Source organism: Triturus cristatus, chromosome 11, assembly GCF_964204655.1.
Source record: "Triturus cristatus chromosome 11, aTriCri1.1, whole genome shotgun sequence".
In the NCBI taxonomy this organism is placed as follows: domain Eukaryota; kingdom Metazoa; phylum Chordata; class Amphibia; order Caudata; family Salamandridae; genus Triturus; species Triturus cristatus.
Window position 1 is genome coordinate 97,344,438 of NC_140594.1, and position 72,089 is coordinate 97,416,526.

The 72,089-nt window shown below is 45.7% G+C and overlaps 1 long non-coding RNA gene across 1 annotated transcript; it reads right to left on the reverse strand.

Moving 5' to 3' along the window:
- Positions 1-17,684: 17,684 nt before the first annotated feature.
- Positions 17,685-43,540, reverse strand: LOC146783305 (uncharacterized). The gene is made up of 4 exons (XR_014970684.1): positions 43,184-43,540; positions 38,285-38,394; positions 18,596-18,681; positions 17,685-17,826 (listed from the first exon to the last, which is right to left on the reverse strand). It is a non-coding gene; the product is annotated as an uncharacterized LOC146783305 (long non-coding RNA).
- Between the last annotated feature and the right edge of the window lie 28,549 nt (positions 43,541-72,089).

Below are 72,089 nucleotides of genomic sequence, written 5' to 3' on the forward strand. Positions count from 1 at the left end.
GGGAAGAAGTGAAGAGGGGATGTGTAGGAGGCAGTGTGGTCTGGAGGGTACTTTCCTGCACACACTATGGGAGTGTCCGCTGATTCAAAACTACTGGAAAAAAGTCCTTGAGTGCATGAGTGTGGTCTGAGGGGTTGCTCTTCTGCTCGAGGTTAAAAGATGTCTCTTGAATATCTGGGAGCCCACAGATTTGAATGTAAAAGGCAGGCTTTGGGTGACACTTGGACAGATGGTCGCCAAGCGAAATGTAGCTTGACTTTGGGGGGCGGCAGCGCCACCGACAGTCAAAGCTTGGAAAGAGGACATGGATTGGTGTATGACACGGGAGAAAACAGTTTATGTGGCCCGTGGTTGCCCTCAGGAATGGATAGCACTCTGGACTAAATGGAATGTGTATCGTGGAGGTGTGTGTGAACCCCCTATTGTTCCTTCCCTTGAGGAACAATTAATGGTCTGAAACCAATTACATGTGACATTGTAGTAAAGTACGATAGCATGATACGCAATACCACCGCTTGTAAATGACACTGAACCCTGTAATGTGAAAATGATCATTCGTATAACACGACCTTTCTTGTTGATGTTCAATAAAAAGAATTATAAAAAAAAAAGAAAAGAGATTTTGGTGCTGAGAGGTTCTGACTAGGAGAATTATCTGTTTGAATGACCAAGTAACCCGGGTAACCTCAGTCATGGCAAACAAGGTTGAACATTGGGGATTATATCCAACTTAGACCTTTTGATCCTACCACAAATCAAACTGTAGTCAATGTTACAACTCTGCTCGCTCAAGGAAATCATTCTGTTGACGCCAACTATACCCCAACTAGAGTTGTCCAGATCTTTAGTAATGAGTTGGCTTGAACTGCTGCAACATTACATCTATGGGCTCCCCAGAAAATTCACAAAATCAGGCGGTTAACCTTTGCCTCAACTCACAAAACACAACCATGCCAAACTGGCCCTAAAAGGTCTCCACTAGCTTCTGGTGGAGAAGAGAATAACACTCACAAACCTTTACATCTTTGCATCAGACAATTAAATGAAACATTGTGCCAACCTCACATTATCCTGGCCATAGTTTTTTATTTTCAGAAACAAAATGGACAAGTACTTAGGAAGGTAACTTGGAGCAATCGTTTTTCGCCGTCACCTGTTGTAAAGTTAAGAAGGAGAATAACACAACTGTTGTAAGAAACCCCTCACCCACCTACCTAGTAGGTGGCATGCTTCATCATCGGGGCCCAACTGGATTGCCTAATGCAACCCAGCTGTGCTACGACGCCTGAGTTACAGCGGAGCAGGTTGTTGAGTGAAAAGAGAGTGACTTATTATGTGAAGTGAAACTATGAGTTAAAAATGTCTCTGAGAGATGCCCTTTTGACAACGGATATTTATTAAGAGGGTCCCAGGACATGAGTTAAAAATATATTCGGGATCTCTACTAAGGTGTGTTATTTGCCTTGGTATCCCTTATAAACGAGGTCTACTAGTTTCAGCCTTCTAGATGGTTCTTGAGGCTTTCTTCAGGACCAAAAATTAGTGAGTGGCCTAAAAATAGGAGAGGCCACGTGAAGTGTAAATATCAGCACACACCCTAAAGTGTGCTGTGAGTGTAGTGGTTAACGATGATTACTCACCAAACCTTTGTTGGGAGTACTTAGAATCTGAGGTGGTTGTGCCTCTGGTATCCAATCGGTAACTACCGTCCCCTCTGGACTGTTTGCCCGGGGGAATAGGTACGATATACCTATACACAACCGATCGGATCCGCTCACTCAACAACCTGCTCCGCTGTAACTCAGGCGTCGTAGCACAGCTGGGTTGCATTAGGCAATCCAGTTGGGCCCCGATGATGAAGCATGCCACCTACTAGGTAGGTGGGTGAGGGGTTTCTTACAACAGTTGTGTATTCTCCTTCTTAAATTTACAACAGGTGATGGCGAAAAACGTTTCCTCCAAGTTACCTTCCTAAGTGCTTGTCCATTTTGTTTCTGAAAATTCATTGGGCAAAAGGACAAGTTACCTTGTTTTCCTCGCTCTCTCTTTGTTTACGTTTGTTTTTTTCATAGTTTTTTATTGACAAACTTTCAACTTATCTAGCAGCACACCTTTAAGTGACAGCGAAATGGTGGCAGTTCACTGGGAATCTAGGGCTGGGAACTGTAGAACACTTTGACTCTGGTCCTAGGAACATAACCTAATCACCTTCATTTCAAAATTGAAAATTTAACTATTTCAGAATGCATTTGATTAAACTCATCCTCATGCCCACCTCGTAGACTTGGTGAAGTGAGTGCGTAAGATCGGATAGATGCAATGACCCACATTCATTTGAACACCTTGTTGGAAAGTGGATTATTAGTAGTGCTAAGTCATGAATTACCACTAGTATTAAGGCCATAAACACAATAAAAGATTCAGTTAGGGTGTCAATAAATAATTCCCTTGCTCAATCCTTGGTAGCTGGCAACGAGCAGGTAGGCTTAACTTAGGAGACAGGTGTGTAATGCATTTAAAAACACCAACACATCAAAATAAGTAAGACACAACACACAATACAAATCCAACACCACCTTATACAAATAGATTCAATTTTTATGAACACCAAAAGCTCTGAGAAGCAAATAGCTCTCAAAGGGTTAAAAGAGGTCACACAGGGACAAAGTCCAGAGTTCAGGCCACCCATGAGGTAACACTTTTACACTTACTTCCAGAAGTGTTTCTTGTTACGAGAAAGTGGTCCACAGCACCAGCCAAGGGTTTAGATGCACAGGTTTGCCTCCTGGGGTCTGGAACTACAATTGCCACAATACACCTAGTCAACTTAAGGAGCTTTTTACAAACGTTACTCCAAACGTCTGGCTCTTCTTCCAGAAGATCTCCTTGTGAGTTCAAAGTGTCCACAACACCAAGCCAGGTCTCTCGAAGCTCTGAGATGGTCTTTGGGCTGTGTGGACTATAATTCCCACAATGCACCTTTCCAAACCCTTAAAAGTCAACTGGATGCTCTCCAGGCTGGGGACTTCTTGGTGGAGATGATGTAGGTGGGCTCTGTTAACCTGTATCTTTCAGGGAGTCCACTCCTTAATCATTTGGAAGCCAGGCAAAGTCCTTAGGGCTATAGTTCCAGATTGTGCAGCAAGTGCAGTCCTTCAGAATGCAGAACTTTGTGGTACCAATCAGGTTTCCAGCGCACAGTCCTTCATCTCCTTGTACTTTTAGGCAGCCGATCTGAGTTGCTTGGCAACTCTTTCATATTTATGCGGTGTTCCTGGGCGTCAAACATTGGGGCACCCCTGACCCCCATGGGAAGCAAGATGCCACCCAGGTGTATAACCACTTCCTCCAAATTGTGGCATATTGTTGCCCCAGAAAGCACCATTCTTCCAGAATCTAAAATGGAGAAACTCTCTCCTTGGAGGTTAGATTAGGCTAAGCCAGCCCACTGGTGTGGCAAGGATTCTTTAACACTCCCCTTCCATTCAGTTCCCTAATCTAATTACAGGGGCTCCTGAGTGGCTGAGGTTGTGGGGGTGAGCTTGTGCTGTCCCACAGTGTCATTTTCCCTCTGAAGCCCAGCTTGGCCACTCCACCCCCTTTCTGCCTGTAGCTTCTGCAGCTGCAGTTCTCCCACAGGAATTCCATTGTCTCTCTAACAGGCTAATTCGCACCTTCTTAGGACAGCTTGGCTCAGTCTGGTCAGAAGACTGCTCTTCCCCTCGTGCAGCTCCAGCGTTGAGTGCCTGCCCCCAGCGCGGCCAGGTTGGTGTTCGAGGCTCTGTGCCTTCACTTCTGTGACTGTTACTATTCTGCTCTTTCATTTTCTTGCTGACTGCCTTTTTGCTGTTCTTGCCTTTTTGCCTTTCTCCTTTTTCCCTGCCTTTCCCCTTCTTCCCACTTTTTTCTCCCTGTTTTCGCTGCTTCTGCCCCGCGGCCCCTCCCGTGTGTTCCCGCTCCTGCCTCCCAGCTGTCCCGCCCTCCCTCTGACCCCTACTTAATGGTGCCCACTGCGCAACAGGGGGAGCAAGACCTCTGACCTCCTGGTCAGAATACTGCTCTTCCCCTCACGCAGCTATACCGTTGAGTGCCTGCCCCCAGTGCTGCCAGGCTGGTGTTGGAGGCTCTGTGCCTTCACTTCTGTGACTGTTACTATCCTCCTCTTTCATTTTCTTGCCGTCTTTTCCTTTTTTGGCTTTTTCCTGTTATTGTGCCTTTTTGCTGTTCTTGCCTTTTTGCCTTTCTCCTTTTTCACTGCCTTTCCCTTTCTTCCCGCTTTTTTCTCCCTGTTTTTGCTGCTGCTGTTGCCACGGCCCCTCCCGCGTGTTGCTGCTCCCACCGCCCAGCTATCCCACCCTTGCCCCTCCCCCTACTTAATGGCAGCCGCTGCATGGCCGCACACAGCGGGTGCACTGCTGGGGCGCCAAAGGCAACCCCATTTGTGCCCATTCATGACGCGACCAGTGTCAGGGACCCTGGTCCTCCATCCTGCCAGCACTACAGTTCCTCAGACCTCTGCACACTCAACACCAGCCAGGACAATAACTCCATGCTTTCTTCACCTATCGATATCCATGGACCTTTCACCTGCTGCCGCTGTCGCCACTCCTTTCCCTTCACTGAGAACCAGGATCCACCTCAACCCAGCCACCACAACTCCACCACACCCCATACCGTGCAATGCATCCTCCTCAATGTCCGCTCCCTCCATAGACACGCTGTGGAAATTTGGGACCTCTTCGACAGCACCTCCCCTGATGTTGCATTCCTCACAGAAACGTGGACGAATGCCACCTCGGGACCTGACGTCATGATCTCCATCCACAAAGGCTACAAGATCACCCAGAAGGACCACCCCAACTGCCCTGGAGGCGGCATTGCGATCGCTCACAAATCCAATCTATGACTGAGCACCCACACCGACGGGCCCACAAACCTGATGGAACACTTTCATTTCAAGATACAGACCAACCCGACCACCACCCTCCGAGGCACTCTCATCTACAGACCCCCGGACCCTGCGCACCTTTCTCCGACTCCATCACCAACATTATCACCCCTCAAGCCATTACCTCGTCCGACTACACCTTGCTGGGAGACCTCAACTTCCACCTCAACAACTTTCAAGACGCCAACTCCTCCTGCCTCCTGGACAACCTCCTCAACATCGGACTAAAACAAATCGTAACAGGACCCACGCATTCAGCAAAACACACCCTCACAGCAGGAAACTCCATCACCTTCAGCCACACCTCCGAACTCTCATGGACGGGCCACCATTGTGTCCATTTCACCCGCAACCGTCCTTACCAGCTCCAAAGCAGGAACTGGAACAAGATCTCTGACAATCAACTCACCGCCTCCCTCAGCAGCTCTGCCCCCACTGCCACTGCCATAGAAAATGATCTAACCACCTCCACCCGAACCCTGCACAACTGAATCACCGACTGCACCAACACCATTGCCCCCCTCAAGAAAACTACCAACTCTCACGCCAAGAGAGCCAGCTGGTGCTCCACTGAACTCCGAGAATCAAGACTAAACTGCAGACGCCTCAAAAAGACATGGAGGAACTCCAAACCACAGCAGTCCTTGACAACTTCAAAGCAGCCACCACCGCCCACCACAAACTCATCAGATACACAGGGAAGAGAGCACTCCAGGACAGAATTTCCATCCGCACACACAACAGCAAGGAGCTCTTCAGCATCATCAAAGAGTTTTCCCAACCCAAAAGCAAGAAAACAGACATCCCCCCTTCCCAAGACCACTGTGAAAAACTCAGCACCTCCTTCCTTCACAAAATCAAGACCATCTATGACAACTTCGACGGCTACAACCTACAAGTGGAACCTACACCCACCATTCCCTACACCAGGCAGCCTATACTCAATAGCTGGACCGCCCTCACCATCAAAGACACCCTGAAGACTACGAAGACAACCCACTCTGGAGCTCCCATGGACCTGTACCCCCACCACATCTACCACAGAGCCGCTGACATCATCACGCCGACCTTTGAAGAATCATCAACTGCTCCTTCAAGACCGCCTCCTTCCCCGATGACTGGAAACATGCCGAGATCAGCCCTGTCCTGAAAAATCCCTTGGTGGACTCCACTGATCGCAAAAATTTCAGACCGATCTCTTTACTCCCATACCTGGAGACAGTCATCAAAATCGCCACCAAAAGCCAGCTCGCCTCCCTCATAGAAGAAAACAACATCCTAAACTCCTCCCAATCCAGTTTCAGAAAGAGCCACAGCACGAAAACCGCCCTTCTCGCCACAACAGATGACATCCAATCGTTCCGCGACAGAGGAGAGACTGTGGCCCTCATCCTACTAGACCTATCCGCAGCAAGACCTCTGACCTCTTGGTCAGAGAATCGTTCTCTGCCCCAGCAGCCCCGCTATTGTGCCGCTGCCGCCTACACCGCTCTGTGAAGGTAGGTGTTCGAGGCCCTCCTCCACCCGCAAGCTCCTGCCTGTTTCTCATCCCAGGTGGTCCAGTGGGAGAGCCTGTTTTTCTGTATTTTGTCTATCTCTTTGTTTTGTGTTATTGTGCCTTTAATTTTCTGCCTTTAATTGTATATGTCTCTGTACCTGTGCACTTTGTTTGTGTCCTCGTGCCTGTTTATTGACGTCCTTTTCCAGCCGCTGCTGCCCCCACGGCCCCTGCCCCCTGCTGGTTCCCAATCCCGCCTCTCAGTTGCGCTTCCCTCCCCCTTTCCTATTTAATGGCGGCCGCTGTTCGGACGTGTGAGCAAGACATTTGGCCTCCTGGTCAGAGACTCTGCTCTCCACCCCAGCAGCTCCACTGTTGTGCCGCTGCCCCCTACACCTCTCTGTGAAGGTCGGTGTTCGAGGCCTTCCTCCACCCGCAGGCTGCTGCCTGTGAGAAGTTGGCCTGATATGTAGTGCTCACTATTCTAGTGATCACTGTGTATCATTCCAAACAACCCTTATTGATGATTGGTTGTAAGTCAACCTTATAGACCAGCTATCCTAGTAGCGTGGATACGAGCAGTCTTAGGCTAAACTCTAGAGTGCGTGTTAAGCCAGCTGTTTACCATCACATATACCCCTTGAACACCAAGTGAAAGGACACCACACAAGTTGTTATGAAAATAAAGGATATTTATTTATAACAAGACTACCCTGGCTCTTTATGAGTCAGGGAGCTAAGCACAATACAAAACTCTTAGGAAAATACTTCGGGTTGCACAATTTACACAAATGCCCGAGGGCACGAAACCATTACACTGCAAGTGGAAGGGGAGAAGTTAGAAAGTCTAAAGTTACTGATTCCGGAGTGATCCGATCAGTGGGACTAAACGAAAAAGGAACTGGACACTTGTAAAGCGAACCTGCGATGGAGCACCGAAATGCTCGAGTTACCTAGCCCAGAGGCTGCGGCTGTGGAAGGTTCGGCAAGATGTCGGAAGTCCTCGTTGTAGTCTCAGGAGCCTGAAAGAAGAGTTGCTGGCAGGCGACCAGTGTCGAGGTTCAGCGAGATCCAAACCTGGATCGGTGATGAAGGAAACCTGAAAGCAGAGGGGACTCAGTTCTCAACCGTTAGCCAGCGATCGTGTGGGCACCAGGAGGGTACCGGCTGAAGTCACCTCGACCAGGTGAGTGGATGACGTCGGACTCGGCTGTTCCTCGGACCAGGAGGCGCGGCGGCGACCAGGATGGAGGGCGAGCTGTCCCACGCAGGTGTCTGCTGTCGATGATGCTGGGCCCAGGAATGGGGCAGCGGATCTTGGCAGTGGCAAGCCCACGCGGTGGAGTCAAGATGGCGTCTGGAGTGGACCAGGAGGGTCCGTGGAACCTTCTGTTGAAGGGGAGCAAGAGCCAGTCTGGAGCAACCAGACTAGTGGTGAAACAAACGTGGTGCGTCGTGAAGAGGGCCACAAGCCGGTCGGCAAGTGGTCGAACAACGCGGTGAACAGCAAGGAGCGGAAGGGCCCCCACGCAGATCTCGGGGATGCTGGGGAGGCAGGCTTCGGTGCTGGAGCTGCTCAGGGTTAGGGCTTCTCAAACCCTAGGTGCACTCGCTCGAGGGTCCCTCGGCGGGCGTGCTAGATAAGCGTCGTGCAGGTTCTGAAGATGGCCGGTCCCGCAGGTCTCGTCACACCTACGACTCTCAGCTGGGCTGATGAGGGAGGTAAAAGGTCAGAGATGGCAGGGAACTCGGGTCTCGTCGAGCTGGGCAGTCTTGATCCGTGGGAGAGACTTACAGCAAACCGCAAGCGCTTAGGTGGTGCCTGCTGGTGCAGGGTGGCTACTCCTTAGCCACAAGGGAGAGTCTTCAGAAATAGTCAAGAGTTCCTTTCGTGGAAAGTAGTTCAAGATTCAGAATTATCCAAATTGGGAAGGGGACTCGCTCCTACCTTTATTCTAAGAAAAAGGGGCTGGCCCGTGACTAGGTTCTACCTATGGGTGGAGCCAGGAGGGGGGTGGTTACACCCCTATCCTTTGTCCGGCTTCGCCCCAGCTCAGGGGCTGGTGTGCCCCCGAAACTGGTTTGAGCCGGGCTATGCGCAGTGAGCACCGGGGTGCCACTGGCAATCACCTTCCTTTCAGCCCTGCCTACCTGGGATACACAAACCCTGTCTGGGATGGTGCTAACACCGCCCTCGACAGGAAACCCTTTGTGAAAGGTCCCCTCGCTGGAAGGTCTCCCAGCAGCAGGAGGTCAGACTTGTGTCTGGTGGCAGCATCCATTTTGTGATGCTGAGGCTTGAGTCAACTTTAACCGGGGTTCAAGGTTACCTCCATGTCGTGCCCCTCTAAAAGGGGGGAATGCTAACCCCGTCGCCAGAACTGGCGAGGGGTTCGTCTTCTGATTCGTATGACACCTTACTCGACATGTGTAGGTGATGCGATGCCAAAGTTAGCAAATAACCGCGAGGATTATAATGCATTTAAAAGTAGTTGGCCCGCGTCACCATGGAACGGCTATTGGGACTTGGTTCCGCAAGCCGTCGACGGGCTCAGCTCGCGCCAGAGCACCGTCCCACATGATTCCCTGCCCTCTGCCTTCAGGATTGATAAGGCCTGCCATAGGAGTGACCGATAGGAATCCATGTGTCCATTTTAGGGTTAGGTGTAGGAATACTACACCTACAGCAACGGGTGATTACACCACGTTGCCCCAGCTGTCATGCAGCCAGTTGTGTCAGATTTGGGCGGCCATTCCAGGGGTGGCATAATACATGCTGCAGCCCCTGGTAGGCCCTGGGTCCACCGATGCCCTGGATACCTGTGGTATGCTGAGACAGGGACTGACAAGGCGGCCCAGTTCCAATTGGTGGATGCACCTAATGTACATGTGTTTAATTTCGAGAGAGAACAGCTAGGCTGTGGGTCTGATTGGCAGGCCCACAGCCGGGGAAAGTCATAAACCAATGAAGCAAAAGCAAAAAATCTGGGTGATCATAGGATTGCAGACCCTACTCTCCTACATGACCCCCCCCCCAAACTTTGGGACAATAAGCTAACCTTGACCAGGTGAGTCTTCTTGCTCTAAGTGGAAATACCTGGAGAGTCCATCTGCATTGCCATGACCAGTGCCAGGTCTATGCTCCACTGTGAAGTCCATCCCCTGTAGGGAAATGGACTACCTAAGTAGTTTGGGGTTTTCACCCTTCATTTGATTTAGCCACAAGAGGGGCTTATGGTCGGTCTGAATCTTGAAGTGAGTGCCAAACAAGTATGGCCTCAACTTCTTCAGGGCCCAAACCACAGCAAAGGCCTCCCTCTCAATAGCTGACCAATTCTTCTCTCTGGGGGTCAGCCTCCTGCTAATAAAAGCTATGGGCTGGCCATGACCATCAAAATTCAGTTGAGATAGAACAGCTCCCACACCCAGCTCCGAAGCGTCTGTTTGGACAATGAATGGTCTGGAGTAGTCTGGACTCTTTAGGATAGGTGCTGTGCACATGGCCTGCTTTAGGTCATCGAATGCCTTCTGACAGCTTGCTGTCCACTGAACTTTTTTTGGCATCTTTTTACTTGTCAGGTCGTTTAGCGGGGTCACAATGGATCCATAATTTCTGACAAACTTCCGGTAATAACCAGTCAGGCCCAAGAAAGCTCGAACCTGAGTCTGGGTGGTTGGAGGAGCCCAGTCCTGGATGGCCTGTATTTTGCTCTCCAATGGTTGAACCTGGCCTCCACCTACAAGGTGGCCCAGGTATACAACCTGTGTCTGCCCTATCTGGCACTTGGTGGCCTTGATAGTGAGGCCTGCCTTTTGCAGGGCCTCTAACACTTTCCTCAGGTGGACCAGGTGATCCTCCCAGGTGGAGCTAAAGACAGCGATATCGTCCAGATACGCCGCACAGAAGTCGTCCATCCCAGTGAGAACTCGATTCACCAGCCTTTGGAAGGTGGCAGGTGCATTTTTCAAACCAAAGGGCATTACCACGAACTGATAATGCCCACCCGGGGTAGAAAATGCTGTTTTGGGCTTGGCCTCCTCAGCTAACCTGATTTGCCAATACCCAGCTGTCAGGTCAAACGTACTTAAGTAGCTGGCCGAAGCCAACCGGTCGATAAGTTCGTCTGCTCTTGGTATTGGGTGGGCGTCAGTCTTAGTGACTGCATTGAGACCTCTGTAGTCCACGCAAAACCTCATCTCTTTCTTACCGCCCTGGGTGTGAGGTTTCGGCACGAGAACTACGGGACTAGCCCAGGGGCTGTCCGAGGGTTCAATAACTCCCAGCTCCAACATTTTCTGCACCTCCGTCTTGATGCAGTCTCTGACATGATCAGGTTGCCGATAGATTTTACTCTTTACGGGCAGACTGTCCCCAGTGTCGACCTCATGGGTACACCAATTGGTCTGACTGGGCGTCAGAGAGAACATATGTCGAAAGGATTGAAGAACCTGTTTACAATCCTTTTGTTGATGTCCAGAGAGGCTGCCACAAAAGACAACACCATCTACTGACCCATCGTCAGGGTTCTGAGAGAGTAGGTCCGGGAGAGGGTCACTCTCCTCCTCCTGTCCCTCGTCTGTGGCCATGAGCAAGCCCATGCCCTCCCTGTCGACATATGCCTTGAGCCTGTTTACATGGAGCACCCTGTGGGGGCTCCGGGGAGTTCCCAGGTCTACCAAGTAGGTGACCTCTCCCTTTTGCTCAATGATTGTGTGGGGCCCAGACCATTTGTCTTTGAGTGCTGCTGGGGCCACTGGCTCCAACACCCACACCTTCTGTCCAGGCTGGTACACAGTCAGGACAGCCTTTTGGTCGTGCCAAGCTTTCTGTAATTCTTGGCTCGCCTCAAGGTTTTTAGACGCCTTTTCCATGTACTCCGCCATCCGCGAGCGGAGACCGAGTACATAGTCCACAATGTTCGATGCCGGCTTTCTGAGAGGTCTCTCCCATCCTTCCTTTACCAAACAAAGGGGTCCCCTTACAGGATGTCCGAACAGAAGCTCAAAAGGACTGTAGCCAACCCCCTTCTGCGGGACTTCTCTGTAGGCGAACAAGAGGCAGGGTATCAGGACATCCCATCTCCGCCGAAGCTTTTCAGGTAGTCCGTGAATCATCCCTTTTAGGGTCCTGTTGAATCTCTCAACAAGCCCATTGCATTGTGGATGATAGGGTGTGGTGAACTTGTAGTTGACACCACACTCCTTCCACATTGCAGTCAGATATCCCGACATGAAGTTTGCACCTCTGTCTGAGACGACCTCCTTAGGGAAGCCCACTCTGGAGAACACTCCAAGTAGGGCCCGTGCCACCACAGGTGCTGTAGTGGTCCTAAGGGGAATAGCTTCAGGATACCTAGTGGCGTGGTCCACCACCACCAGTATAAACTTGTGCCCTGATGCTGTCTGGGGTTCCATTGGTCCGACAATGTCGATCCCCACCCGTTCAAAGGGTACCCCCACCACCGGTAGTGGTATGAGGGGGGCCTTTGTCGTGCCACCTGACTTACCGCTGGTTTGGCAAGTGACACAGGAGCGGCAAAACTCCTTCGTATCTTCGGACATGTGGGGCCAGTGAAAGTGTGGAACAATTCTGTCCCAAGTCTTATTCTGGCCTAAGTGACCTGCAAGGGGAATCTCGTGGGCCAAGGTAAGAAGGAAACCTCTCAGAGACAAGGGGATGACCAGCCTCCTGGTCGCACCAGGTTTGGGGTCTCTTGCCTCGGAGTACAGGAGTCCATCGTCCCAGTACACTTTGTGGGTACCTGTGGCGTTCCCTGCAGCCTCAGCAGCAGCCTGCTGTCTGAGGGTTTCAAGGGAGGGGCAGTCTAACTGTGCCTTCCCCAGGTCTTCCCTGGAGGGTCCCCCTGAGCCCAGAAACTCAACCTGACCAGGTTCAAGCTCTTTCGGCTCAGTTTCCCTCAGTTCTTCAAGGTCAGCCTCCTCGGAGACTTGATCCACGACCTGGGGCAAGGGGGAAGGCGAAGCCTTACCCTTACTGCTCCTCTTCTTGGAAGGTGTCTGGTCCGTTCTTCCAGGATCCAGCACCTGTTCAGTGGGGCACCTTTTGGCCTGTGACCTGGTCACAGCAAGGACATGTGCTGGCAAGCCTAACATTTCCATGTGAGTCCTCTGCTCCACTTCTGACCATTGTGACGTTTCCAAATCATTGCCCAACAGACATTCTACGGGGAGGTCTGAACTAACCACAACCTTTTTCGGGCCACTTACCCCTCCCCAGGAGAAATCAACAACTGCCATACTGTGATTGGTAGTGACGTTGCTGGCATTGGTCACTAGGTAACTGGTACCTAGCATGATCTGTCCAGGGTCCACAAAGTTAGGCGTCACCATGGTGACACTGGCACAAGTGTCCCTGTAGGCCTGAGCCACTTTTCCATTAATCAAAGGTGTCTGTCTGTATTTGCCCAAAGTATTGGGACTGGCATCAGGGGACATATCCATATCCCCTGTACAGACAAGGACGGCCTGAGTGAGTGTGCCGACTAAGTCGTCACCTCCCTCGGTTCCCAAGGTTAACCCAACTAATGCCTTGGGAGGCGCACTACCACTGCTGACTGTACTAGGGGGTGCAGGTGCCTTAGGGGCTGCAGTGGCAGGAGTTTGCCCTCCTTTCTTGGTGCACTCACTAAACCAGTGAGTCTTACTTTTACAGTATTGGCACCACCTTTTTGACTGGCCTTCTTGAGTCTTCTTCTTCTGTGAAGCCTGACCCCCACCCTCTTTGGTTTGTTGGGGACCTGTCGAAGACTTCTGGTCATTTTGTTCGTTTTTGTTACTACCCTTCTGGTCTGCTTTCTTCTGACCACCCTGGTTCTGGTTCTGGTGCTGCTTGACCCTCGTTCTGACCCATCTGTCTGCCTTCTTTCCCAATTCTTGGGGAGAGGTCAGATCCGAGTCGACAAGGTGCTGATGCAACAATTGGTTCTGACAGTTGTTTAAAATCTGTTCTCGCATGATAAGATTGTACAATCCTGTGTAATCAGTAACCTTGCTACCCAGCAACCAGCCTTCCAAAGCCTTAGTGGCACAATCGACAAAGTCAGTCCAATCCTGAGACTGAATCTTCTGGGTGTCCCGGAACAGCACCTGGTACTGTTCCGTGGTTAAGCCGAACCCATCAATCAGTGTGTTCTTCAGGACTTGGTAGTTGTTAGCATCCTCAGCTCTAGTAGTGAGGAGCTTGTCTCTTCCTTTACCTTCAAAGGAAAGCCACAGTATAGCTGCCCACTGACTTGGGGGGACGCACTGGACAGTGCAGGCCCTCTCCAAGGCAGTTATCCACTTGTGGATGTCGTCCCCTTGTTTAAAGGGGGGCACTATTTTACTCAGGTGTCTAGTGTCTATACCCCTGTCTTTCTCTCTATTGAGAATGCTGCCACCAGTGGGATCTAACCCACTTAATTTCTGCTCTCGGGCCAGGGCAAGTCTTTCTTTGGCGAGGGCAAGTTCTTCCCGCTCGATCCTCAGATTGACTTCCCTCATCTTCGCTTCATGCTCCCTTCTCTGAGGGGACGTCATTCCTCTCTGAGAAGATGCCTGAGAGACATGTGTGTGAACCGATCTGCCAGAGCCTCTGGAGAGAGACCTAGCTCGTCCGTTCCCAAGGTTAGGCCTGCTTGAGCGTGGGCCCGGGGCTCCCCCAGTTCCATTCTCATGCCTGCTTAAGTTGGTCCTTGTAAGCCTGCCGACTACCACTGGACCTTCTTCTGCCTCGTCTCCTGATAACTCCTCCTCGTCCTCCTCCTCTGTTTAGAGGTCGAGGTCGGGGTCACCGAGGGTTCCCTCTAAGGGAGGCATGTTCCCATCTGCACTGGGGGGACCTGTATTAGAGGACCTCCTAGCATCGTACGCCTCTAAGAGACCTATCAGAATTGCGATGGTAGGGTTAGAACCCTGGTTTAGCTTCCTGGAGGCACACAGTTGTCTCATCTCCTTGAAGCTAAGAGTTGCATATCGTGACACGACCTGTGGAGGGTCACTGACCACTAAGGGAGTCTGCGAGGACTCTCCGTGGACCGACATGCTTTTCTAGTGCGGTGTAAGTGATGCACCTACCTACACTATGTGTTTACCTACTGATCCCTTGCTAAGAGTTGTAGTCAGGGTGTGCTAAGCCCTGTTACACTACAACAGCCGGTTCAGTAGAACTCGGAGTATTCTAAGTTAAGTTATATGTACCTGGGTACTTATGTGATCTTTCACTGCGATATTCTTAGGATACGTGTGTGGTAAAACAACAGCAAGCTCAAATCCCAACCGCTGCTCACCAATGTGAGAAGTTGGCCTGATATGTAGTGCTCACTATTCTAGTGATCACTGTGTATCATTCCAAACAACCCTTATTGATGATTGGTTGTAAGTCAACCTTATAGACCAGCTATCCTAGTAGCGTGGATACGAGCAGTCTTAGGCTAAACTCTAGAGGGCGTGTTAAGCCAGCTGTTTACCATCACATATACCCCTTGAACACCAAGTGAAAGGACACCACACAAGTTGTTATGAAAATAAAGGATATTTATTTATAACAAGACTACCCTGGCTCTTTATGAGTCAGGGAGCTAAGCACAATACAAAACTCTTAGGAAAATACTTCGGGTTGCACAATTTACACAAATGCCCGAGGGCACGAAACCATTACACTGCAAGTGGAAGGGGAGAAGTTAGAAAGTCTAAAGTTACTGATTCCGGAGTGATCCGATCAGTGGGACTAAACGAAAAAGGAACTGGACACTTGTAAAGCGAACCTGCGATGGAGCACCGAAATGCTCGAGTTACCTAGCCCAGAGGCTGCGGCTGTGGAAGGTTCGGCAAGATGTCGGAAGTCCTCGTTGTAGTCTCAGGAGCCTGAAAGAAGAGTTGCTGGCAGGCGACCAGTGTCGAGGTTCAGCGAGATCCAAACCTGGATCGGTGATGAAGGAAACCTGAAAGCAGAGGGGACTCAGTTCTCAACCGCTAGCCAGCGATCGTGTGGGCACCAGGAGGGTACCGGCTGAAGTCACCTCGACCAGGTGAGTGGATGACGTCGGACTCGGCTGTTCCTCGGACCAGGAGGCGCGGCGGCGACCAGGATGGAGGGCGAGCTGTCCCACGCAGGTGTCTGCTGTCGATGATGCTGGGCCCAGGAATGGGGCAGCGGATCTTGGCAGTGGCAAGCCCACGCGGTGGAGTCAAGATGGCGTCTGGAGTGGACCAGGAGGGTCCGTGGTACTCCTCTGTTGAAGGGGAGCAAGAGCCAGTCTGGAGCAACCAGACTAGTGGTGAAACAAACGTGGTGCGTCGTGAAGAGGGCCACAAGCCGGTCGGCAAGTGGTCGAACAACGCGGTGAACAGCAAGGAACGGAAGGGCCCCCACGCAGATCTCGGGGATGCTGGGGAGGCAGGCTTCGGTGCTGGAGCTGCTCAGGGTTAGGGCTTCTCAAACCCTAGGTGCACTCGCTCGAGGGTCCCTCGGCGGGCGTGCTAGATAAGCGTCGTGCAGGTTCTGAAGATGGCCGGTCCCGCAGGTCTCGTCACACCTACGACTCTCAGCTGGGCTGATGAGGGAGGTAAAAGGTCAGAGATGGCAGGGAACTCGGGTCTCGTCGAGCTGGGCAGTCTTGATCCGTGGGAGAGACTTACAGCAAACCGCAAGCGCTTAGGTGGTGCCTGCTGGTGCAGGGTGGCGACTCCTTAGCCACAAGGGAGAGTCTTCAGAAATAGTCAAGAGTTCCTTTCGTGGAAAGTAGTTCAAGATTCAGAATTATCCAAATTGGGAAGGGGACTCGCTCCTACCTTTATTCTAAGAAAAAGGGGCTGGCCCGTGACTAGGTTCTACCTATGGGTGGAGCCAGGAGGGGGGTGGTTACACCCCTATCCTTTGTCCGGCTTCGCCCCAGCTCAGGGGCTGGTGTGCCCCCGAAACTGGTTTGAGCCGGGCTATGCGCAGTGAGCACCGGGGTGCCACTGGCAATCACCTTCCTTTCAGCCCTGCCTACCTGGGATACACAAACCCTGTCTGGGATGGTGCTAACACCGCCCTCGACAGGAAACCCTTTGTCCAAGCTCCCCTCGCTGGAAGGTCTCCCAGCAGCAGGAGGTCAGACTTGTGTCTGGTGGCAGCATCCATTTTGTGATGCTGAGGCTTGAGTCAACTTTAACCGGGGTTCAAGGTTACCTCCATGTCGTGCCCCTCTAAAAGGGGGGAATGCTAACCCCGTCGCCAGAACTGGCGAGGGGTTCGTCTTCCGATTCGTATGACACCTTACTCGACATGTGTAGGTGATGCGATGCCAAAGTTAGCAAATAACCGCGAGGATTATAATGCATTTAAAAGTAGTTGGCCCGCGTCACCATGGAACGGCTATTGGGACTTGGTTCCGCAAGCCGTCGACGGGCTCAGCTCGCGCCAGAGCACCGTCCCACATGATTCCCTGCCCTCTGCCTTCAGGATTGATAAGGCCTGCCATAGGAGTGACCGATAGGAATCCATGTGTCCATTTTAGGGTTAGGTGTAGGAATACTACACCTACAGCAACGGGTGATTACACCACGTTGCCCCAGCTGTCATGCAGCCAGTTGTGTCAGATTTGGGCGGCCATTCCAGGGGTGGCATAATACATGCTGCAGCCCCTGGTAGGCCCTGGGTCCACCGATGCCCTGGATACCTGTGGTATGCTGAGACAGGGACTGACAAGGCGGCCCAGTTCCAATTGGTGGATGCACCTAATGTACATGTGTTTAATTTTGAGAGAGAACAGCTAGGCTGTGGGTCTGATTGGCAGGCCCACAGCCGGGGAAAGTCATAAACCAATGAAGCAAAAGCAAAAAATCTGGGTGATCATAGGATTGCAGACCCTACTCTCCTACACTGCCTGTACCTCATCCCAGATGGTCCAGTGGGAGAGCTTTGCTCTTCTGCTGGTACGCTGGTGTATGTCTTCGTGTTCGTGCCCATTTTTCTGATTTTTGTTTTTTTTGTTATTGCGCCTTTGATTTTCTGCCTTTAGTTGTATTTGTCTCTCAACACTAGAAGACATTGGGGGTCGGTCAAACCCTGTGTGCACTGGTGAGTATATTGATACAAATATCAATAAATATTATTGAATTGAACTGCTCAACTTCTCGTGGCCCACCGTCAAAAACACTATTACACACGAAAAATTAAATAATCAAGAAGGAGCATCATTGTATGGTTAATCTCCACAATCAAATATTGAAGTCCAACAAAGAGATCTTTATGATGTCTGCTTCATGTTCTGTTCTTTATTTTGCATTAATTATTCATCTCCAAGAGTAAAGTCATCATTCATCATCCAACTTCAAAACAGTTAATGATTTACACAGCCAACGCGTTTCGTCCCCCTCTGGGACATCATCAGGGCTGTAAAGTAAAAACATAACATCATAATCCAGTACAAAGTGCAAATCAAACGAACCAGATATGTAAAAACAATACTTCAAAACAAATTTTTAAAGCAACCTGCCTATTTAACATACTGTATATACAAAAGGAAATACCTGTTCAGCTAATGTCCTTCATAACATGTGTTGCAGATCAGAAATCACAATAATTCATGTACTTTACAGAAAGAAATACTTGTACAGCAAATATCCTACATTCCCATTGATTGCAGATCTGAAATAGTCAAATTATTACTCTTGCACCCAATTCCACCCGTGTAGCCTAATTATATATTCTATTAGGTATTGTACCTATGTCGACTGAGTGCTGTTCCTCTTAACTTATAGTTCATAAAAAACACCCACCTCCTATATTCAAAATCATCAAATTATTCCTTTCTTGTAATGTCCTTCCCGAATAAACATTGACCTGTTGTTCCTTTATTTCAGTTATATCTCAAAAGCAGAATAATTACAATAATGTCAATAATTTTATGGAGAACATGATTCAAATTGATTTATCTCTAACTAAAATCTAAAAATAAACTTCTCACATTCAACTTATACAAGTAATTTTATCGTCATCCTATTCTTAAACAAGCGCCAAGTATTTTTTACCTCCAAAGTGTATAAATCTGTCAAAAATCAATAAAGCGAAAATAAGTAAGCTTCAATTGTCCAATTGAATTGTTCTAAAAGTTATTCCCCAATCTGAATTATTCTAGTTATATAAACCACACTGCTCTCACCTGTTATCGAGCAATTCTAATCTAAACCGTCTCCAGCATCCCAATTTTCATTAGAATAAAGTCCTCTGTCCCATCCAGTCTCAAATCTGTATTGATAATGAACAAGAAAATATCCAAATTATTCCTCACTGAAATAGAGTTACTAGTTTGTAATTCACAATCCTCCTATTATTAACCGTTCCTCGTCCAAAAATTCCCTAGTCCCGTACCTTATGCAATGGCTATGGTTAGTCTCCAAGCATCTCGTCGCGTCCACAGTCCGGCCCGATAAATCGACTGTGAGCCAGGTATCCCGCCAATCCCTATATTTAAATTATAAATTGCCCAATCCGATGCGTGAATTTCAAATCCCCTCATTATCATACTTAATTCATGTTCACACCCTGGTCCGCCATCGGTCAACACGTACACTGTCTATGTATCAATGTTTATAGTAACAAACCAACCCGGAACAACATTCAAAATGAAGAAAAAAACTCATGTTTAAAATCAGCCAATCCAACGACTGATCATACCCATTCTCGTGTGTGTCTTCTCCCGTCCGCCGGCTTGTTTCCTGTTATCGTCGATTCGAACTTCACCGGACGCATTACGAATGTAGCGATCATCCAATCACCTAATGTCTAACTAGATTTCTTCCAATCATAAAGCTGTATAGGATGATCGCCTCAGTTTCACCCAAATCATATATTTAATTAATATTTTCTCCATTGCACGTTTGCCAATGATATCAATTTGAGTCAGATTAAAAAAGGCGCTCTCAAAGAACCTAGTTTCTTGCCATCCTTTTTCTGCTGCTGCCCCAGCGGCCCCTCCACTCTCCCAGTTCTCGCTCCTACTTCCCAGTTGCGCTTCCCTCCCCCTTTCCTACTTAATGGCGGCCACTGCTCAGACGTGTGAGCAAGACCTGGAATCTCCTTCCAAGTACTCAAGAGAAACCTCCGATCCGCTGACCTTGCCCTCGCCGAAACCCCGCGCATCCGCAGAGCTAGAACTGGTGGAAGAGCCTTCTCCTACATTGCGGCAAAGACCTGGAACGAGCTCCTGATCAACATCAGACGCGACCCCACTCTTAACATCTTCAGGAAGACCCTCAAGACCTGGCTCTTCAACTGACCGTAGCTGCCCCCCCCACCACTCACCCTTGCACCTTGAAACCCCTACGGATGAGTAGCGTGCTTCACAATTCCCTAATTGATTGATGGAGCCTTAGACACAGTCTCTCACGCATCCTAGCCCGCAGACTACACAACGCAGGAATCCGTAACAAGGACCTGCTATTTCCTATCTGGCAGAATGCAGCAGGCCAGACTCCCACCCTTCCGTTCGTATCCCACACAACCACCTGCGGAGTTCCCCAAGGATCCTCCATCAGCCCCACCGTGTTCAACGTCCACATGGCTACGCTCGCACCCAACGCTAGATCCCATGGACTCAACATTGTATCTTTTGCAGATGACACCCAAATCATCCTCTCCCTATCCAACGAACCTAACATCTCCAACCACAACCTTCAAGAAGGAATGGAAGCTGTAGCCAGGTGGATGAAGAACTGCTGCCTTCAACTCAACACGGATAAAGACGAAGTACTCATCATGAGCCCACACCCCGATGCCTGGAAAAACACCTGGTGGCCTCCTGCCCTTGGGAACCCACCCTCCCCCATGGACCACGCTCACAACTTTGGAATCATCCTGGACTCTGAACTCAAAATGGACCATGTAGGAAGGTGGAATCTGACTGCATGGTTGCCCCTACTTTTTTCCTGGTGTTTGAATGGTTTTTGACTAGTCTGGCTGGGATCCTGCTATCCAGGACCCCAGCCTATCTGCTTACTCCCTTAAATGACTGGTGTGCATATTAGATGCACTAGTGATTGGATACTGTGGTACCTTATGAGCCCCTAGTATATGGTACCTTAGGTACCAAGGGCATAGGTACTTCACAGGCCTACCAGGGGCAGAAGCACGTATTATGCCACCCCTGGGAAGGAGACTAAATCTGACACCACTGGCCTGCTACTGCAGCCTGGGTGTGGTAGTGTTAGCACTCCTCACTGAGGTATAGGTTCCTATATCTCACCTTACACACACATATAAACCAATCAGTCACCCCTAAGGCAGGCCCTATCAATCCTGAGGGCAGGGTGCTTGGTTTACAATGTGAGGGGGTGCCTCTGCATGAACAGGGCCCCTCTGCATCTGGCAGAGTCTATTCTCTGTGGCTGTTTGTGGATGCGGTTAAACCATATACTCTTAAGTGCATTATAACCTAGCGGTAAATGCTGACTTTGGAATGACTGCATCAAAACATGCCGTGTTTGGTGTCAAACAACTTGGAATCATACCCCCACACCAGTAACTGGTGTGGGAGTATGATCCCACCCTTCTAGAGGGGACGACATGTACCTACTGTGGAAACACAGTAGAAATCTGAAAGAGCCCTGGCATCACAAAATGGATGCCACCAGCACAGACACTGGGCTGCCCTCCTGCTGCTGACTGAAACTCACAGAGGAGGAGGCCCAACAATAGGCATCCTGTCACAGGGAGGTGTCACCACCTTCCAGACAGGATTTAGTGTATTGGGGCTGGGTGGGTGCACTCTTAGAGTGCTTTGAAGTCCTGCACTGGGGGAGCAGTAGGCTCCTCTGTGCATATGCCAGCTCATACCGGTTCAGGGGCTACCTGCCCCTGCTCTGGCACGAAACTGGACAAAGGGAAGTGGGTGTAACCACCCACTCCCCTGACCCTCCAAGAAGAGTGGTCATAGAGCTAGTCCCTCCCTTCCTTTTAGTATAAGTTATGGAACCCTTGCCATTGCAAGTTAGATATCCCTGGACGACGCTTTACAAGAAGAATCATGGCCCTTCATGGTCCACTACCTTTGGAAGACTGAAGAATCTCCCTTGGAGTCAAGGAGTGACTCCCCTGCTTGGCAGGCACCAAAACTTTTAATCAACAGTCGCAAACTTTCCCGCTCCCGCCGGAGTCCGAAGTCCCTGCAGCCCCGAAAGTGGATTTCCTGACTTCTCGACGGCCATTGTGAGTCCCCAGCAGAGCTGAGGTGACTAGACCCCACGAGTGATGAGGAACAGCAATACCCATGTACCGTGCACTATTGTCGAGTGCAACCCCTTCACGAAATTCTACGAACTTGTGCTTTAGACCACCTATGTTCCAAGCCTCCAGCTTGATTTCCCTAAAAAATCAGAGGCCTACTTCGTCCCGAGTGACCGTGGGCTCCTGTGAAGCGAATCCTCACAAGGCATCTTCGCAATCCCTTGCTGGCTAGCTTGTGGGTCCCCTGAAGACTTTCTCAACAAACCAAAGGGCTCCCCTGGTTGCTGCAGGCCTGCCCTGACTTACCCTTACTGGGTGAGTCCCTCAGACCTTGCTGGTCTGCACCGCTGACTTTCTTCAACTTCCACAAGACTTGCTGTTGCCAAGGCTTGTTGGCTCCAATCCGGTTGCCGACACCTCAGTAAGCTGCAGACTTTGTGGGACACTCCGAATCCAGCTCCTGGTCATTGTCGATGCCTCCTGGACCTCATGGCTGAAGAGTGAAAACACCCTTGATCACCTGAAATCACCCGACTTCCGTGGGCATCCATCTTCCTGGCCCCGGGTCACTGGCAAGTGACTGTGAACACTGTCCCTTCTGCTTTCAGGTCTTATTCATCTTGAATCCAGCCTTGGATTCCACCGGACACTTCTCCAGTCTTCGCAAGCAGCAAAACTTCTTCGGCTTCCATAGAAAACGACGACGCGACCCAACACCAAAAGACACCTGTGCACCTGGCTTCCCTGGGTGAGGTAACTTGTGCACTCTGCTGCTCCTGTGGGTGTTGGCCCTCGAACTACTTAACTTGTAAGTGACTTGCTTGTGGACTCTCTAGAAGTACCCATAAACTTTATAAATCTAACCGCGACTTGCTCCATTGAAATCAATAGGGAACCCGCGGCTGTGTTCTCACACTGCACGCGTCTCCCGTGGGTCTTTTACTTACCTGCCTTGGGTGGATTAGTGAAGCCCCAGCGATTCTACAGGCCCTAGGCCTTGTCCCCTTGCAAGTCGACTTTCCTAAACCTCTTTTTTAGCATATGGTCTGGTACGCCCCTAGGGCCCAAGCCATATTTGTGCTTAACTTATTGTGAAACGTTGATATTTGCATATGTTCCTGACTTCTAATCTCATAAAGAGATTAGTAGAGTGTGTCTAGTAATAAATACATATATATTTGATATATATACCTGTGTGGTGCCCTTTCATTTGGTAATTCAAGAGATTATAAGGTAAAACAAGCTGCTTTACATTCCTCTGAGACTTAGCCTGAAGGCTGCTCTACACAGCTACCAATAGGATAGCTTTCTTTAAAAGGTTGTCTTAAACCTATCTACCATAAGAGTCGAATTGGACTGGTGCAAGGTGGCCACTATAACTAGTGACCAGCATATGCCAGGCCAACTTCTCACAGACCGCCAAATCAAAACCGTCTCCTCCTCCTATTTTCACACCCTCCATCTCCTATGTAAGACCTTCAACTGGATTCCTCTCGAGCACAGGAAAACCGTCACCCATGCCCTCATCAGTAGCAGACTGTACTACTGCAACGCATTCTGCGCCAAGATCAACAAGAGCCTCACCCGCAAACTCCAGAACATCCAGAACACCTCTGCCAGACTAGTCCTCAACCTACCTCATCACTGCCACATAACCCAACACCCACAAACAATACATTGACTCCCCGTTGAGAAGAGAATCACCTTCAAGCTTCTCACCCATGACCACAGAACCCTCCAAAACACAGGACCTGCCTCCCTGAACCACTGCCTCTTGTTCCACGCACTCCAAAGATCCATCCGCTCAGCCCAGCTCTCTCTTACTACGGTGCCACGCAACAAGAAGACCAGAACAGGAGGTTGTTCCTTCTCTTTCCTCACAGGCAAAGCATGGAACATAATCCCTCTCCACCTCCGACAGACAACAACACTATCAAAGTTCATGAAGGACCTCAAGACCTGGCTCTTCGACGAATCACCGTTAACTTCCAGGAGCTGCACCCCCCTCAAGCCCCCCTACCACCACAGCACCTTGAGACCCATATGGGTGAGAAGTTGCGCATTACCAAACCCTTGATTGATTGATACTTGTCTTCAACTTAATGTGAGCAAAAACCAAAATATTTTTGGCGGGAAGTAAGAACTGCAGTATTTAAAAGTAACTTTACTTTTACTTTTTTGTGTTGTTTCAAGACTGACATATTAAAACTAGAAGTGTTCAAAATGAAAATTCCACTATCAAAATGTTTCAAAGTTGAGAAAATTTGTAATTTTGTGAATAATCAAATGTTTGTCATCTTTCCACAACTTTGCCTGCAAGCTAATGTGAATGTAAACGTGAGTTGTTTACCACCAGAAGCTAGCTTGTGAAGTGAATTAGCCTAATAAGAGTATGTTTTGTGATTTAATCCCTCTAGACTTATTGGCCACAGTGGGGCAGGTTTACGAAAAAGTCACGAAGCGCAACAATTCACCAAGGAGCGCTGCCCTGCGTGACAGAGGAAGGAATGGCAGGAATGCACAGTAGTTCAGGCAATATGGCGTAGTCCTGTCCTTTCCCATGCGCTGGTGCTATTTTGACAGCCTAGCGCCAACACAGGCAGCCTTGCACCATGGTGCAAATGTATCTGTGATGCATGCGGGATTGTTTTTGTGCAGGAAGGTGCAGGAAATTAGCATTAATGCCAATGTTGATGTGCACCTAATTTCTATGTTAGCAAAGACAGTAGTACCTTTTGCACACTTGCATTGAGATGTGCAAAATCATTTCCACATGAGCACCATTCACTATGTTGGCCTTGTTGTGTTTTCAGATTGCCTTCTCCTTGAGTTATTGTGTGCTCAACGCATGTTACAAGGGGTGACAGTGTTCTAGAGCTGAAGGTTTTTGTCTCACTTCCCCTTAGGGTCACATCACTGTGTACAATGTAGCGTGCTACCCTCCCAGTGATGAACTTTGCAGATATAGTCAGCGTCATCGCCTGCTTGAACCGCACTGATGGTCAAAGACATGGTGGTCCCGGAGACGGAACCAGAGAAGCGGGCAGGGATCCCAGCGGGTCTGTTGTTGGCACTTCTGGCAGTGTTACTAGTACTGTAGACAAGTAGCACCGGGGCACTGCCCTCTTTCTGCTGGTACCAGCCTGGGTACTTGCTCTCAATGGAAGGTAAACCACTCACAGTGCAGGAGAGAGTCACTGTCCCTCCAGGGGCCACAGACACAGAAGGGACCCGAGGAGTCAGCGTGAACTGCGCAATGGAACCTGGAAATAAGAACGAGAGAAGATTTGAGTTTACATCACTGCATTGGTCTCTTAGTAACTATAATGAACGTCTCAAACAATGAATTGCCCCCACATGAGCAGAGGGTGCCGAGCATGAGGAGGAGGCAGGGAGTCCAGGACATGGTGCAGCATCAGCAGAGCTCTGGTCTCTGGTGCAGACAGGTCTCTGGGTGGGACCCTCCAGCTCTTCCTTAAACCCCCTGCAGGGCTAGGGAGCACCCCCTCCATGCAAATCATGTCAAACGCTACTGGCTGCATCCAGGGCTATCTCTGGCTTTGTGGGGTTTTAGTACATAGATGCTTGTTGTGACTACAGAAACAAGTCATGCTTCAGTGTGTCAAATATGAACTCGGTAAAACTGGGAAGTCCTGAGAAAGCCGTCACTGTTAACACTCTTTGAAACCAAACAATGGTTCATATATCCAGTACACATGATCCCACTTCTGGCTGCTGTACAACTTGGGCGTTTGTGTGGGGGGTCCATCGGTGAGCCCTGAGGCCAACTACCCTTGGGAGACTCTGTCTCATTCAAGGATGTGTTGGGGAAACACCTGGATTGCACGTTTTGCCTATCTTCCGAGTATAATCCCAGGTATTTAGTAAGATGTGATATATGTACACTCTAAATAAAATAAAACAAATACCTCCTGCTGGACTTGCATCTTGATGCTTCGAATGTAGGCATCCATTCCATAGGCTATGAGAACGAATCAGTTCTTGTTTAGCTCACTACCACTCTCCAGTGCTTACATCATCATGTATATTTGTAAGGTGCAGCGGGATCACTATAAGCGTTACACAACAAAGCGCACAAGAGTCCCAAGTAAACCGCAGGAGTGTGGGCCTCGTGGCGCCCTCGCCTGCAGCCCATCTCTGAGCCGCTGACTTCGGAAGGCTCTGCCGGAGGCGGGGGCTGCTCTGGGGAAGCTGCTCCCCGCAGCCTGGGAGGTGCCAGAGCAGCAAACACTGGCCCGGTGTATAGGAGGGTGTGAGACACTGTCCAAACGTGGGCATTAGAATGTGTCTATCTGTCCCACCTGCTGGGCTTTGGAAGGTCATTCTATGGCCGGGCTGTGAGAAGGCTGCTGCTTCGTTCCTTTCGGCCAGTGTTGTTAGCCTGTGAAGTCTGGAAATGCTGCTTCTAAGTGTTTCTTGTGACACTCATACATCCTACGGGTGTCAGATCTGGGTCTGTTTAATCTCAATGAAGAAGGTATACCTATCTGTTTGCCTACCATGCATTACCTACTGGCGGTCGCCAGTAGGTAGTTATAGTTAGGACCCCTTTTTCCATAGGAAAACCTCAACATTCTATTTTGAATAACTTTGGCGCCGGTCGATGAATCCTCGCGAATTTCTCAAAATAGGTGGGGCGCTACGCTCCGCTCCTTCCCTGAAAGTCTCGGGGGGATCCGTCAAGCGGGGGCTGAGATAAAAGGGGGGTCCCAAAACGCGTTTTTCCCATGCATTTTTCCATAGGACCTTTAGAACGAGCTACAGCCCGAACGGCTGAACAGAATTACTCGAAATTTGGCAGAGAGGTAGTCCCTAGGTCAAGGAAGTGCCTTTTGTAGGTTTGGTGTAAATCTGTTCAGTAGATTCTGAGAAAATAGCCTTTAAATCAATATATATATCTGAGCCCGCTTACGGTACGCTTACCGTACGCTTACCGTAAGCGTACGGTGGCGTGCGCGAGCGTGATTCTGATTGGCTCTTAGATCTTAGTAAACATTCGAATCGGCCGAAACCAGGAAGCGGCGGCCGCCATTTTGTGTATTTCACTCTGAAAAAAAAGAGTGAAAACAAGAAAAGGGGGCAATGAGGAGAGTTACAGACCCCCTAACATTTGTAAGGGGGTCAAAGAAGGACAGAAAAGTACAAAAAAAACATTTATTGATTTTTAAAAAAATCACGGGGTACGCGTACGGTAAGCTTACGGTAAGCGTACGGTAAAAAAATAAAAATAAATAAATGAAAAGCAGATTTAAGAGTTTAGATATTAGGGAGCTCTAAAAAGAGCTGTTGTGTTTATGAAGTCATTTTTTTAGTGGTACCTACAAGTAAGTACCGATGCAGAGTCTAAGGTTCAAAAGGAAGACTCTGTTCCCTTCATCATTGAAGTGCACACCATCTCCTCTATAAATGTCTTGCATGTCATAACGCAAGTTGTTGTGGTAAATGGCACCCATACCATAGTCACGGAGGAAAGCAGAAACAGATTTGTTGACGTGCTTTCTTGCTTTGTCAATCTGTGGACAGAAATGATTGGACCAGTTCCATTTTTGCCTTTGGCATATGTTGGAAAACACAAAGGCAGTTTTAGGGAAAAGTGAAAACAGTTGTGCAAAAGTGTCCTTCATAAGCATTTCCAGACCTACCCCAGTCAAAGTGCCTAGGTCATTGCCACCACAGTGCACTATTATGAGGTCAGGGTGTTGGATTTGCATGAAGGATTTCACCAATGGCATCAATTGGTGCCACTTTAACCCTCTCTGACCAATCCATTTAATGTCTACATTTGGCAAAGCAAGGTCTCTCACCATACCTGTTTTCTCTGCAAACTTTTCACTCCAGAAGACATAGCTGTGCCCTACAATCCACACTGTGAACATCTTCAAATGAGAACTGGATGCACTCAGGAGGTGTCTTTCAGTAGAATGGCAATATGAAAAGAAAGACAGTTTGGAAATGGAGGCATACATATTTTTTTCAAAACAAAAAGAACTGATTGGCTGTTTCATACCATTCTAGAATAAAAACTAGGCTGTATGTGTAAACTAATAGAAGCATGTTTTGTATTGGTACAAAAAAATGTGTTACCAAAGAACAGTACTATGGATTTGCTGTTAGGTTTGAAAAGTCAAGCACTCTTGCTCTGTGGAATTGAAACATTGTGTGGCGAACTTCTGACCTAACTCCACACAGCAGTGTTCCATGAGCTGTTGCTATGGTAGCAGGCAGAAGTCAAGTTGGGGGAAGGGTACTAGGCAGAAGTCAAGTTGGGGGAAGGGTACTTTTGGAAAAGGGTTGGTTTTCAACCAATAGAAATGTGTGATTACATTTGAAAAAAAGGGGGAAGCACTGAGATTTGAAACTTACATGTATATGTGTGGAAAAATAGAGGGAAAGTTTGCCATTATCTGGTTCTGCTGAGAGGAGAGAGGTGAACACAACAGAGATCCTGGCTCTGATAATCTGCTGTTTGAGTGTCACATTTCTTTCACAACTAACTAATTTTAAAGGTGAGTTTAGAGTTTGAGAGGGGATGTATGTGGTAACTTAAGAAATGAATAATAGAAATGGAAATTGTTTTTGTTGTAGGGGGAGCGATTTTTTGGTGCAGAAGCTGACTCTTAGCACACAGCCAGCTCCTTTCCATGTATAATCATGCACAGTATTTACAAGCGAGTGGGGTTTAATACAATCTTTGTGATTGTTATTTTTTTTTTGCCCGCTGTAAAATGATGAATGCAATTGCTTTCACAATTTATAGTGAAATGCAATATATTCTGAAAACAGCAAAAATAAGGCAAAAATATTTTTTGGAAAATGTAAATATGTGTACTGTATTATAAATTGTTTTAAAAATATTAATACTTTTTTCTTTTTTTTCAGATTGATATAGAAAATTTTCGAAAACTAGAACCATTTGTAAAACTATTTTTAAAAAAATCAAATGAATAAATATTTTTTCAGTGAGTATGGTAAGTCAATAATAATAATTGTAGTCTCTCAAGGACCTTGTAATGTGTTTATTGATTTTTAGTGTTTTTTAAAAAAAAAAAAAAAAAAGTACGCGCACCGTACGCGTACGGTAAAAAAAAATAAAAAAAAGTTTTTAAAAACATATGTAAAAAAAAGATGAAAGATAAGGTTGGCTCTTAAAAGAACCGTTGTGTTCATGCAGGGACAGAGGAAAGGAAGCATGGGAAAATTATTCAAAGCGACAAATGTGCTGATCTATTTTGTTGTTCACTAGGGAAACACTGGTCTCCCTATAGCAAATTAGATCTTGACAAAATGTGCATCGAATATCAACCTTCCGAAATCGAGGGTTGATTTCCAGAGGGCCAGCAAAAGGAGATTCTCCCCCCACAGATGAAGGGCTCACCTGACCTGCAGAAGAAGGAGTCAGCCCTGCAGATGATGGTTCAGGCTGAGCTGCTGTGGATGTACTGGCTTGTCTTTCTGAAGAGTTACCTCCAAAAAGATGACCATGTGTCCTTCTGTGTACATCCTGGAGGTGTCTCTTCATGGTGTGATTCCCAAAGGAATACTTCCTGTTAGGATTACCTCTAGAAAGTACACGCTTACACAGCTTACAAGTCACTAAGGGTGCATTTACCTTTTGCTGGCCTTCAGGAAAAGTAAAATAATCCCATACATAAGAGGGCTTTTGTTTCCTCGATCTCTGCCTCAAGACAGTGCTGCTAGTGCTAGCCTCACTCTCAGAAGAGCTCTGCTGTTCTGCCATCGTATCCCAAAGACAAACCAGCTCCTTCTTCCAAGGGATCACAAGCAGAAATGAGGGGAATGGGTGTGGTGTAGGAGAGTTCTAGAACTGAAAGTAGTTTCAACCAATCAAAAGTTGTGTTTCATGATCACATGACCTACCGTACGCTTACGGTACGCTTACGGTACGCTTACGGCAAAAGTGCGCATGCGCGTAAAAAAGACACGCGCTTGCGCGCATGCGCATAACAGTCACTCCCGGCACTTCCGCGTAACGTGCGCGTGTAGCGTACACGCGTACGCGTCCCACGCGGAGTACGCGCGGCTACGCAAATTGCGTAACTATACGCAAGCAGCGTAGGAAAATTACGGACGTTGCGTAAACCGTACGCTTACCGTGAGCTTACGGTACGCGTACTAAAAATATTTAAAAAAAAATAGAAAAAAAGTACTGCAAATAAATTTTACATGTTTATTTTAAAAAATATATTAAAAAAAACATATTAAAGAATTGTAAAAATTTAATCATAGTCTTTATAAAAGGTAAGAAAATTAAAATAAAAATATGTTAGAAAAAATAGAAGAAAAAAAAAAATTAGCATTTAAAAAACCTTGCAAATTCACTGAAAAAACCATGGGTTTCACACACGTTATAGTTAGGAATTAGCATTTAAAAAACCTTGCAAATTCACTGAAAAAACCATGGGTTTCACACACGTTATAGTTAGGAATTAGCATTTAAAAAACCTTAGAAATTCAGTGAAAAAACCATAGGTTTCACACACGTTATAGTTAGGAATTAGCATTTAAAAAACCTTAGAAATTCAGTGAAAAAACCATAGGTTTCACACATGTTATAGTTAGCTGGACATTTTACTCGTAAAAAACCAATGAAATTCCCCCGTTATAGTTAGTTCAGCTAACTATAACTCGCGCGCCCGCAATGCACTGCTGATGACGTCACATATTACATCACTCATGACATGGTCAGTGACATCACTCATGACATCACTGATGACATCTCAAATGACATCACTGATGACCTCACTGATGACATCATCCTTGTGATAGAGTGGCAGACCTCCTCTTCCCCTAATAAAACCTTTGATACACACATTCAAAAATAGAGACTAAAATTTACAAAACAATGGACATACCAATAACAGTTACAACAACCTCTTCAGTAATTCTAAGATCCACATACACATCCACTCATTCACCAACAGTCCAATACAGTCACTCATACATGTACTCACTTATCATATGTACTCATACACCTATACATCCTGTTACACAATGCCACTCATCCATAGAGCTACTCACACACATAGTCACTCATGCTAATAAAGAATCAAACATACATTTACTTGCATATACAGTTATACACACACCACCACACTTACTTCTACGGAAACTTACACATACTTAGTCTTTTAAACAATCACTTATAGAAATACATACTTATTCATACAGGAACTCTTTCAATCTCTCACTCTCACATATACTCACATATATAAACCAATAGTCACATATACTAGTTTTAAACATATGTAGTTACTCATAAAGACACTATTGAGACAGTCATTCACTCACTAACACACCCATACACACACTCATCCACCCATGCAGTCCTGCACACATGCTGTGTTCAACACATACAAACAGTGAGTCACTCATTCATGCACCTATGCACTACGTCATACCCCCCACCGAACCATGCAGACACTCATACTGATACTAAAAAAAACAACTAATAACCTATATAGACACCCATGTAGCTACTCACCAACCCATGCAGCCACTTATACACAAAGTGAGAGACTGATACAGATATTTATATATTTAAACATTACTCACTAAGCCATGTATTCACTATGATACACTTAATCAGTCAGTTACACAATCAATTTTTCAAAAAGAAATCATCCATTTAGACAGTAATATACCCATTTATTCTTCCATCGACCTTGAGATATACATATATAAAACATATTTAATTTTCAGAAAAACACACATTCACTGGATGATGTCATCAGTGAGGTCATCAGTGATGTCATTTGAGATGTCATCAGTGATGTCATGAGTGATGTCACTGACCATGTCATGAGTGATGTAATATGTGACGTCATCAGCAGTGCATTGCGGGCGCGCGAGTTATAGTTAGCTGAACTAACTATAACGGGGGAATTTCATTGGTTTTTTACGAGTAAAATGTCCAGCTAACTATAACATGTGTGAAACCTATGGTTTTTTCACTGAATTTCTAAGGTTTTTTAAATGCTAATTCCTAACTATAACGTGTGTGAAACCTATGGTTTTTTCACTGAATTATAAATATAAATATGTTACATTGTCTGATGTGTCTTTAAATTACGTATCTTGGAGTTGGTCACGCGAAACTATGTAAAACTCGTTGAATGGCTGTAAATCTCCAACCTCATAGTCTGTCAACATGAGAAATTTGAACAATTAACATTGTTTGCATATAAGAGAAGCAATTGAAAATATATTTCTCTGCCCCCTGTGGGTTACACTCTGATGACTTCACAGAAGCGGATGCTCTGGTGTCTGACTGGCGCTCGTTTCTAAGGGGACTTCATGAAACTATCTGGCACCACGTCACCCCGTTGTACCCATCCTCCACTTCCTTCCTCTACCAGCAAACATCCACGCTCCACTGCGCCTGTTTGGTTCGATGAGTTGTTTAGCCATGTCTGAGAAAGGGGAAGCAGTTCACTGATCTGTGGTCATTGTATTTACATTTTTACTCCAGTTTATAAAGGAATTTTATAAACTCTGGAACATCTTTCCTCTGTCAAACACCACTTAAAGCAAACGGAATTGTGCCTACCTGTATTCCTCAGAGTTAGAACTCAATTTTCAGAAAGTACAGCTTAGAAACAGTGAGCGATGACAAAATCAGAAATTGCCTTCTGCCCAACGGGCATTTCTACCATTCACAGGAACCGCTGTCAATGTGGCTCCGGTAAATGTATTGGAACTTTGCTGTATGTCTCCGTCAAATATGACGGAGCCATAGGCAACATTTCAAAGTGTTTTTATTTTCAAAAACAAAACCTCAAAATGAGATAAGTCCCATGGCGAGGGGGAATTTTTGTTTTTTACTGCCATTTTCCACCTGAGTTTTCTTGGCAGTGGCGGGCAGTAAAAAACGGCTATGTGTCCTCTCTTCTAAATTTGGTGGCTGAACATATAGTCATTTCTCCAACGGCCCATACTCCCTGAGGCCACTGGAGAAGTTTGGCCACGGTGGAGACGGAGTAGTCTCCATCGTTGTCCGCTTCAAAGTTCTGCAGGCAGATCATTATGTTGGCGGTAAGGACAGTCCTTAGCCATTGCAATGGAGTATCCTTCCTGTAGGAAGCTATGTGGCCCTACTAGCATTCATTTAGACAAGAAATGCTAAATTAATTTTCAATGCCGGCGTGCGAGAAACAAATCGAACAGAACACACTTGGAACTGTTTGAAATCATAAAACAAATGTATATATTTTCAAAATCCTTTATAATATATACATTTTGTGAAGGTTCTCTAATCACGGTTGCTCCAAAAACAGTGAAAGGAGGATGCAGGAGATACACAACTTTTTCTGACTCCTCATTTGCCAGTGGCTCTAATAGTGACACAGAGAGACCTAGTATCAGTGCAGGGGGTTTAATCAGAACGACATCTACCAAGGGCAACAACAGGGCCCTTTTATAAGGGACTGCCAATGGATCCCATTCAGAGGGTGAGGCCAAAAATGGACCAATGGCAGGGGCAGAGATCAAGGATGGGGGAGGCACAGAAACAGAGGTAAGAAACAAGTAAGATTTCCACAGTAAACACATGGAGAAATTCAAGCAAGACAACACCACTACAGATGGTAGACCCTGCAGACCCTGACAAAAGTATGTTGAATGTAAATAAGAACATCACTAGTCAGTCCCTGACACAGAATAGCAACCTTGGCAGAAACTGGCTAAATCTGATTGTCAAACTTTCAAATTATACCTCCACACAAAATGAAGAATGTATTTTATGCAAAGGCCACTCTCTTATACCAACTGCTTTACCTAATACGTTTAACCTCAAGATAGAGTTACATCAATTCTATTGGAAAGTATGTTTTAGACACTATTTCAATAAAATCCCAACAAAACCACAATTCATTAACACAGGACTGAGACCACCTTCAGGTTTCACACCTCCCTCTCACCTCATGTCCCACAAAGCTCTTGCCTTATAGCAAGTAGTGATGAGGGACGTGATGACTGCCAAAAAGGATTATGTGAAATACAATATAGATCCAAAATGGAACGAGAAGCCCTAGAATCACTAGGAAAGAATAATGATATTGTGATTAAATCAACTGATAAGGGCGGGGTAATAGTGGTGCAGAATACTACTGACTATAAAACAGAGATTCTTTCCCAGCTAGCAGTTGAGGCTAACTATACAAAACTGAAAGGTGAACCCAGTCGAGAAATTTCAGAATCCATAAGAAAGTACCTGCCAGAGGTCTTAAAAAAGGTTTTCTCACCGAACTAGAGTATGAGTTCCTAAACAAAAAACAGTCAAGACTGCCGACCATATATACTCAGCCCAAGATCCATAAAAATATTGAAAAGCCACCTGGGAGACCGATAGTCTCCGGATGTGGTTCGACACTTCAACCTCTCTGTAAATACATAGACATTTTCCTGAAACCTAATGCTTAATCCACGGTGGCCTACCTACGGGACATCATGGAGACCATAAAATTGGTTGACAATCTGGCCTTTAATCCATCCGAGCAGCTTCTATTGACAATGAATATAACTTTACTTTACCCCAGCATCCCCTGGAAATCATCTCCGGATGTAATAAGAGTAGTACAGGATACAAGACCCAGACCTGTACAGGTCCCCACTCACTTTATAATAAAGCTCCTCGAGATTGTTATGACCGAAAACGTTTTCTTCTTTCAAAGAAATTATTATATCCAGACAAAAGGGAAGGCGATGGGTGCAGGATTTGCACCTGATCTGGCAATCCTCTACATGGACCATTTTTAGAATATTTAATACCAGCAACCCATATAGCAACAACATAGGATTGTGAAGACAATACATCGACGATGTATTGATGATATGGATAGGCAGTGAAATAACTCTGAAAACACTCTAAAGAATGTCCATGTTTGGCTTAACAAAATATCAAGTGACATCTGGTTTTCCCTTGCATTTAGTAACTGGACCATACATTCCCTTGATATTACTATTAAAGAAGAAGAGGGTTTGCTCCATACCACATAATATAGAAAAAACAGTGAAAGGAACACTTTGCTACGATACTCAAGTCACCACCCGAGGAGTCTGAGGGAAAATCTGCCCTAGGGCCACTTCCTCAGACTCAGCAGGAACTGCTCAAGAAAATCCGGTTTCTTTGCTGAAGCTGATGAACTTATCAATCGATTCGTGGACAGAGGCTGCCCAAAGGGGAACAACCTTTACAACGCAACTTTTACAACGCACTACCTTTACAACGCATTTTTTACAACGCATAATCCATTACAACGCATGACATTACAACGCATGACACTACAACGCATTTTTAAAAACTACCTTTACAACGCATTCCTTTACAACGCATACTACCATTACAACGCATACCATTACAACGCATAATATTACACTACACTATCCAACACTTACCCTACTGTTGCACCCCCTGGAGTTAGAATAGTCATTTTTACCCCTATACTATCCAACACTTACCCTACTGATGCACCCCCCTGGAGTTAGAATAGTAATTTTTACCCCTATACTATCCAACACTTACCCTACTGATGCACCCCCTGGAGTTAGAATAGTAATTTTTACCCCTATACTATCCAACACTTACCCTACTGTTGCACCCCCTGGAGTTAGAATAGTCATTTTTACCCCTATACTATCCAACACTTACCCTACTGATGCACCCCCTGGAGTTAGAATAGTCATTTTTACCCCTATACTATCCAACACTTACCCTACTGATGCACCCCCTGGAGTTAGAATAGTAATTTTTACCCCTATACTATCCAACACTTACCCTACTGTTGCACCCCCTGGAGTTAGAATAGTAATTTTTACCCCTATACTATCCAACACTTACCCTACTGATGCACCCCCTGGAGTTAGAATAGTAATTTTTACCCCTATACTATCCAACACTTACCCTCCTGTTGCACCCCCTGGAGTTAGAATAGTAATTTTTACCCCTATACTATCTAATACTTACCTTAACTGTAATTTAATATTATGCGTTGTAATGGTATGCGTTGTAAAGGTAGTATGCGTTGTAATGGAAATGCGTTGTAAAGGTATTTTTTAAAAATGCGTTGTAGTGTCATGCGTTGTAATGTCATGCGTTGTAATGGATTATGCTTTGTAAAAAATGCGTTGTAAGTGCATGCGTTGTAAAAGTGTGCGTTGTAACGTCATACATCCTGCCCAAAAGCTTACTGAACAGGTCACGTAAGAGGGCTTGGTTCTATCCCAGAGAAGTTCTCTTAGAGACCACACAACGCACAGGGGCACCACATGACAGAAGTATCTGTGCCACTACATTCTGCACGCGCAGTAAGATCAAGAGGATAATAAATCAACATTGGTCTTTGGTGGCGGATGAGGTAGAAACCCCTGCGGTACCTATGCATGCCTTCAAAAAAGGTAAAAGCGTGAAGAACCACATTGTGAGGTCCCTTCTAAGTGAACAACAAAAGACTATTCTTTTGAGCCAGTGGAATTTGAACCAAATGAGAAGACATTTCAAATGTGGGCATTGCAAAGCATGCACATTGACAAAAGAGACCAAGGGGCATATGTATCATCATCTCCATTTGCGATTCTCAAATAGCGATTTTTTGAGAATCGCTATTTGAGAATTACAAAACGGGATGTATTTAAAAAATCGCACATGTTTTGCGATTTCTTAAAATTCCTTAATTGCGATTAGCAAATTGCGAAATCGCAATTAAGGAATACCTTCCCATTCATTCCTATGGGCCAGGAGGCCCATAGCAATGAATGGGAAGTCCTTCTCAATTTGCGAATCGCTATCTGCTAATCGCAAATTTGAGAATATTTTCAAAGGTGCAAGGGTGTCATGATGACACCCTGATGCACCCCTGAAATCAGCATGTGTGCACATATGGCGCACATACATGCCCTTAGGGCATGTATGTGCACCACATGGCACTTTGAAATATGCAAAAAAGTGCATATTTCAAAGAAATCGCAACTTACCACCAACTTGAAGTTGGTGGTAATTTGCGATTTCTTAAGGAGAAATCGCACAACTTGGGTGCGTGTTACATTGCATTTAAGAAATCACTATTTGCGATTTCTTAAATGCTTACGCAAACTTAAGAAATCGCAAATTTAGCGATTCCTTAAGGGGTCTGAACGAACATAAGGAAGTTTCGAGACAGGCCTCCACTTCATAACTCTTTCTGTGTCAGTGTCTAATACTGGCTGAGTCTATATATACCAGAATCGCCTAATGGCACCTCTCGCAATTTCACTATTATTCACTGTAATTCACCATGATTCTTGCTGTATCTTTGTATAATACTTGCTGAGTCTATGTATACCTGCACCACCTAATGATACCTCTTGCCAAATCATTAATGTTAACTGTCCTGATCATATATTAGAGATTACTCATGTATTTTACTCTGATTTCTCTTTGAGCCATGTATTTTGGTAGATATTTGTATTGCATGATTTGACCTTTCAACCGCTCCTCTCTGTTCGTATTACCTTTAATTAGAACCACATGACTGTTTTCAATGTAACCGTTTTTGGTATTTGCTCGAACTTAGAATACTGATGTTTTTGTTAGAGGCGTGGCTTTTTTTGAATTCCACGCGGACGCTCTTATCTCTCCGGACATACCGCGCGCACACTCTTATCTCTCCGGACATACCGCGCGCACAATATCCTAACAGACACTCGGAGCATGATGAACAAGAGGTGAGCGCTGTTGTATTTTACATGGGTTAACATGATGTGCACTACCATAGCTATTGTTATGACAACGTGGAATGCTACAGTCTCTTAGCAACTATCTACCTGTTTGTAGACTAGGAATGTTGGGGGAGATGGATTGCGGTTGGACCTGTGAGCAGATGTGTCCCAGGGGTCTTTACTATACTACAATAAATACTGGTTCCTTCAAGGAGTGTGAATCTCCTTCTTCATAAAACTGGCGACGAACGTGGAGGTAACCCTACAACAGATGAACATTTTTACAGTCGGACTACAACCAATTGGGACTGTGAGTGACCCCTGGATTATTCTTTGTGGCGACATTGATTGCTCATCAACTTTCAAGCATCTATCTGGTAACCATTTATTGTGATCTCTATGTGGAAAGTTAATCCGAATTATACAGGGAAGCGGCACCGAGTGTTCTTCATGTGTTAATCTGAAGCGGCGCTGCTGTGGAGTTATGTTAACGGTCTGCTGAGATTGCTGCTGAGACCCTGTGGTCTTGTTCAGATTTGGATTTGGTGTAGTGGTGACTGGATTGTGAAGTTTGCGTTGAGTCGGGCGTCGGACCGACACTACGCATGCTGAGGCTGCTGGCTATTGTGCTGTGAGGATTGCCAGCGCGCACTTGTTCTGTTGTTCCGCATTGGTACTACTGGTCACCGCTACTTGGAGCCACTTTGAGTGCCACCGCTGGCGCTACAACAACTATTGCCGGTGTTACTGTTACCGAGCTGTTGAGCAATCACTTTGAGTGACATTTGGGTGTTTGGCACGTTTGTGGTGCACTAATAGCCATCAACAACTGTTTCTACAGCGTGAATACACGGATCGACAATTGCGCTTTATTTCAAATTAATTGTGCACGTACCTGGAGCTTTCGTGCATCGAGTCTTCTACAGGAACGTTCGTCTTCCGGCTGACTCCATTCTGCTTGCAAGAACATTTCCTCACGTTCACACACAAAGGATCATGGTTATGCTGCGAAAACAAACAAAGGACTAACATTTGGTTTCTCCCAAGGGGTGCAATAGTAACAAACAAAGGACTATTGTACAAGTACTATGGCTCAAGGAAATTAATATTCTACGGAAAAAAAAAAGAAAAAAAAAATTTTTCAGAAAAAAAAGGAGAAAACAATTCTTTCATCTTCATTGTTACATTTTTTTTCTTCATATACTAACTGAATTTTTTTTTAAACTTTAATTGGAACTTTAATAAAAAAAAAAATTCTCCTTTTTGACAGAAGCTCATTAAAAAACGCAGCACCACCCAAACTTATTGGTATCTCTCTACAACTACTTATTTCAGTGAACAATGTCTTCTCAAGTAATTCCAGCGCCACCTTATTTTCTACCAAGTCCAGGTGAACCATGCATGTTATGGGAGCACTGGAAAGAAACTTTTGAAACTTACTTAGAAGCCATTGGGGGTGTTGACTACGTTTCATTAAGAAAATTAGTAATTTTAAAACAATTTTTAGGTTTGGAGGGAAGAAATGTTCTAAAAACATTACCTTCAATGGAAGCCATTGTGACTGAAACCAGCGCTGATAGTGAAGCTTCAGGGGACAGCAACATTGATATTTTTGAAGTTGCGTTGAAAGCGTTAGAAGAGAACTTTGGAAAAAAAGTCAGTGTTGTGGTAGAGAGACACAATTTTTTTTCACGTGTACAGGCAGCAGGAGAAACCATCGAACAATATGTTGCAAATTTAAGAATGTTGGCTGTTACATGTAAATTTAAGGATATGAGGGATGATCTAATTAGGGACCAACTAATTAATAGAATGTCTAATTTAAAAATACAGGAAAAACTTTTGGGTTTAAAGGATCCTTCTTTAGATAAAACTTTGTCAGTAGCCAAACGGATGGAAAACACTTCCAGATACGTAAAAGAGCTAAATACACTTTCCCCAAAAGTTGTCAAAGAAGATGACAATATACACATCATAAAAAGTAATATGAAAAAGGTAGCAGGCAAACCTATATCTCTCAACAAACAAGAAGTTGTGAAATTTAAACCTAAAATTTGTTATAGGTGTGGCAGCCCGAAACACACAGCTGATACTACTTATTGTCCTGCAATTAAAACGAGGTGCCATAAATGCAAAAGGTTAGGGCATTTTGCAAGATGGTGTAGAAGTACTAATTCTTCTGTGATATCGAAGTCTGTTAACGCATTAGTTCAAGATAATTTGCCTCACATGGAGGAGTCGTTCTATGATAGTGAGGGTGAGAATGAAGATATTGAAGTCATGGTCATTGAATCAAGTCAAGTTCTCAAATGTGACACAAACAAACAAGATAGTTATCATCCTCCCAAATGCATCATCAAAATTAGAAACAAAGATGTACATGTATGGGCAGATTCTTGTTCCCCATTTACTATTATAGACAAGTTTATTTGGGAAGGTTTAGGTGGTAATGTAAATGAATTGCAGCCCACCGATGTGGTTCCAGAGGGGTATTGTGGTAAAAAACTTCCTGTGTTAGGTTGCATAGAAACTGAGATGTGTTTTTTAGACAGGAAGATAACTGCCAAATTATTTGTAGTTAAAAAAGGAAGATCTCTTTTAGGATGGAAAGAGCAGAGAGCACTCGATATAGTATTGAATCCTAACCATCCACAACAAGTCTTGCTAACCTCACCAAGCTCAACCTTCAAATGGGTTAATACATTTCCCAAATTATTCAGTAAAAAATTAGGGTGTTTGAAAAAATTCAAACACAAAATTATTTTGAAAGCAGATGCTACCCCTAGAGTACATAAAGTAAGAAATGTACCTTTGGTTTTAAGAGATAAACTTAAAAATGAATTGGTCAGATTATGTAACGAAGATATCATTGAGAAAATTGAGGCGTCTGAATGGCTAAGTCCAGTAGTTTTGGCCCGAAAACCTAATGGAAATATTAGGATGTGTATTGATTTGAGAGATGTTAATGACAACATCTGGATAGATCGGTATCCCCTCCCACGAATAAATGAAATGCTAGCTACCATCAAAGGGGGAACATATTTCTCCACTTTAGATCTATCTAACGCATACCATCAAATACTGTTACACAAAGACTCAAAGCACATCACTTCCTTCATTACTCCAGAAGGAGCTTTTCAGTTTAAACGCATGCCATTTGGCTTAGCGTCTGCTTCAGCTGTCTTCCAAAGAGTGATGCATTCTATTTTATCTGGTCTAAAAAATGTAGTGGTTTTTCAAGATGATGTGTTGGTATGGGGGAGTGGTGAAAACAATCATGATTTAATTCTGGAAGAGGTTCTCATCAGACTTTCTGAAGCTGGTCTCACAATTGCTTTAGAAAAATGCAAATTCGGAGTCAATGAAGTGGAATATCTTGGTCATACTTTGTCCAGTGAGGGAGTAAAACCAAAACGTAGTTTGGTTGAAGCCATCGAAAAGGCTCCTGCCCCAAGAGATAGAGATCAACTCAGGTCATTCTTGGGGTTAGCAGAGTATTACTCGAAATTTGTTCACCATTTTTCAGACAAGGTACAAGAGCTTAGGAACTTAATGAAGAAAGGTGCCAAATTCGAATGGACTGAAGTATGTCAACAAAATGTTGACTCTATTAAGAAATGCATCATAAATGCTGTGTCATTAAGGCCATTTGACCCTAATGACCAAACTATCATCATTACCGATGCCAGTAATAATGGGTTAGGTGCAGTATTAGTTCAGTTGCATAAGGGACAAGAAAGGGTAGTGGCGTTTGCGTCCCGCACACTAAAAGGGGCAGAACACTCTTATTCTACCATTGAGAAAGAGGCTTTAGCATGTTGGTGGGGCATTCAATATTTTAGGACTTTTGTGTGGGGAACCAAGTTCCAATTACATACTGACCACAAGCCTTTGATAGATCTATTCTCCACTAGAGGTGCAAGCAAGGCCACTCCCAGAATAGCAAAATGGTTATACCGTTTGCAAGAATATGTATTTGATGTAAAATATATTCCTGGTGTAAGGAATGTAAATGCAGATTGCATATCTAGGCTACCGTTAGAGAGCACATATGAGGAGGAAGATGATGAGTGGATGGTTGCTGAAATAAAAGATGTGTGTACAGCAATTAGTGAAGTTGAGTGGAAGGAGACTTTGGAGGAAGATGTTGTACTAGACAAGGTTATAAAAGCTTTAAGTTGTGAACAAGGATGGAAAGCACACAAGGATCTAAATTCCTTCAAATTAATATGGTCTGAGTTGAATGTGATAGGAGGTCTACTTAGGAGAGGTAGTAGATTAGTGGTTTCTGAGAAATTGAGAAACAGATTACTAAACATCATGCATGAAGGTTATGGTGGAATGTCAGCTATGAAAAGAAGGATCAGAGCAGATTTTTGGTGGGTTGGTATGGATGTGCAGATTGAGCGTTTTGTTCGAGATTGCATGGCTTGTGCGTGTAGCGACAAGACTCACTCTTCTCAAGAAACCTTCATAAGCGCGTCGCCCATGCCTAAAGGTGCATGGGATAAATTAGCTATTGATGTATGTGGACCTTTCGATATTTTAAATGCATCAGAGAGGTTTGCCATAGTTATGGTGGATTACTTTTCAAAGTGGCCAGAAGTTGCCTTTGTTAAAGAAGTCAAGTCTGCAAATGTTATTGCATTTTGTGAAGATATTTTTAGAAGGGAAGGTTGCCCAACTGAACTTGTTACAGATAATGGACCCCAGTTCATATCAGATGAATTTGAGAGTTTTCTGAGGAAGTGGGGAATTAAACACACTACCACGCCAGTCTATCATCCGAGGGGAAATGGGTTGGTGGAGCGTTTCAACAGAGTATTGGTTGAATGTATCCAATTAGCATGCAAAAACAAAGAGCTATGGAGGAGTGTGTCAAGGACATGTTGTGGTCGTACCGCACAACTCCACATTCAGTGACAAGAGAAACACCTTTTGCCTTACTTAAAGGAAGGATTCCTTGTTCAGTGGCTGTGCCACCTTGGATGAATAGAGCTGGAATATACAATGCAAACTTAGAGGAAGTGCGTGATAGAGTGGAAAAATATCAAAGGGGTTATTGTGATCGTTTTAACAAGAACATGGTGAAACCAAAACGTCAATTCATGCAAGGCATGTTTGTGAGAGTATTTATTGGGTATAAAGCAAAAAAAGGTAATTCTAAGTGGTCTTTGCCCAAAAGGATAATTGTGGTAAAGGGTAACAGTGTGAAGCTGGATGATGGTAATTGGTGGAACACTAGGAAAGCAGCTCCATGCTCCGACATTGAAGTTGCCATGCCTCCTAATACTAAACAAAACATGGTTGCATGTAAAGCCAATTCGGGTTCTGTTAGTGTGCCTATTGCTAAAGTCAGAACAAGTTCAAGACAATGTACAATGCCATCAAAATATCAGGATTACATATGTACATAGTTTTTTTAATATATTTTTTTATTAATCATTTTATTATATAGTTCATTATTGTTTAAGGGGGGAGATGTGTTGTATTTTACATGGGTTAACATGATGTGCACTACCATAGCTATTGTTATGACAACGTGGAATGCTACAGTCTCTTAGCAACTATCTACCTGATTGTAAACTAGGAATGTTGGGGGAGATGGATTGTGGTTGGACCTGTGAGCAGATGTGTCCCAGGGGTCTTTACTATACTACAATAAATACTGGTTCCTTCAAGGAGTGTGAATCCCCTTCTTCATAAAAAGCTCTTGTTAAAGTAAGCTGCTCTGCAGCAATTTTTTACATTTCTGAAGCTTTTAATCAGATGTCAGACAGGGTAGTTGTTTTACCTTGATTCTCCGTTTCCAATCCCAGAAACGACTGGATCGCCATTATGCAGGGAGGCGTTACGGCACGATTTCAGGATCAGGTGAGTGGGAACAGAATGACTAGAGCAAGCGTGCCTCCTTGTTATTGTTCCTCTTTTATAGCTCTTGCATGGGTGGGGCGCACAAGGGATTCACATGTGTACACGAGCTGCCAACTGTCAAAACGAATTTAGGCTAATGACAGGGAGCAGACACGTGTGCTTAAGGGAAACACGTTGGGAGCCTGTGAAAGCATTCATTAAAAGGTTTTTTTTTTTAAATTGCGTTGATCATAACTGAATGTTGAAATACATAAACAGCAAATGCGGTGGGCATGTGGAGGAATGGGATGACGGCGTAACCCACGTACGCCGTTGCTGTGCTTCCTGTTCCACTGGCCCCGCCCACAACGCTGCTCCGCTCGCTCCATTTGAAACCGTGATGCTACGGAGGTTTTTCCCTTCAGCGAGTAAGCGCGTAGGAGCCTGAGAATGTCCCCGAAAGTGCCCGAAAAGTGAAGCGTTTTCTGGGTCCAGCTCGGGAGTGTGCTCTCCCTCGACAACAAAACGGGAAGCTGAGGGAGTCACCCTGTCCAGGGCTCTCCGTCGGAAAAATCGCCGCCGTGATGAGCCTGAAGAGTCCGGTGAGTGGCAGGCTCTTGCCTGCCTGGTGAACGGGGGCCGCACAGTCCATTTGGAGCTTTGGTGCACTCCACCCCCGGGGGCATTGCGTATTTATAGAGCACCAGTGCGCTCTAACGACGGAGGGAATATGCTCTATGCTGCAGAGACCAGGGGGGCCATATCTGTCTAGAGCCCTGATAGGCTCCTTCCTTGCATTCTTCCCTTCATTCGCACTGTGGGGCTGCAGGAGCATAAGAGCAATGCCGAGCTTTGAGGGCAGCTGAGTCCGGGGAAGAGGGAGCCCAGGAGCTGTAACTGGTAATTGCCTCCGTTCTGGTGTTCCAAAAGTTCGAGGGAGGTGCATACGGCGCGCAGGACCTTGGGGGAAAGTCAAGCCCAGTCAGCCACAGCATCTATAAGAAATATGGCGACGCGAGCCAGAGGTAAACAGAGTAAATGCGACTCAGCAAGAGGATTGTTAAAATCGCCACCAGTGACCATATCAACACCCAAGCCTAGAGGCGCTGAAAAGAGAGCTGTCGGGAAGGCACGTCATAAGATTAAAGTAGCAGAGTCTGCAGAAAATCATAGACAGTATAAACGCAGCGCTCTTAAACATCGCGCAGGAGAGGAGGAAGAGGGGGGGGGACAATGACTCAGAGGTCGAGGAGATTGATGGCGATTGTGATGAAACTCTATCGGAGCTTTCAGCTGAATTGAACCTCCGGGCAATTGGCGATTTGCAAGAATGTAACGTGGAAGACCTGGTGGAAAAAATGGACAGTATAACTAATGGTACGAATCCTTCCCAGGATCCAGCCAAGAAAGCTGATACCCACTCAGGTCCTAAGCAATATCCTCTTTTTTCAAGACCAGTACAACATCAGGGGCAGCCCTATAGTACTCCTGAGCAGGAAGAAAGAAACCAGATAGGCGTAATTAGCGCTCTTGAATCGGTGATTCCTAGTGGGAGAAAGGGGAATTTGTCTAATCCAGAAACATCTTCGGTGGAGCCACAGCTAAGCCCAGAAGGACTGTCCCTGGGAATGCTTAACGAAAATGAAAGTCTCCCCCCTCCTTTAATCACTCCACAAATTTCCAATACCCCTAAAATCCCGGCTCTCATATCACCTGCACTGCCGTCACTACCTTCACCGCAGTTCCCTCTATGTCCGGTATTTCAACCTCATGGCCCCGGCACGTCTGGAAAGACCGGAAAGACGCCCGTAAATATTGATCCGCTATCTTCACCTTCTCCATTGCTGAATCCCCAGCTTCAGGACAGGGCCTATGTCCACCTGAGGCTCTAGAACTCTCTGAGCCCCTCAATGCTCCAAAATCAAACTCTGTGGAAGATATGCTCCTTACGATACTCCGCGAATTAAGGGATTTTAAAATCTCTCAAGCTCAAGAAGTATCACTCCTACATACTATTCTTAGGCGGGATAGAATAAGCAAAATGGGTGGGGGCATAGCCTTAATTTATAAAGAGGAACTGACTGCCACTATCCTTGATCAGATGGGGACGGAAGCGTTTGAATGTATTGTTTTTAGATTGGATCTATCTGTAGGCTGCATTTGGAAAGGTGCTCTAGTTTATAGACCACCGGGATCAATATCTAATTTCACTAGCCAACTGCTTGAATTTATATCTCCCTATTTAATCACCACGCGTAAATTTCTCTTGATTGGGGATTTTAACATCCACAGTGAAGATGCCTCCAATCAAGATGCCAGACTATGCTTACAAGATCTAGCTGCAGGGGGCCTAGAGATCATTAACACTGCTCCCACTCACATTGCTGGTCACACTCTGGATCTTATCCTTACCAATTCTTCGGACATTAAATGTGGTGAAACTCTGCCACTTACCTGGTCTGATCATTTTATGATTAATTTCCAACTGTTGGGTCCAATTGGACATCCTCCGGCGACTATTAACAACTCTGGCACCCGCCAATACAGACCTTGGCACAAATTAACGGCCAACCATCTTTCATCACTGTTTGCTGAGTGGGACTGGAACAGTATGCAGGGGGATGTGGAACAGCAGCTGGAATTATTTGATTCGACAATTGTTAATTTTCTCGAAAGAGTAATTCCTTTTAAGCCTCTTAGATTCTCACCTAAAAGGTCTGCTACTGGCTGGTACACGCCTAGCTTACGGGTGGAGAAAAGTGCCTGTAAAAAACTGGAACGGACTTGGCGACGCTCACATAATGAGCAAGCTAAAATCTCTTACAAAGAAGCCATGGCAACTTATCATAAAAATGTTAAATTGGCTCGTAAAACTCATATTGCTGAAACTTTAGAACAGGCAGGTAATAATGCTAGGATGCTTTTTCAAATAGTACAGGATTTTACCAACCCCAAATCCTGTCTGACTATGGTTAGTTTTTCTCAGACATTATGTGATGATATTGCCTCTTTTTTTGTACAAAAAATTGAGAGAATCTATCAAAATATCATCTTTTCTAATACTCTTACTTCTATTCACGCGGAGGTCACTAAGCACTAAAAACTTGGATTTTTAATCTTCCCGACGACTACACCATGGCAGCCATCTAACTTTTCTACCTTTAGGATGTTACTTGATCTTCTACCTGGAAATCAGCGCCAAGATGCTCCTTCCGGAGCGACCGTTGCGCTCTACAAATACCCCCACAAATTACAAATTACAAATTACTTTTCATCCCAATAGGGAAGGACCTTGTCTGACTAGATTTCCTGCTATTACCATCTCAGAAGTGCAAACCCTCTTGGAATCCACCAGATCCGGATCCCCCTGGACACTATTCCTGCTAAAATCTCTTCCAGATTTGCGGCTCAGTTGGCGCCCCCATTTTGCACCATAATTAACACTTCTTTAAGATCTGCCTTGTAGGAGAGTAGGGTCTGCAATCCTATGATCACCCCAGATTTTTGCTTTTTGCTTCATTGGTTTACGACTTTTCCTGGCTGTGGGCCTGCTAATCAGACCCACAGCCTAGCTGTTCTCTCTCTAAAGTGACACATGTACCTTAGGTGCATTTACTAATTGGAACTGGGCCACCTTATCAGTCCCTGTATTAGCATACCTTAGGTATCCAGGGCCTGGGTGTACCCAGGGCCTACCAGGGGCTGCAGCATATATTATGCCACCCCTGGCTGGCCACCCAAATCTGACACAACTGGCTGCACGACGGCTGGGGCAAGTTGGTGTAATCACCCATTGCTTTAGGTATAGTATTCCTATATCTAACCCTAAACTGGACACATGTATTCCTATCAGTCACTCCTATGGCAGGCCTTATCAATCCTGAAGGCAGAGTGCTTGGAATCATGGGAGATGGTGCTCGGGCGTGAGCTGAGCCCGTCTGCAGCTTGCGGAACCAAGTCCTAATAGCTGTTCCAGGATAACGCGTACCATATACTCTTAAAGTGCATTATAATCCTCGCGGTTATTTGCTAACTCTGGTATCGCATTATCAAAGCATGTCGAGTAAGGTGTCATACGAATTGGGATACTAGCCCCTCGCCAATTCTGGCGACGGGGTTAGCATTCCACCCTTCTAGAGGGACACGACATGCATGTAACTGTGAACCCTGGTTAAAGTTGACTCGAGCCTCAGCATCACAAAATGGATGCTGCCACCACAGACACAAGTCTGACCTCCTGCTGCTGGGAGTCCTTCCAGCGGGGAGAGCTTGGACAAAGGGTTTCCTGTCGGGGGCGGTGCCCGCACCATCCCAGACAGGGTTTTGTGTATTCCAGGTAGGCAAGGCTGAGAGGAAGAAGACTGCAAGTGGCACCCCGGTGCTCACTGTGCATAGGCCGGCTTGAACCAGTTCCAGGGGCACCCCAGCCTCTGAGCCGGGGAGAGACCGGACAAAGGAGAGGGGTGTAACCACCCCCCCCTGGTCCCACTCATAGGCAGGACCTAGTCACGGGCCAGCCCCTTTTCTTAGAATAAAGGTAGGAGTGGGCCCCCTTCCCAAATTGGATAATTCTGAATCTTGAACTACTTTCCACGAAAGGAACTCTTGACTATTTCTGAAGACTCTCCCTTGTGGCTAAGGAGTAGCCACCCTGCACCAGCAGGCACCACCTAAGCGTTTGTGGTTTGCTGCACGTCCATCCTCCGGATTCAGACTGACCAGCTCGACGAGACCCGGATTCCCTGCCATCTCTGACCTCTACCTGCATCATCAGCCCAGCTGAGATTCGTGGGTGTGACGAGACCTGCGGGACCGGCCATCATCAAAACCTGCACGACGCTTGCCTAGCACGACCACCGAGGGACCCTCGAGTGAGTGCTCCTGGGGTTTGAGAAGCCCCAACCCTGAGCAGCTCCAGCACCGAAGACCAGCCTCCCAGCATCCCCGAGATCTGCGTGGGGGCCCTTCTGCTCTTTGCCGCTCATCGCGTTGTTCGGCCACTTGCTGTTGGCTAGTGGCCCTCCTAACGACGCACCACGACACTTCCACCGTTGGTCTGGTTGCTCCAGACTGGCCTTGGCTCCCCTCCAATAGAGGAGCACCCCGGACCCCCCTGGTCCACTCCAGACGCCATCTTGACTCCACCGCGTGGGCTTGCCTTGGGTTGTTGCCCAATCTTGGGTCCAGCATCGCCGACAGCAGACACCTTCGTGGGACAGCTCGCCCCCTTCTGCCAGGTCGCCGACAACGCCTCCTGCACCGAGGGACAGCAGAGTCCAGCGTCACCCACTCACCTGATCGCGGTGACTACCTCCGGTGCCATCCTGGTGCCAACTCCATCACTGGCTAGTGATTACGAACTGAGTCCCCTCTGCTTTCAGGTTATCTCCATCACCGATCCAGGCTTGGATCTCTCCGAATATCGACACTGGTCGCCTGCCAGCAACTTCTTCTTTCAGGCTCCTGAGACTACAACGAGGACTCCCGGCATCTTGCTGAACCTCACGCAGCCGCAGCCTCTGGGCTAGGTAACTCGAGCATTTCGGTGCTCCATCGCAGGTTCGCTCTACAAGTGTCCAGCTCCTTTTTCGTTTAGTCCCACTGATCGGATCCTTCCGGCATCAGTAACTTTAGACTCTAACCATTCGCATTCCACTTTTAGCGTAGATGGTTTTTCGTGCCCCTCGGGCATTTGTGTAAATTGTGCAACTTGAAGTATTTTCATAAGAGTTTTGTAGTGTGCTTAGCTCCCTGACTCATAAAGAGCCAGGGTAGTCTTGTTATAAATAAATATCCTTTATTTTCATAACAACTTGTGTGGTGTCCTATCACGTGGTGTTCAAAGGGTAAATGATGTGGTAAAACAGCTGGCTTAACACGCCCTCTAGAGTTTAGCCTAAAGACTGCTCTTGTCCACGCTACTAGGATAGCTGGTCTATAAGGTTGACTTACAACCAATTATCAATAAGGGTCGTTTGGAATGATACACAGTGATCACTAGAATAGTGAGCACTACATATCAGGCCAACTTCTCACATGCCTGTCTTCCTCAAACGTGGAAACACGCACAAATTCTGCCCATCCGCAAAAATCCCAACATCTGTCCTGAGGAAGTGTCAAACTATCGCCCGATCTCATTGCTTCCTCTACAGAGTAAGATCACGGAGAAGCACATTGAATTATCTCAGTGTCAGAGTTCAATCGCTCATTAACTCACTACTTACAGTTTGCGAATGTATCTTTTCCTTATATTTCCTGTTTTCTTTCACATTTGATGATTAGACATTACGATCGCTACTGATTATTCCTTTCCTTTTCTGTCTCCCCACCTTATTTTCCCGGTCTTTTTCGTTTTCCAGTTTAATTAGTATTGGGCCCACAGCATGAAGTCTCACCTTAATATTATTTAGGGTTTGGACTCACATTACCCAGTGATGCGAGGTTGACTTTTTCCTTCCCCACGTTTTCAATCTTCTCAACACCAGATGTTACCATCCTCATCCACGAGCACTTCGCATGGTCCATGATCTTTCTCCTTTACTGAACAGTCACCCCAACACATAGGGTGGTTTTCCTCTCCTGTCATAAGAGGCACATTGCTCTTATCGTTTTCGTTTGATTATGTGACTTACTTGTACTTGTCAAGTACTAGGCCATGTGAACCATTGTGTTTCTTTTTTGCTCTAATATTTATGATTTTCTTCTAAAGATTTTTTCTTTGTTTCCATGTCCTTCTCAGCCCTGAAGAGTCATAGCTACACACAGTGTGACGAAACACGTGTCGGCTGAATGTTCTTGCACCATGTATTGGTCAGACTTTGTTATATATAAAGAACACCACTCTAAAAAATGTCATTGATGTTGATGTTTTCCTTTCAAGAAACCAGAGTCTCTGAATATTGTTCATTTCGCTTTATATGCTAACAGTAGCGTTATCCTGATTGCGTGCGCAGGACTTTGTTTGCTATTTATTTAAGTGGGTTCTCCCACTTTATCGCAGGGATCCTTTGGGTTGGTATCCCTGACCTGGCAGCACCTAAACTTACTATCGGATAGTGATACCCTTAGTGCACACGCTTGAGCGCCATTTCCTTCATTCCCATCCAACCCTGCCATTTTTGTATATTTTCTGGACAAAATAAGGAAGGGCAGCTGCATAGCACCAATCTCTTTACTCATACTTTTCTATATTTCAAGCACCGTGCCCATCTCCCTTGTTATGGATAGAGACAAGGTGGCAGCAGATCTTTTTGAGAATTTAGCAAAAGGTACACCACTGACCGGTACAGCAGGCAATAGTGATCCACAACGTAAAGAAGGACTTAAAGAAAAGTTCATTAAATTGGAAAAACTAAAAAAGACAGAAAATTCTAGATGGTGGGACAGCGCCACACTGAAACATTACCTGAGATTAAACAGAGTCCCAAGAGGATTACGCTCACAAATATTCCCTACTTTTGATGACCTGGATGACGATTTGTTGGGCAAATGGGAAGAGACTCTAACCAATAATTCCAAAACACTCATTCACATCTTAATAGAAAATGCAGAGCGCAAAGTGAATAAACTACAACTAGAAATCACAAATCTAGAAAAAGAAATTGCAGAACTCAACCTGAAAGACGCAACCGAAAAAAACTATGCAATTCTGAAAGAAGTATTGACCAAACATCAAAATGACATAAAAGAAAGAAAAACTAGACAACTTAAAAGGGATGAAGCTGACTACAAAGAGGGACGGGTCTTCACCTTTGCTCGCAAATACGACCGCATAGTCCTTAATGCACCAAAAACTACAAATATCAACAAATCTCCAACCTCCTCGAGCACTTCATCCCTCAACACAGAGGCCACCAGTGAAAGTGATCCAGAAAATACAGATCAAGCCAACTCACAGACAACCAGTTCCAGTTTTTTACGCGAGGTACAAGCCATCAGACGCGAGACGAGAACACAACAAAGACAGGGCACAGGGGACAAAAAACCCACAGAGGGAAAAGGGGAGGAAACCGAACAATACAAGAAAAAACTGAGATCGGGCAACGACAAACAGTGACCGACAACTCTGCAATACAAGTAGTCAATCTTTCCTCCTTTACACTAAACAACAATATGATCTCTCTACTCAGCAAAGGCCTCAGTTTCAATCCGTACGAAGTAGGAGACGTGTGCAAATCCAAAATAGATTTGTTTAAATTCATCAGAGGACTCAAACTCAAAAAACATTTTCAAACTATGCCCACATACCATACTGAACCTACTCGTGACACCGGCCCTCTCAACCCTCAAACCATCAAAGAGGTCTATGACACCCACCTACTCCTGTCTATCTCTGAATTAGATGACCCACCTCCAAGCCTGGAACTTTTACTACAAGACCTCGACATCGACCCATTTGGCACCATCCCTAGTGGCCTTAAGAACAAATCAAGATGGACGCCCACTCTGTCTGGAGGAAACACCATTGACACGTTTCATAACTTAGTACTAGAAGATCTTGAGAAGTATGAAAATAACTTACGAAGGAGCAACCGTAACACCAAAGAAAATCTCACCAAGGGCGAAAAAATAGCCCTCAAGAATTTGTCCGCGGAACCGAACATCATCATCAGGGAAGCCGACAAAGGCGGGAACGTCATTGTGATGAACCGCGGAGACTACCACAACGAGATCATGAGCCAATTGCAAGACAGCACCTGCTATGAATTACTAGACAACAACCCGATTGGCCCTTTGACTAGCCTCATAAACAGCAAACTCCGCAGTTGGCAAGAGATGGGACTTATTGACGATGCCGAGACATGCTACATGACTACCAGCAAACCTACATATCCTGTACTATATACACTTCCCAAGGTACATAAGCAGGCCCCTTTTCCTCCTGGCCGTCCGATAATTTCTGGCATAGGGGGCCCAACTGAAAGACTTTCCCAGTATGTGGACTTGTTCCTCAGCCCAGTGGTCAGAAACTTGCCTTCTTATATACAAGATACTAAGCACATACTAGGGATCCTGAACGACATACAATGGCAACCGAACATGATTATAGCTACTCTCGACGTCGTCTCCCTGTATACATCCATCAAACCTGATCTGGGACTCGAGGTGGTGTCTAAATCTCTTCACCACAGATCAGCCTCGTTGTGGCAACACACTAACATGATAACCAGCATGATGGAAATCATACTTCAAAACAACGTCTTCATGTATGAACAACATTGGTACAGACAGATCAAGGGCGTGGCAATGGGTTCCAAATTCTCACCATCCTTTGCCAACCTGTATATGGGTGCCTTAGAAACAGAATGGGTGTGGGGCAAGAAAGCAGCCCAATGGACATACTACATCATATACTGGGGCAGATACATCGACGATTGTCTTCTGCTCTGGTCAGGCACGCAGGATAACCTCAATCTATTCTGTGATTATCTCAACTCCAACCATATGGACATGAAATTCACATGTGAATCAAGCAAGACTAATATCTCCTTTTTGGATGTGGAACTTTACGTCAAGAACAATTCCCTACAAAGTAAATTATATCGCAAACAAACCTCATGCAACGCCATTCTGCATGCGAACAGTGCTCATCCCATCCACCAAATAGAGACAATTCCTTTTGGAGAATTCACCAGAGCCAGGAGGAATTGTAGTGAAGATACAGAATTTTCAAGCTGTCTGAAGGACATGAAGGACAGACTTGAGAAACGGGGTTACAAACCACAGACCCTCACTAAAGCAGCCACCCGAATCCAAAACATCACTAGAAACAAAACTCTACAAACAAAAACTGGTGGTTCCACCAACAAACAACCCGTCAGACTCATCACAGAATATAATGCCATCAGTACCACCATACGCAAAAGTTTCAACAAACACTGGGGCGTTCTACTAGCTGACCCGAGCATCAAAGAGAACATCAGTAATCATCCACAAATCACATTCAGAAGAGGAAGAACGCTAAGAAGCAGGCTTTGTCCGACGATCCCTCACTCCACACCGGCATCCTCCATGTGGCTTAAACCCCATACCATTGGTTTCTTCAAGTGTGGCTGCTGTGGTAATTGTAAATGGGCCGCGAACGGCACCAAGGAATTCAGTAGCTGGAATGGCAGAAAATACAAAATATCTTGCAATATCAACTGTAATTCCTCTTTTGTAGTCTACATCCTACAATGTACTTGCAATCTCCAATACGTGGGAAGCACGATCAGACCATTGAAGGAGCGCATCAGTGAACATGTCCGTGCCATGCATAATGTGGATGCCAAATACCCTATGGCGTCACACATAGCATTATGCAAAACACAGGGCACACGGAAAAAACTCTCATTCTTCGGAATAGACATCGCCAGGAACAATGCTCGAGGTGGCAACCGTGAGCTAAGACTGAGACGACAAGAGGCGACATGGATCATGCGTCTTCAGTCGGTGAAACACGGTCTCAATATCGACCACGAATTACAGTACTTTCTAGGAACCTAATCTGATTTCTTGTAAATTTTCATTGAGGTTTCTCCATGTGCATGAATGCAATTTTCCTTTCGTATAAGTAGCACTGACTATCTTGCTTCCTCATACATGTACTCATTTTTCTTATTAATTCATTGTATGTTTGGTCATGCCTTTTCTCTTTAGTAGAGATCTCTGTTCCTTTCATTGATTCTCCATATCCGATTGTTTTTGTGACATAAAGATTCAGAATGTTGGACTGTCTACCCTATGCCCTCTTCTCGTCCTACAGTGCCACACATGAATTTCACAGTGTTTTTCTTTTATATGTATACTGTATATTCAGTAAGCCAGCACATCATTTTCTGTCATGTTTTAACATGCTGTTTACTTTGAACTCTTAGACACTGCCTCTTAATATCTATTTCTGTCTACGTGCATGGCCCTCACAGCCGTCGGTGTGCCGTTTCCAACACGCGTCACCATGACAACACGATACAACCTCTCCCTCACTTCCTTTTCATTATTCAGCTGCATGCATCGCGCGTTCTAGTTGTTTTGCCCTCATGGGCACCTGACCTACTTAAACTTCCGGTGTTTAGACCTCGGGGTTCCAACACCTTGGAAACCGGGAACTCGTTATCCGCGATTCACTCACGCATCGGGTAAGACTCCACCAGCGCCAACCTCTATTATATGTTTTTTTGCTCAGTACGCTCGGCTCACTCTGCCCCTCTCCCCACTCCAGAGCTTTCACCCGTACCGGAGGATCCACTACCCGTGATCCGCAATATATCTGGTAAGAGTGATTTTCCCGCCAGCCTCACGTATTGTTCCCATACCTGCACACAGGCTCACTCTGCCTTTTCCACCCTAGAGCGCCCAGCTGATCACCCTAGCTGTCGAAACATCTCGCCGCTCACCTGATCACTTCGGATACAGTATAATTTTTATACAGCACAGTAATCTCTGAAGCCGCGTTCTCGTACACTATTACAGGTACGGGATTGTTGTTGTTCTTTCTACCTTCATGCGGTTTTTTCATATTGTCACAGTACGTGCATGCTGAATTTTCCTTCCGATGCTCTTCTTCCTACAACACAGGTTCACTGATTCTCTATTTGCCCCTTCGGGGTAGACTCCTATTAACCCCTGTTTTCCATAACTTTATGAGTTTTTTGTCTCAAGCCTTGTTGCATTCATTATCAAATGTCTTTATTCTTTTTCTTGTAAAATCGTACCTTGCACTTACTGTTTCTCGACACATGATTGTATGCCTGTTACATTTTTGCTATGACTATGTACATTCATCCGTATCTGTTCTTTGGGTTCTTAACAAATCTCACGGATTTTTTCTATACTACTTGATCTTGAATTATCTCAGTGTCAGAGTTCAATCGCTCATTAACTCACTACTTACAGTTTGCGAATGTATCTTTTCCTTATATTTCCTGTTTTCTTTCACATTTGATGATTAGACATTACGATCGCTACTGATTATTCCTTTCCTTTTCTGTCTCCCCACCTTATTTTCCCGGTCTTTTTCGTTTTCCAGTTTAATTAGTATTGGGCCCACAGCATGAGGTCTCACCTTAATATTATTTAGGGTTTGGACTCACATTACCCAGTGATGCGAGGTTGACTTTTTCCTTCCCCACGTTTTCAATCTTCTCAACACCAGATGTTACCATCCTCATCCACGAGCACTTCGCATGGTCCATGATCTTTCTCCTTTACTGAACAGTCACCCCAACACATAGGGTGGTTTTCCTCTCCTGTCATAAGAGGCGCATTGCTCTTATCGTTTTCGTTTGATTATGTGACTTACTTGTACTTGTCAAGTACTAGGCCATGTGAACCATTGTGTTTCTTTTTTGCTCTAATATTTATGATTTTCTTCTAAAGAATTTTTCTTTGTTTCCATGTCCTTCTCAGCCCTGAAGAGTCATAGCTACACACAGTGTGACGAAACACGTGTCGGCTGAATGTTCTTGCACCATGTATTGGTCAGACTTTGTTATATATAAAGAACACCACTCTAAAAAATGTCATTGATGTTGATGTTTTCCTTTCAAGAAACCAGAGTCTCTGAATATTGTTCATTTCGCTTTATATGCTAACAGTAGCGTTATCCTGATTGCGTGCGCAGGACTTTGTTTGCTATTTATTTAAGTGGGTTCTCCCACTTTATCGCAGGGATCCTTTGGGTTGGTATCCCTGACCTGGCAGCACCTAAACTTACTATCGGATAGTGATACCCTTAGTGCACACGCTTGAGCGCCATTTCCTTCATTCCCATCCAACCCTGCCATTTTTGTACAACTTCTCACATTGGTGAGCAGCAGTTGGGATTTGAGCTTGCTGTGTTTTGCCACCCACGTATCCTAAGAACATCGGTTGAAAGATCACATAAGTACCCAGGTACATATAACTTAATATAGAATACTCTGAGTTCTACTGAACCAGCTGTTGTAGTGTAACAGGGAGTAGCACACCCTGACTACAGCTCTTAGCAAGGGATCAGTAGGAAAACACATAGTGTAGGTAGGTGCATCACTTACACCTCATTAGAAAGCATGTCTAACCACGGAGAGTCTTCAGAGACTCCCCTAGTGGTTGTTGACCCTCCACAGGTCACGTCAAGATATGCAGCTCTTAGCTTCACGGAGATGAGACAACTGTGTGCCTCCAGGAAGCTAAACCAGGGTTCTAACCCTACCATCACATTTCTGATAGGTCTCTTAGAGACTTATGATGCGAGGAGGGCCTCTAGCACAGGCCCCCCTGATCAGGATGGGAACATGCCCCCCTTAGAGGGAACCCTTGGTGACCCAGACCTCGACCTCCATACAGAGGAGGAAGACGAGGAGGAATTATCAGGAGACGAGGCAAACAAAGGTCCAGTAGTAGTCAGCAGGCTTACGAGGACCAACTTAAGCAGGCATGAGAATGGAACTGGGGGAGCCCCGGGCCCACGCTCAAGCAGGCCTAACCTTGGGAACGGACGAGCTAGGTCTCTCTCCAGAGGCTCTAACAGATCTGTTCGAACTCATGTCTCTCAGGCATCTTCTCAGAGAGGAATGACGTCCCCTCAGAGAAGGGAGCATGAAGCGAAGATGAGGGAAGTCAATCTGAGGATCGAGCGGGAAGAACTTGCCCTCGCCAAAGAAAGACTTGCCTTTGCCCGAGAGCAGAAATTGAGTGGGTCAGACCCCACTGGTGGCAGCATTATCATTAGAGAGAAAGACAGGGGTATAGACACTAGACACCTGAGTAAAATAGTGCCCCCCTTTAAACAAGGGGACGACATCCACAAGTGGATAACTGCTTTGGAGAGGGCCTGCGCTGTCCAGTGCGTCCCCCCAAGTCAGTGGGCAGCTATACTGTGGCTCTCCTTTGAAGGTAAAGGGCGAGACAAGCTCCTCACTACTAGAGCTGAGGATGCGAACAACTACCAAGTCCTGAAGAATACACTGATTGATGGGTTTGGCTTAACCACGGAACAGTACAGGTTGCTGTTCCAGGACACCCAGAAGATTCAGTCTCAGGATTGGACTGACTTTGTCGATTGTGCCACTAAGGCTTTGGAAGGCTGGTTGCTGGGTAGCAAGGTTACTGATTACACAGGATTGTACAATCTTATCATGAGAGAACAGATTTTAAACAACTGTCAGAACCAATTGTTGCATCAGCACCTTGTCGACTCGGATCTGACCTCTCCCCAAGAATTGGGAAAGAAGGCAGACAGATGGGTCAGAACAAGGGTCAAGCAGAACCAGACTCAGAACCAGGGTGGTCAGAAGAAAGCAGACCAAAAGGGTAGTAACAAGAACGAACAAAATGACCAGAAGTCTTCGACAGGTCCCCAACAAACCAAAGAGGGTGGGGGTCAGGCTTCACAGAAGAAGAAGACTCAAGGAGGCCAGTCAAAAAGGTGGTGCCAATACTGTAAAAGTAAGACTCACTGGTTTAGTGAAAGCACCAAGAAAGGAGGGCAAACTCCTGCCACTGCAGCCCCTAAGGCACCTGCACCCCCTAGTACAGTCAGCAGTGGTAGTGCGCCTCCCAAGGCATTAGTTGGGTTAGTCGGCACGCTCACTCAGGCCGTCCTTGTCTGTACAGGGGATATGGACATGTCCCCTGATGCCAGTCCCAATACTTTGGGCAAATACAGGCAGACGCCTTTGATCAATGGAAAAATGGCTCAGGCCTACAGGGACACTTGTGCCAGTGTCACGATGGTGACGCCTAACTTTGTGGACCCTGGACAGATCATGCTAGGTACCGATTACCTAGTGACCAATGCCAGCAATGTCACTACCAATCACAGTATGGCAGTTGTTGATTTCTCCTGGGGAGGGGTAAGTGGCCCAAAGAAAGTTGTGGTTAGTTCAGACCTCCCCGTAGAATGTCTGTTGGGCAATGATTTGGAAACGTCACAATGGTCAGAAGTGGAGCAGAGGACTCACATGGAAATGTTAGGCTTGCCAGCACATGTCCTTGCTGTGACCAGGTCACAGGCCAAAAGATGCCCCACTGAACAGGTGCTGGATCCTGGAAGAACGGACCAGACACCTCCCAAGAAAAGGAGCAGTAAGGGTAAGGCCTCGCCTTCCCCCTTGCCCCAGGTCGTGGATCAAGTCTCTGAGGAGGATGACCTTAAAGAACTGAGGGAAACTGAGCCAAAAGAGCTTGAACCTGGTCAGGTTGAGTTTCTGGGCTCAGGGGGACCCTCCAGGGAAGACCTGGGGAAGGCACAGTTAGACTGCCCCTCACTTGAACCCCTCAGACAGCAGGCGGCTGCTGAGGCTGCAGGGAACGCCACAGGTACCCACAAAGTGTACTGGGACGATGGACTCCTGTACTCCGAGGCAAGAGACCCCCAAACCTGGTGCGACCAGGAGGCTGGTCATCCCCTTGTCTCTGAGAGGTTTCCTTCTCACCTTGGCCCACTAGATTCCCCTTGCAGGTCACTTAGGCCAGAATAAGACTTGGGACAGAATTGTTCCACACTTTCACTGGCCCCACATGTCCGAAGATACGAAGGAGTTTTGCCGCTCCTGTGTCACTTGCCAAGCCAGTGGTAAGTCAGGTGGCACGACAAAGGCCCCCCTCATACCACTGCCGGTGGTGGGGGTTCCCTTTGAACGAGTAGGGATTGACATTGTCGGACCAATGGAACCCCAGACAGCATCAGGGCACAAGTTTATACTGGTGGTGGTGGACCACGCCACCAGGTATCCTGAAACTATTTCCCTTAGGACCACTACAGCACCTGTGGTGGCACGGGCCCTAGTTGGAGTGTTCTCCAGAGTGGGCTTCCCTAAGGAGGTCGTCTCAGACAGAGGTGCAAACTTTATGTCGGGATATCTGACTGCAATGTGGAAGGAGTGCGGTGTCAACTACAAATTCACCACACCCTATCACCCACAATGCAATGGGCTTGTTGAGAGATTCAACAGGACCCTAAAAGGGATGATTCACGGACTACCTGAAAAGCTTCGGCGGAGAAGGGATGTCCTGATACCCGGCCTCTTGTTCGCCTACAGAGAGGTCCCGCAGAAGGGGGTTGGCTACAGCCCTTTTGAACTTCTGTTCGGACATCCTGTAAGGGGGCCCCTTTGTTTGGTAAAGGAAGGATGGGAGAGACCTCTCAGAAAGCCGGCATCAAACATTGTGGACTATGTGCTCGGTCTCCGCTCGCGGATGGCTGAGTACATGGAAAAGGCATCTAAAAACCTTGAGGCGAGCCAAGAATTACAAAAAGCTTGGCACGACCAAAAGGCTGTCCTTACTGTGTATCAGCCTGGGCAGAAGGTGTGGGTGCTGGAGCCAGTGGCCCCGGCAGCACTCAAAGACAAATGGTCTGGGCCCCACACGATCATTGAGCAAAAGGGAGAGGTCACCTACTTGGTAGACCTGGGAACTCCCCGGAGCCCCCACAGGGTGCTCCATGTAAACAGGCTCAAGGCATATGTCGACAGGGAGGGCATGGGCTTGCTCCTGGCCACAGATGAGGGACAGGAGGAGGAGAGTGACCCTCTCCCGGACCTGCTCTCTCAGAACCCTGACGATGGGTCAGTAGATGGTGTTGTCTTTTGTGGCAGCCTCTCTGGACATCAACAAAAGGATTGTAAACAGGTTCTTCAATCCTTCCGACATATGTTCTCTCTGACACCCAGTCAGACCACTTGGTGTACCCATGAGGTCGACACTGGGGACAGTCTGCCCGTAAAGAGTAAAATCTATCGACAGCCTGATCACGTCAGAGACTGCATCAAGACAGAGGTGCAGAAAATGTTGGAGCTGGGAGTCATTGAGCCCTCGGACAGCCCCTGGGCTAGTCCCGTAGTTCTCGTGCCGAAACCTCACACCCAGGGCGGTAAGAAAGAGATGAGATTTTGCGTGGACTACAGAGGCCTCAATGCAGTCACTAAGACTGATGCCCACCCAATACCAAGAGCGGATGAACTTATAGACAGGTTGGCTTCTGCCAACTACTTAAGTACATTCGACCTGACAGCTGGGTATTGGCAAATCAGGTTAGCTGAGGACGCCAAGCCCAAAACAGCATTTTCTACCCCTGGTGGGCATTATCAATTCGTGGTAATGCCCTTTGGTTTGAAGAATGCACCTGCCACCTTCCAAAGGCTGGTGAATCAAGTTCTCACTGGGTTGGACGACTTCTGTGCAGCATACCTTGACGATATAGCTGTCTTTAGCTCCACTTGGGAGGATCACCTGGTCCACCTGAGGAAAGTGTTAGAGGCACTGCAGAAGGCAGGTCTCACTATCAAGGCCACTAAGTGCCAGATAGGGCAGACACAGGTTGTATACCTGGGCCACCTTGTAGGTGGAGGCCAGGTTCAGCCATTGGAGAGCAAGATACAGGCCATCCAGGACTGGGCTCCTCCAACCAACTCAGGTTCGAGCTTTCTTGGGCCTGACTGGATATTACAGGAAATTTGTCAGAAATTATGGATCCATTGTGACCCCACTTAATGACCTGACAAGTAAAAAAATGCCAAAGAAAGTTCAGTGGACAGCAAGCTGTCAAAAGGCATTCGATGACCTAAAGCAGGCCATGTGCACAGCACCTATCCTAAAGAGTCCAGACTACTCCAAAACATTCATTGTCCAAACAGATGCTTCTGAGTTGGGTGTGGGAGCTGTTCTATCTCAACTGAATTTTGATGGTCATGACCAGCCCATTGCTTTTATTAGCAGAAGGCTGACCCCCAGAGAGAAGAATTGGTCAGCCATTGAGAGGGAGGCCTTTGCTGTGGTTTGGGCCCTGAAGAAGTTGAGGCCATACTTGTTTGGCACTCACTTCAAGATTCAGACCGACCATAAGCCCCTCTTGTGGCTAAATCAGATGAAGGGTGAAAACCCCAAACTACTTAGGTGGTCCATTTCCCTACAGGGGATGGACTTTACAGTGGAGCATAGACCTGGCACTGATCATGGCAATGCAGATGGGCTCTCCAGGTACTTCCACTTAGAGCAAGAAGACTCACCTGGTCAAGGTTAGCTTATTGTCCCAAAGTTTGGGGGGCGGGTCATGTAGGAAAGTAGGGTCTGCAATCCTATGATCACCCCAGATTTTTGCTTTTTGCTTCATTGGTTTACGACTTTTCCTGGCTGTGGGCCTGCTAATCAGACCCACAGCCTAGCTGTTCTCTCTCTAAAGTGACACATGTACCTTAGGTGCATTTACTAATTGGAACTGGGCCACCTTATCAGTCCCTGTATTAGCATACCTTAGGTATCCAGGGCCTAGGTGTACCCAGGGCCTACCAGGGGCTGCAGCATATATTATGCCACCCCTGGCTGGCCACCCAAATCTGAAACAACTGGCTGCACGACGGCTGGGGCAAGGTGGTGTAATCACCCTTTGCTTTAGGTATAGCATTCCTATATCTAACCCTAAACTGGACACATGTATTCCTATCAGTCACTCCTATGGCAGGCCTTATCAATCCTGAAGGCAGAGTGCTTGGAATCATGGGAGATGGTGCTCGGGCGTGAGCTGAGCCTGTCAGCAGCTTGCGGAACCAAGTCCTAATAGCTGTTCCAGGATAACCCGTACCATATACTCTTAAAGTGCATTATAATCCTCGCGGTTATTTGCTAACTCTGGTATCGCATTATCAAAGCATGTCGAGTAAGGTGTCATACGAATTGGGATACTAGCCCCTCGCCAATTCTGGCGACGGGGTTAGCATTCCACCCTTCTAGAGGGACACGACATGCATGTAACTGTGAACCCCGGTTAAAGTTGACTCGAGCCTCAGCATCACAAAATGGATGCTGCCACCACAGACACAAGTCTGACCTCCTGCTGCTGGGAGTCCTTCCAGCGGGGAGAGCTTGGACAAAGGGTTTCCTGTCGGGGGCGGTGCCCGCACCATCCCAGACAGGGTTTTGTGTATTCCAGGTAGGCAAGGCTGAGAGGAAGGTGACTGCAAGTGGCACCCCGGTGCTCACTGTGCATAGGCCGGCTTGAACCAGTTCCAGGGGCACCCCAGCCTCTGAGCCGGGGAGAGACCGGACAAAGGAGAGGGGTGTAACCACCCCCCCCCCCTGGTCCCACCCATAGGCAGGACCTAGTCACGGGCCAGCCCCTTTTCTTAGAATAAAGGTAGGAGCGGGCCCCATTCCCAAATTGGATAATTCTGAATCTTGAACTACTTTCCACGAAAGGAACTCTTGACTATTTCTGAAGACTCTCCCTTGTGGCTAAGGAGTAGCCACCCTGCACCAGCAGGCACCACCTAAGCGCTTGCGGTTTGCTGCACGTCCATCCTCCGGATTCAGACTGACCAGCTCGACGAGACCCGGATTCCCTGCCATCTCTGACCTCTACCTGCATCATCAGCCCACCTGAGATTCGTGGGTGTGACGAGACCTGCGGGACCGGCCATCATCAAAACCTGCACGACGCTTGCCTAGCACGACCACCGAGGGACCCTCGAGTGAGTGCTCCTGGGGTTTGAGAAGCCCCAACCCTGAGCAGCTCCAGCACTGAAGACCAGCCTCCCAGCATCCCCGAGATCTGTGTGGGGGCCCTTCTGCTCTCTGCCGCTCATCGCGTTGTTCGGCCACTTGCTGTTGGCTAGTGGCCCTCCTAACGACGCACCACGACACTTCCGCCGCTGGTCTGGTTGCTCCAGACTGGCCTTGGCTCCCCTCCAATAGAGGAGCACCCCGGACCCCCCTGGTCCACTCCAGACGCCATCTTGACTCCACCGCGTGGGCTTGCCTTGCCAAGGGTTGTTGCCCAATCTTGGGTCCAGCATCGCCGACAGCAGACACCTTTGTGGGACAGCTCGCCCCCTTCTGCCAGGTCGCCGACAACGCCTCCTGCACCAAGGGACAGCAGAGTCCAGCGTCACCCACTCACCTGATCGCGGTGACTACCTCCGGTGCCATCCTGGTGCCAACTCCATCACTGGCTAGTGATTACGAACTGAGTCCCCTCTGCTTTCAGGTTATCTCCATCACCGATCCAGGCTTGGATCTCTCCGAATATCGACACTGGTCGCCTGCCAGCAACTTCTTCTTTCAGGCTCCTGAGACTACAACGAGGACTCCCGGCATCTTGCTGAACCTCACGCAGCCGCAGCCTCTGGGCTAGGTAACTCGAGCATTTCGGTGCTCCATCGCAGGTTCGCTCTACAAGTGTCCAGCTCCTTTTTCGTTTAGTCCCACTGATCGGATCCTTCCGGCATCAGTAACTTTAGACTCTAACCATTCGCATTCCACTTTTAGCGTAGATGGTTTTTCGTGCCCCTCGGGCATTTGTGTAAATTGTGCAACTTGAAGTATTTTCATAAGAGTTTTGTAGTGTGCTTAGCTCCCTGACTCATAAAGAGCCAGGGTAGTCTTGTTATAAATAAATATCCTTTATTTTCATAACAACTTGTGTGGTGTCCTTTCACGTGGTGTTCAAAGGGTAAATGTGGTGGTAAAACAGCTGGCTTAACACTCCCTCTAGAGTTTAGCCTAAAGACTGCTCTTGTCCACGCTACTAGGATAGCTGGTCTATAAGGTTGACTTACAACCAATCATCAATAAGGGTCGTTTGGAATGATACACAGTGATCACTAGAATAGTGAGCACTACATATCAGGCCAACTTCTCACATGCCTGTCTTCCTCAAACGTGGAAACACGCACAAATTCTGCCCATCCGCAAAAATCCCAACATCTGTCCTGAGGAAGTGTCAAACTATCGCCCGATCTCATTGCTTCCTCTACAGAGTAAGATCACGGAGAAGCACATTAACAAGCACTTATCTGCTTTCCTTGAGTCTTCTGGTGCTCTGGACATTTCGCAGTCAGGCTTTCGAGCTAGGCATAGCACGGAGACTGCCTTGGTGGAGGTGACGGACAATATCAGAATGGCTCTGGATCATGGTCAAGCGGCACTTTTGATGCTGCTTGACCTTTCAGCAGCATTTGATACCATCTCCCACCAAGTTCTCTTGCATAGATTACTAGAGTGTAGCATCTGCGGATCAGCATTGAGCTGGTTGTCAGACTTCCTGTCCAACCGTACTCAGGCAGTGTCAATGGGTCCTTTTACATCTGCTCGTTCACAGGTTACCAGAGGCGTCCCGCAGGGCTCTTGTTTGAGCCCTACTTTATTTAATATCTATGTGACGCCCCTGGCAATACTGATGAGGGACCTGGGGTTTAATCCCATCTCTTACGCAGACGACACTCAACTCCTCCTCACCTTCGACAAAAAGAGATCAGACATACAAACCATCTTTTCTCAGGGTATGATGGCTATTGCCTCCTGGATGAAAACCAACTATCTCCAGTTAAACTCTGAGAAATCTGAGATTCTGCTGTTCGGAGGTGCTGACATCTGTTGGTCACCTAGCTGGTGGCCGGAGGAGTAGGGTAAAGCCCCTGCACCTAAAGAGGTAGCCAAAAATCTGGGCATCAAGCTTGATAATAAACTCACTTTGCAGACCCATGTTAACACAATGGCTGGGTCTTGCTATCACACTCTAAGTTTACTTAGAAGAGTTTTTCCGTTGCTTCCATTATCCACCAGGAAGACTCTGATTCAGGCTTTGCTCATGAGCAAGATTGATTATTGCAATGCTCTTCTTCTCTCTGCTCATGCTGCCTCTTTGGACAAACTACAGGTCATTCAAAATACAGCTGCTCGACTGGTTATGGATTCTCCGGCCAGAACCCCCTCTTTGCCTTTATTGCATGAATTACATTGGTTGCCGATTAGAAAAAGAGTGCAATTTAAAACAGGTTGCATGATTTTCAAGGCTCTAAATGAGCTGAGTCCCGGGTATCTAACTATGAAATTAAAGTCCTACAATCCTATATCCTCACTTAGATCAGGATCTAAAACACTTCTTGCTGTTCCTAGAGTATATAAAGCCCGTTCTGGCGGTAGGGGCTTTTCGTACTTGGCTCCTTTGTTCTGGAACAGCCTTCCCCAATATCTTCGTATGGAAATGTCCCTCTTCCGTTTTAGAAAGCTGATGAAAACATACCTTTTCTAGCTCAAGATAGTTCGCTGTCGCAAGCGCAGAGATACCCTTAGGGGTGATTCAGCGCTATATAAAATTATAAATAAATAAATAAATAAATACTAGACTTACTAAATTGGAGGAGTGCTTTGGGAATCTTCCCACAAGGGTCTCCGAGGCTGAGACTCGCATTTCGACCTTAGAGGACACTTTGACATCAATGAGGAAAGATCTCCAAGTAGCAAATAGAGGGAAATTACAGATGGCAGAAAAACTACAGGATTTGGAAAATTTTAACAGGCGGTCCAATCTACGCTTGGTAGGCATTTCTGAGGGCCTGGAAGATAGCGATGTGGTAAAATGGTCAGAGTCTCTCTTAAAAAAGGCTATACCCGATCTTCAGGGCGATTTAACAATCACCAGGGCACACAGAGTCCCTGCATATAGACCCAACAATCTTAAATTCCCTCGCACAATATTGTTGAACTTTTCAGACTATAGGATTAAAGAGAAAATTCTCAACATTGCATTTGCGAAGAGGACATTTAACGCAGACGGAATAAACAATTTTCGAATTTTCTCGGATATGTCAGCGGCGTCTGCTCACAGGCGCAAGGACTTTGTCAAGATGATTGATTCTTTTAAAGCAAAAGGAGCTCAGGCCATGATTGTGCAACAGTCTAAATTGAAGGTGTTCGCTAAGGGGAGGTTCTTTATTTTTACGGACTTACAAGAAGCCCAGATGTTCCTTGAGGGTCTTGCTATATAGTCTTTAGGTAAATAAATGTGGGAGGGGGGAGGGATGGGGAGGGTGTGGAGGGAGAGGAAAAAAAAAGGAAAACAAATTTATTTTCTCGTTTTTTGTTTTTCCCTCTTTCTCGCCTCCCTTCTCTCTTTCTTTCGGGCTTTAGTAGGGACAGGAAGCACACTAGGATGCAATAAGATGGCATCCACGCAGAAGGGTAAGACACAAAGAGTGGGCCAAGGGAGGTTACCGTCCTCTTTAGGGGGGGAGAGGTGGGTTGGCGGGGGCACATGGTGGTGTTGCAGGGGAGAAAAAGAGAGTTTTTATATTATGGAATTGGTTGACAAATTAGCAATACAGAAGGGAATGGAACATTTAGGAAATGGTTAGTAGTAGCGATCTGCCTAGTGGTGTTTTTTCTGGTTTTTTTTTCTTTTATTATAGTGCTAAGTTTAACGAACTATGAAAATTGCGTATGTGCACATAAGGTGTTTATTCCTCTTTATTCTAACTGCTATGTTTGCACAATTGTTCGGATTAACTGATTATTTGCTGCTATTTGAATTATCGAAGTACTGTTTTGCATATTTGCACTACTAATGGGAGATGAGTAATACACTGAAGTTTTTATTTTTCCTCCCTATTTTAACTACTAGGTTTGCACAAATGCTCAGATTCGCGTATTTGCACATCTATTGAGGGATAAGTAATACATTGAAGTTTGTCTCTTTTAATGCAAACGGTCTGAATAACCCCCGTAAAAAAATGGCAATTGAGGGTTGGCTAAAGAGTCTGAACCCAGATGTTATCTTTTTACAAGAAACCCATTATAGAACTCAGACTGAATCTGATAACATTTTCAAGGGTTGGGCTGGCCATAAAATCTCCTCTATAGCTGGTCTCGCACAGAGAGGGGTTTGCATTCTAATAGGAAGGCATGTAAGCTTTATTTTGGAAGGTACATTCTCCGACCCTAGTGGCAGATGGGCACTTCTACATGGTAAATTTAACCATGTAGATATAATTTTAGCTACAATTTACGCTCGTTATAGACGACCCTCTTCCAATTTTACAATTGAAGCAAGCACTAACAGGACTTCCTGGGCAAATAATATGGGGGGGGGGATTTCAACTTTTTACAGAACCCTTCAGTTGATTCTTCAAAAAGAGATAGGCGCCAGAATAAACCTCAAGTGGCCATCGCTTTACAGAGTTGCAAGTTAGATCTTGACGTTGTTGACTATTGGCGATCATGCAATACGCTTGGACGTGTGTATTCTTGCTACTCAGCAAAATACAATTCAGCATCCAGGTTAGATTTTTTCTTAACATCACATGGGTTAGAGGTACACAAATATGTTCATTTAATAAACGCATTTTCTGACCATGCAGCAATTTCTATGGAGTTAAATGTTGGAAGGCAAGAATTTAAACCACCTATGAGATGGTATTTTAAGAAGCATAACTTATTGGATACACAATGGTGTGCAGATATTGAGGAAGAGATCTCTGAGTTCTTTGCAAGGAATAGAAGTACAGCTCCACTTAACGTGACCTGGGATGCCTTTAAGGCCACCTTGCGTGGAATAATTACATCTAAAGAAATCCCAAAGCAGAAGGCAAGAAGGGTGGTTAAGTTAAACCTACAAGTAAACCTGTCGCAGGCAACTCAAGAACATTATAGAATAAGATCTCTTCACTCTGGGCAAAAACTTCTTGAGGCAAAGAATAAAATGAAAGATTATTATTACGACCTGGGTAATGTTAACAGCAATCTCCATGCCCAGAGGATATATGAGGAAAGCGAATATACAGGTAAACTTCTAGCCTGGCAAGCTAAAGAAAATCAAGTACGCAATAGGATTGAGAGATTAATGAACCCTGCCACTAATGGTCAGGTAAAAACTACAGCTTCCATTGGTGAGATTTTTTAAAATCACTATAAGGAAGTATATCAAGCTACTGAACCGGCTGCAAGTGAAACTATTTCTGCGTTTTTAGAGCCACTCGCAATACCTAAATTAGCTCACGAAGATAAAAATTCCTTGATCAAAGACTTTACAAGGTTAGAATTAGATGAGGTAATTTCTTCTCTACCAAATGGTAAGGCAAATGGGGATGATGGACTCCCCGCCGAATTCTTTAAAAAATTCGAGGGGTCTTTGCGCAAAGAACTCCTCCTTTTGGCTAATTATTTAAAACAAGGGGGGTCTCCCCCAGAAAGCTTTCATTCAGCAGTTGTAGTCAGTATTTTAAAAAAAGGAAAGGATAAGGAAAATTCAAACTCGTATAGGCCCATAAGCCTTTTAAATATAGATTATAAGATTTTTACGAAACTTTTAACGAACCGGCTGAATAAAATAATAGGGCCTCTTATAGGCCCGGATCAGTGTAGTTTTATAACAGGAAGACACCTCCATACAAATACAAGATTTTTACTTGAGGCACTGGATTATTTTAATATCAACAAGGTGAAAGCACAAATTTGGTTCCTAGATGCTGAAAAAGCTTTCGATCTGGTGTCTTGGGACTGTCTTTTTGCTATTTTGCACAGTTTCGATTTTCCGCAGGCTTTTATCTCTCTTCTAAAACAACTTTATATTAATTCTAGGGCACACATCATTATCAATAATTGCAATGTCGGGACATGTCATGTTAGCAGAGGTACACGGCAAGGGTGTCCCCTGTCGCCAATTTTATTTGCTCTTTTTATTGAACCTCTAGCCATTGCAATTAGGGGCATAACGCCCGATACAGTACCAGTAGTCGGAATGACAAATATTAAACTTTATGCTGATGACATTGCCCTTTTTTTAGATTCAAAGCCTGCAAGTCAAGTGAAAATTTTTAAAATCTTTTCTGATTTTCAAAAATTGGGAGGTTACAAGATAAATGTTAATAAGACTGAAACAATTTTAGTTAATTGCACTGTTGACACTTTATTTCCGAAATTTACGCAGAACTATAACTTATGCCCAAAGAGATATCTGGGAATACTTATCTCGGATAACTTGGAAGATCTATATTCATTAAATTATATACCTCTGTTAAAAAAGGTTGGGTCCCACCTCGATCATTGGAATTTACTGCCACTTTCCATATTGGGCCGGGTTGCTTTAATACGTATGTCAATTCTACCTCTTTTTAATTTTCTTTTCAGCGCTGCCCCTTGCCCAATCCAGGTTTCCTTTTTTAAAAAAGTGGATGCTTTGTTTTCCTCTTTTCTTTGGACTAAAAAAGTTCCAAGATTAGCACTTAGCACTTTATATCTTCCAACAACGCAAGGAGGACTGTCCCTCCCAAATCTTAGAGATTATTATTTTGCCACTTTTGCACACCACAGTTTTAGATTTTTCTTCCTAAATGACTACATGGCAGATCATTTTTTTATGAAGAGGATGCTGCTGGAATATAAAATAACGGACACTGTCAGAATTACGAAATACCCAAAGAAAATCCGCTATAAGTTTCTCCAATGGCTATTTAAAATTAAAACCCAGCTCCTGACATTTTATGGTATTTTCAACTTAAGCAGCTCAACTGTGTTAACTAATTTTAGTTTTGGCGAAGGGGGCTGCTTGGATATCAACACAGCGAGACTTTGGGGCGAGAATGGCTTCGAGATAATAGAGGACTTTCTTGTGGGAAATAGATGGAAAACATGGGAAGAAGTTCTTAGACAAATCCACCACTCGAGCACAATCCTGCAATGGTCTTTTCGTATGTTACACGCGGAGCTTAGTCAATGCGACATAGCTAATTTATTATATAAAAGAGACGTATCAACAGCATTAAACAACCCCTCATTAAAGAAAATTAGTATGTGGATTAATGTATTAAAAGAGGATAATTCAATCGAGGTATTTACTAAAGTCAGAGATAGGTGGAAAAAGAGGGAAGACTTTGAAATTAGCAAACCGACATGGGATAAAATTAATAAATTTAATAAAAAAATCTTCCGCGGTGCAAACTTTCAACGTATGCAATTTTATAGTAAATGGCTTATTTATAGAACTTCCGCATTTCTCCATAAAATCTACCCCCTGGTTGAAGATAAGTGCTTTCGATGTGCAGAGAAGGGCACCTGGAGTCACATCATTTGGGAATGCCCAAAAATAACGGAATTTTGAGAAGAAATAGGAAACTATCTTTGCATTACGATCAAAACCAATATCCTGATTGATATATCAATAGCAGTACTAGGCTGCTCTCCGAGCCCTACTCCACACGATGAGGCTTTGTTTATTGCATCATTAATAGCTATGTCCCTAATCTTACAATTATGGAAATCAGAGAAAGCTCCAACTTTTCAAGCATGGAAAGCTAAACTACTGCGCATCCAGGGTAGGGAAAGAAAATACGCATTAAGAGCAGGAGCACTTAGGAACTATCACAAGCACTGGAACACGTTCGATAGCTAAATGGATTCTCTGTTATGAGAATGACATTTGACATTCCATATGTTTAGACAGGTTTTGTAAGAGGTGAAACACCAGCAGAATCCTTTTTCTTCCACACACTTATTTCACTATGCACTTTAGTCACTAAATTGGCTGCTAATGTTTAATTTATTGCCTATGTCGTATGTATATTGCTGCTATGCTACAATGAATTGATAACAATGCACGTATTTATATTTTCCGCATTCTTAATTCTTGCTGTTAATCTTTACGGCGGATGAGCCTTGTAATGTCTTCTTTTGTGCCTATGAACTCTCAATAAAAATAGAAATTAAAAAAAAAAAAATAAACAGCAAATGCATTATTTAACATGCACTGGCCTAAAAGTATACAGTGTGTCTATGAGGCCATACGTTATTCAATAGCTCCACCTAGTGGCCAAACCTAATACACAATTCAACACATAATATGAATAATTTGGGGGCATATTATCAAGACAGGCGTTAAAATTATCGCCGCTTTATCGGCAGAAAACTGCCGCTAAAACGGCGATAATGGACTTGATAATATGCTCTATGGAATTCCAATTGAAGTCCATGTTAGATCTAAGCAGATGTTGTTGTTCACAGAGCCTCTTTTCTCCTCATTCTCACGTGTGCGAGAACCATTACATGCACGAGTTCAGAAAATGCTCTGTACAAAAAACATGTATTGATTTAACAGACTATAATGTTGCTCCGTCTATAATAATATCTAGGCAACATATTGGGAGCACAGAACTACTGATTGCCTCTTAGTTCACTAGTGGCATTGTCATTAGACCAGTGGGAAGGGGCATAAATGTCTCTATGTTTATGTTTCAAAACTATCACTTTTGATAAATACCTCAACAAGGCAGTAATATAATCTGAAATATTATGGTGAAACAATTCAGTATGTTCAAGAAATACTTTTTTTGTAATTTGATGTTTATGTGATGTTTGTGGCATGATTTGCATCCCAAATATTTTCAAGGTGGATCTTCTTTACGCTCTTAGAGCAGTGCCGTAGCCACACCTCTGGCCAAGTGCGGGGGTGCTTTTTATTCCTGCGCATCCTGCAACGGCCACAGGTAGGAAAAATCGTGCTCCCCGGAGGACCACTCCTGACCCTCTTGCTACGCCACTGTCTTAGAGCCAAACCAGACCCTTAGCTCAGTTCCGACCAGTTCTCCCCATTAGTTTGTTGACTCGCCCAACTACACCCAGTCTGTTGCCTGAAGAAGGCGTATACGCCAAAACACGCTTCGAGTTAATAAAGATATTGCCACTTTTTAACCTTTTATTTATACATATTGATTAAATGTAATGTGTTAAATATTGTGTTTCATTTTTTAAATGTTTTGTATAAATATAATTTGTTTAAATAATATGAGAAGAAATTATTAAAATAGTAACAACTTTGAACATATTTTTTCCGTCTTCCTTGGTCTTCTTATTGTCATAGATATTGTGTAATTTGTTTACTTTATTGACATTGCCTAGGAGTTTTTGTCATTACTGTCAGGCCATAAGCCAACGATGAAAGTATTGGGAGGGTATCTCATCCCAAACACTAACCTCCACCCCCTTACTCCACCAGCCGAGTCCCTGCTGTAATTCCAAGTGCCATCTCTGCTCCTATTTTATAATATGTGTTTCTTTTTTTAGGATAGAAGGAGGTTTATGAAGAGATTGGCTTTGACACCATTTCTGAACTTAACCAGGGA